General features: G+C 46.1%; 2 protein-coding genes across 2 annotated transcripts; one reads left to right on the top strand and one right to left on the bottom strand.

Annotated features, from left to right (window-relative positions):
- The first annotated feature begins 43896 nt into the window (after positions 1–43896).
- Positions 43897–47719, top strand: LOC103697921 (probable calcium-binding protein CML22). The gene is given in 10 exon segments (XM_039133998.1): positions 43897–43971; positions 46690–46749; positions 46751–46832; positions 46835–46864; positions 47018–47035; positions 47038–47136; positions 47139–47218; positions 47323–47371; positions 47374–47495; positions 47573–47719. Coding segments are annotated over 10 exon segments (762 nt in total).
- An 11831-nt stretch (positions 47720–59550) lies between these two features.
- On the bottom strand, positions 59551–62386 carry LOC103697920 (receptor like protein kinase S.2). Its single transcript, XM_008779861.4, has one exon. It carries the CDS (start codon positions 62152–62154, stop codon positions 59740–59742), a length of 2415 nt encoding a protein of 804 aa, XP_008778083.2. The 5' UTR covers positions 62155–62386; the 3' UTR covers positions 59551–59739.
- Between the last annotated feature and the right edge of the window lie 9703 nt (positions 62387–72089).

Raw genomic sequence — 72089 nt, 5'->3', positions numbered from 1 at the left:
AAGTGGCATATGTCAATTCTTGGGTGCTAATTTGGTTTCTTGGTTTAGCAAGAAACAGAATTCAGTTGCCTTGTCCACAGCTGAGGCTGAGTACATTGCAGCTGGAAGCTGTTGTGCCCAAGTTCTTTGGATTAAGCAACAACTTGAAGACTTCGGCATCAAAATGGACAACATACCAATTAAATGTGATAATACAAGTGCAATTAATTTAACAAAAAATCCTGTCCAACACTCTAAATCAAAGCATATAGAGATTAGACATCATTTTATTAGGGATCATGTGCTGAAAAATGATGTGATGATTGAATATGTATGTACTGAAAATCAATTGGCCGATATCTTCACAAAGCCCCTTTGTAAGGATAGGTTCAACTTCTTAAGAAATGCTTTGAGCTTGTATGACCCTAGCAAATAAATTCAACTTGTATTGCAATGCCTTGCTACTCAAAAAACTAGTAATCCACCTCAAGGTCAACATACGTGAAAGCATGAATCCATCTAAGCTAAATGACGAACTGTTTGACTTTCCGGAGGATGGTTACCCTCCCTTGGACTCTTCATAGAGATATTTTCAGAGCCTATTTCATAGGTATTCGAAATTTGGTCAAACATTCCTCATTTCAACATTAATAATTCAAAAATCATTATCAAACCTCTATAGGATGTATTATTAAGGGGGAGGATCACAAACAAACTCATTCTGTATTCACCTAAAGAAATCATAATTAGTGTGATTAAATGAAACAAATTGGGAAAAGATAAAAATCAGTCTGAAATTTTTCAGTGCCGGAGACGTCTCTGGCAAATCGCAGAGACGTCCCCCCGGCGAGACGTCTCGCCTTAGTCGCGGAGATGTCTCGGGGACCGAACGAGGGTTTTTTAAAATAGGTCGAAACAGCTCGAGCCGACCCGAGCTATCCCTTTCATCCCCGACAAAAACAAAAACCCTAGCCTCCATTTTCTCTTCAACACAAACCCTAGCCTCTTTCTCCTCATTTCCCTAGGTTTTCCATTCAATGGCACCTAAAAGAGCTAGGAGGACCGGTGGGAGGCGTCCTAGGGCAGCGGCCGACGGTGAGGAACGGAGGGAAGAACCTTCCGCGCCGTCTCCTCCGGTTGCTCCGCCAACCACGACCATTTCCTGTGCAAATCGCACAGTGACGACCGGTAGGTACATAGACTTTGCATTTCTAGATAGTGAGGGGTTCTCTATTGGAGAGAGACTCCGTGCCCAAGGGTGGGAATACCTTTGTACCCTCAATACTTCGACCTACCCCGGCCTTGTTAGAGAAATGTTTAGTAATATGGCCTTAGGGAACTTAGGGTACACTGCATATGTCCGGGGGACATTGGTAGAAATTAATGAGGATATTCTATCCACTGTTCTGCAAATTCCTAAAGATGGTGAGGCTCCGACCTCACATCCCCAAAGGGAAATAGCCCTAAACTTGCTTCTAGGAAGAGAGGACTGCGGCCCTCTTGATGTAGTCAACTCCCAAGACCTAAATGCCGAAATGAGACTACTTCTAAGTATTGTCAACCGGGTCTTGTTTCCTAAAACCGGTCGCTTCGATTTTGTTTCGGAGCGAGATTTAGTTATCATGCACCATATCCTACTAGGGATTCCTCTAAACCTCCCTAGACTTATGTTGAACTACATTGCTCTATGTCATAGGTATTCTAGGTTTAGTATACCCTATGGCATGATTTTTACCCTACTCTTCAAACACTTCAAAGTTCCCATTCCAGAAAATGAGCCTGCAAAACCCTTGAGAAACACCGACTATTATAATGAGGGCACAATGCGAAGAATGGAGTTTCAAAAGGTAGATGGGTCTTGGGTCAAGGTACCAAAAAGAAAAGTTCAAACCCTAGAGCCTGAGATCCCACATCAGGAGTCTGACCACCACTCTCCTCCACCTAGCCACATGGACTTTCCTGATATACCCTCCAGCTCAGCTGGACGTTCCACATCCATGCCACCACCTCCTCCAGTCAGTGGGCCCTACTCCCTATCAGAAGACCAGATGCGCACTTTAGCATCTGTAATTTGCCAGCAGATGAGGGAGGAGATGAGATCGATGATCTCTACTAAGTTGGCCCCCATCAGAGCCTCACATGAAGGGATTCTACAAGAGATGAAGGAAATTAGAGCTCAGATAGAAGCTACAGCGCAAGAACTAGTTAGTATGAATGCCACCCAAGCCTTCAGATCAATTGAGCTACAAGATAGCTTGAGGACCATCTCAAATAGCCTTCAAGAGTTGACAAGCCCTGGAGGAAATGTGGGCACCTTGGTTGCCCAACTTAGAGGAAGAATTGAAAGGGCAACCATAGAATTTGAAGCACTAGTGGCAGCCTTCCATCAGTCACAGGGAGATCAATTCAGAACACTGCTAGATTCCATCAATGCTTTCATAGATGCAGCTGCTAGGGCTTATGAGCAACGTCGCCGATGAGGGACATTTTGTAGACATCTAGGGATCTTCTTTTTGTAAACCCTAGGCTATTTTTGAAACACTTTTTGTATTAGAAATCAATACTTGTAATGATTTCTTCTTTTAACTTTGTACTGACCTCAAAGGTTTACAATGATACATGAATACAATTTCTTTTGAAACTTTGTGTACATTGCTAACTCTGTGTATGTGATTCTGTGATTGTGTATGTGATCTTGTGATGTGCCATAAAAATCTCATAGCATGCCTTAAGTGGTAAAATTTAACACAACTTATCAATGCATATGACACAGGTGGAGCACATCTTGTGATAACTATGATTAACAAAAAGAGGAGTCTGAAATGAATACCAAAACAAAGGGGGAGTGATATGAATGACTAAATTCATTAATAGAAATAACTTGGACAGGGGGAGCACAACTTGAATATCCTTGAGTGGTTCATGGAAATATGCTGAATTTTACTAGGAAGTATGCTTTAAGCACCTAAGGATAATTTGTCCCCTTCATTGTTGATGACAAAAAGGGGGAGTAGATATAATAGAACTTATAGAACTTATATATTGAGTAGACCCAATATGGATATTAGATACATTGGAATGCAAAATTTATGGGAAAATAAAGTAGATATATATATATATGTGGAGTAGAACTTAATTATGAAATGCAAAAAGGGGGAGTAGAACCAATATGGATATTGGATACATTGGAATGCAAAATACGAAATTCATACTCCAAAGTTGAATTAGAAAAGATAAAATTGAAGAATATTGGCTTTAAGATAATTGCCCTTCTGGAAAAAAAAGGGGGAGTCAAAAAGAACTTAGCTTTCAATTATCTTTAGCATCAATATTTCATTTTAACTTGATTCAAATTCAGTTGATATGCTAAAATTGCTCAAGGGCTATTAAGATTAATTTTATGCATAAGGATAGAACTGAAAATTGACTATTTTAAATTATGCACATTGTGTCTAGCTCTAATCAAAACATTAGACTTGTATATCTGAACAAATACTGTGTATATGTTTAAATTTCGAATTTTGCATATACTCAGTATTTTGTCATCATCAAAAAGGGGGAGATTGTTGACCCCCTAATAGATTTTGATGAATACAACACACTAGAGTATAATTCCATTTGTCTTAACAATTTAATTGAGGATTTCATGTGTTTTATTAAAAATATTGTTAAGAAAAGTCTAGGCATGTTTCCATAATTTTTAAGGATTTATTGAAGAATTTTTGAAATGAAGAAAACAGATCAGGGACAGCCGAGACGTCTCCGGGTTGTCTCGGAGACGTCTCTGGGACAAACAGGAAGAACTGGCACGTCGGGAGACGTCCCCGGCACCTGGCGAGGCGTCTCGCAGGGTCGGAGTCGACTCTCTCAGTAGCAGAGTCGACTCTCTCAGTGGCGGCAGAAAGGCAGATTTCAAGTGATATACGCGAGCCGTCCCCACAGTACGCGGAGTCGTCTCCGCAAGTAAAAAGCAGACTTCCCGAGACGTCCCCTGAAAGAGCGGAGTCGACTCTCTCAGAGAATTCCAGAAGACATGTTTTTCGGATATAAAGAAGCGGAGTCGTCCCCGAGGGAGCGGAGTCGTCCCCATGCAAAAAGCACAAACAAGCCGAGACGTCCCCGTAAAGTGCCGAGACGATCCTCTCAGAAAAACAGAAAAACAAGGATTCAAACCATTCATCAGCGGAGTCGTCCCCGTAAAGCGCCGAGTCGACCCCAAACAACGTCAAAAGTAAAATCTTGTAGCCGAGACGTCTCTCGTTGAAGCGGAGACGTCTCTGGAGCGCCTGGGACGCGACTGACAACTTTTGCAGGTTTGGTTTGAATTTCAAATCTCTTTTACTTTATCTCTAACGGCTATATTTGGCTTTTGGGCTATAAAAGGGACCTCTTAAGTGCTTCTCAACAACTCCTAACCAACCCAAAAGCTAGATCATTCAAGAGAGAAGCAAGAGAGAGAGATTCAAGGGAGTTAGTGCATTCAAGTGAAGAAATCAAGTGTTTTCAAGCTTCCCAAGTGATTTCAAGCTCAACTACTTTCTTCCGCTAGGGATTCAAAGCTCACACTCAAGCCTACGTGATCCACATCGGAAGAATCATCATTTTCCACGCTTCCAACGGCAAAAGGATTCTTCCGGGTTTTAAAGTTTATCATTGTTATATTTGCTTATTTAGAGCTTTCCAATCTTTTGTAAAACTCTTTCAATATCGTGCTTGTTCCAGTCAAGGGACTTGGAACAAGGAAAAGGCGTCCCAAGCCTAGGTGAAATTGGGGGTTATAGGGTTTGTTGTTAGCCCGGTGTAAAACAATGAGTTGGGTAGTGCACTCGCAAAACTACCGGACTGTAATCTTGGATTATAGTGGAAATTCCCAAAGGTGCTTTGGGGAGTGGATGTAGGAGCAGTGGAAGCTCCGAACCACTATAAAACCGTGTGTTTGCGATTGGTTGTTTTCATACCTCTATCTTTGCTTTAGTTCATTCATTTGTGCGTTTTACCTTTTAAATAATCAAAAAGTTTTAAAACACCTAATTCACCCCCCTCTTGGGTGACCATCTCTGGGCAACAGGGTCGACCCCAGTAAAAGTTGAGTCGACCCAAGTGAAAGTTGGGTCGACCCCAGTAAAAGTTGAGTCGACCCAAGCACGGGCAGAAGCATAACGGCTAGTTCTGCAGAAGTACTTTTTGACCTCCCAACAGTGAGTAACGGCTAGTTTTTGAATTCTAACCTTTGGGGCTTGTCCAATGGATGAAGAAAACTATTTAAAATGACACTATTCATCAGAGGAAACATCCTTTTGGAAAATATCAAAGCTTACACAAGAAAGATAAGTGCCCTAATCTTCTTCATCCAAGTGCTTCATTCAAGAGTCAAAAGGAAGTGGTTGAGCAGATTCCAAGAGATATTAAGAGCTCCATCCATCCTTGAAGAGTGAAGCATTCTTGACAAAGAAGAGAGAAGTCTCATCAAGCGATAACTATTCTCTAAACTCTTCTTTGTAGCTTATATATGTTATATTTGCTCATCTAGGAGCTTCAACTTTCTTCTTTCTTTTTATTAATCACCTTGTAAAGGTTTGTTGGTGAGCCTGCAAAACCAACGGTGTAGGTTTATTGGTGAACCCGTAAAACCAATTGTGAAGGTTCGTTGGTGAGCCCGTAAAACCAACATAGGTTCTTGGTGATCCCGGAAAACCAAAGTGTAAAGGTTTTTGGATTGTGAGCCCGGAAAACAATCCAACTGTAATCCGCGGAATTATAGTGAATTCCCAAGGGGTCGCTTGGGGAGTGGACGTAGGTGCTTAGGAGAGCACCGAACCACCATACTTCTTGTGTGTTTGTATTGTACATTGTTCTAATTTCACTCACTCATCAATTGACAGAAGTAAGATAGTAAAAAATTTAAGAGAAACCAATTCACCCCCCCTCTTGGCTTGTCACCTTGGGCAACAGACGTCGCGAAGATGGTGACAAAAGACACTACCCTTTACGTGCGCTTCCGAAAGAGGGCGGCAGAAATCAGCGGGACCTCGCCCGAGCCGAAGAAGAAGGCCAGACTCTCCGGCCCCGAGACGAGTGCGGCCCAGGTTGGGCCTTCCAGGCCTGCGGCCCAGGTCGGGCCTTCCAGGCCTGCTCAAGAGGTCCCGGGCACCGATCATAGGGGCTCGGGATCTACGGGGGCATCGACTATGTTGGCCTGCCCGGTCCCCATTTCTTAGCGCCCTGGTCGACATCCCGTTGAGCAGAGGCGCTTGGCTTCCGAGCAGCGACGCTCGGATCCTGAGCCAGGGAGCAGCCAGGGTGCTCCGAGGCCGCCCCCGCCCCCATCGAGTCCAGCGAGGCCGAGTCTTCCATGCCCCCCAGAGGCCGATCCTCAGCCGGAGAGGAGGCCTTACCTTCCCTCGTGGGAGGTTTTTGAGGGCGACTCGGCCCTTGACGATCCTGCCGTGGCGCGGCAAGTTTTTCACGTCGCGCTACTCCCGGCCGACCAGGCCAAGATCCGGTCGCAGAGCTACAACAGCTTCATAGATGGGGTCTTCTGCTCCGCAGTCCGGGTAAGTTCGTCTTTGAATTTTTGTTTCCATCTTTTAATTTTTAGTCGTGACTCATTTCTTCTCTTTGTTAACAGGGTCTCCACGAGATCGAGACTCTGATGCACATTGCATCAGACTATCGGGATCGGGGCCGGCGATACCAACGCGGGCAGGAGGAGGCCGAAAAGAAACTTCGCCAGGCTGAGGTGAGGCTTGGCGAGGTTGAGCTCTTGTGGGAGGAACTGCTCGCAAGAATTGAGGCCGTCGAGGGCGAGCTCCGGTCGCGGGCCGAGAAGCTCGAGGAGGAAAAGGGCGCGCACACCTTGGCCAGGTCGGAGCTGCGCGCCGCCGAGTCGCGTCTGAGCAAGGCCCAGTCGGCGCTTGCTGCATGCGAGCAGGAGGCGGAGGGCGCGAAGCTCAGGGCTGCGGAGCTCGAGGGCTGCGTGGAGAGAGCCCAGGAAGAGGCTCGATGCGCGGCTCAGCGCGGGGTCGAACTCTTCCGAGAATCGGAAGAGTTTCGTGATCTACTGGAGGAGGAAGCTGTGAACGGGCTCGTCCGTGGCTTCGAGGACTTCGGTAATCAACTAAAGCGGCTCTGCCCTGAGTTCGACCTTAGTCTGCTCCAGCCTAGGGCAGGAGTCGAAGAGCTCGAGGCGCCTGAAGACCCGGCTGGGGTCGAAGCTCAGGCGGCCGAGGAGGGTGAGCTACCCGCCGAGGGTGATCCAGAAGGAGCTTCCAATGCCACCCTCCGAGGTGCCGATGTCACTCCGGCCAAGACTTCCACTGCGCCCGCCTCCTAGGTTTTTGTTTACCCCCTTTTTGTTTTTGTTTTTCTGTGTAAGCAAGGTCGGCTCTTTAAAGTGTATGGCCGAACCTCGATCTTGTACTTAACCTTTGGGCTTTTATTAATGGAAAATTTTTTTTTCTAAACTTGTGTTTGTTCTGAATTTGTTCTGAATCTGCGTTGGTTCTGTCTTTTCCTTCTATGTAAATTTTCGATCAGTTAGACTAGTCCCCTTCGATAAGTTTTTCGGGCTCGGCCGAGCTCCGTTCGCGCTTGTTAAGCATAGGCCAACTAGGGAGTGTTTCGATGTTTTTGAGCTCGGCTTTGAGTCTTGTCGAGCCCCTGAGCTCGGAGTCGAATCCCGCCGAGCCGTAGGACTTGGGATCCGATTTTTCGAAAGTTTTGGCCGTCTTTGAGCTCGGCTTTTCGGATATAGATTCGCAAGAATTTCGGAGTCAGACCCCGACGGGATCGTGAGTCAGAATTCTGCTATCGTTAAGGCTTTCGTGGTGATTAACCCCGAATTCGGCTGGTATACCAATTAGTAGAACCGAAACATAATGACTCGGCGCTACTAGGCTCGGCTAGAATGTCTGGGCTTGAGGTCGTTGCCACAAGTATGCATCGGCCTAGACCGACATTTAAAGTCGGCCGAGTCTTTATTCAGGGATCTGCATAGATCAACCTGTAGGCTGGCGGCAAAGGCATGCCTGAGGTCGGAGGACCTCGGCTTATGGCTGGCTTAAATGAGTATTTCGATCTTGGTCGGAGGCTCTTCCGAGCTCAGTCGGGACTTTGTCGAACATTATGGTGTAAGCAAGTAAATGCAATAACATAGGTGCTGGGCGAGGAGTACCTTTCACACCATTGGGTGTCTGCTCTGCGGTTAGCCGACCCCGCTCTGTAGTCAGCTCTTAGAGGTGCTTTGGCCTAGAGACGATGCTTCCGCGAGTAATGTCATTAGTGGGAGGACGAGGCGGGGCTTTAGTCGGAGCCTTGCGTCATGGCGTAGCCCGCTCCATCCTCGTTCCTTGACTTGTGTTCGGCTCGGTAGGGTACCCGACCTTGGTCGGGTAGATCCTGAGCTCGGCCGAGATTTTGTCGACCGTCCTGGTGCATAAGGTAAATGCAATAATGTAGGTGCTCGGTGAGGAGTACCTTTCGCACCGTCGGAGCCGAGAACTTCAGGTTGAGATAGCCAATTCCGTGCTGCGATCGGCTTCAAGAGGCATTCTTTGGCCTGTAACCTACTTCTGCAGGTGATGTCCTCTGCAGATCGGAGGGCCCGCGAAGGTCCCAGCTCTTGTCTTTCCGTAGTTGGAGAAAATTGCTATCAACATTTGTAGTTCCGGCTTTTGCCGAAGGATGAATGAGGTTGAAGGTGCTCGGGCTTGTTGTTGACCCGGTGACGCTTCCCGAGGTCGAGAGAGTTTGAGACTCTACTGTCGACTCGAGGCATCCCGAACTTCGTCGAGGAATCGTGCGCAAGATCGAGGGGTCTGGGAACGCATTGTCGACCTGCGACGCTTTCCGAGATCGAGAAAGTTTGGGACTCTACTATCGACTCGAGGCATCCTGAACTTTGTCGAGGAATCGTGCGCAAGGTCGAGGGGTCTGGGAACGCACTGTCGACCTGCGACGCTTCCCGAGGTCGAGGGAGTTTGGGACTCTACTATCGACTCGAGGCATCCCGAACTTTGTCGAGAAATCGTGCGCAAGGTCGAGGGGTCTGGGAACGCACTGTCAACCTGCGACGCTTCCCGAGGTCGAGGGATTTGGGACTCTACTATCGACTCGAGGCATCCCAAACTTTGTCGAGGAATCGTGCGCAAGATCGAGGGGTCTGGGAACTCACTGTCGACCTGCGACGCTTCCCGAGGTCGAGGAAGTTTGGGACTCTACTATCGACTCGAGGCATCCCGAACTTTGTCGAGGAATCGTGCGCAAGGTCGAGAGGTCTGGGAACGCATTGTCGACCTACGACGCTTCTCGAGGTCGAGGGAGTTTGGGACTCTACTATCGACTCACGGGGCATCCTGAGCTTTGTCGAGGGATCATGCGCAAGGTCGAGGGGTCTGAAAATGCACTGTCGACCTGCGACGCTTTTTGAGATCGAGGAAGTTTCGAACTCTACTATCGACTCACGGGGCATCCCGAACTTTGTCGAGGTATTTGAGGGAGATCGAGACCGAGCTCGATAGTAGCTGATGAGAGCACAAAAGTGCGACCCACATGTCACCTAAATTAGTATTATTGCTAACCGATAATGTTAAATTCACTGGATTAATATTATATTTGGGTTTGGCACATATTTTCATAAATTAAAAATAAAATGCACATTGAGTTCAAATTTGACTAAAGAAGGATCCCTTCCCAGATCCGACCCGGTTGAAGATCGAGTCGGGTCCGAGTCAGGTTCGGGTCCGAATCGGGTCCATTTTATTTGTGCTTTTGGAAAAGAATTTTTGAGCAAATCTAATTTGGTCATATCATAACTATGAGGTCGGGTGACCCATGACTTGAAACTTGCAATTGACCTCCAGTCAGAACAAGTGACACGTGATCCAAATCCCAGCAGCCCAAGAGTCCACTGGCGTCCATTTTTAGCAGCCCATCTCCCGTCCGTATCCATCTTCCACGGCGCATCCAAGCCATGAATGCCCCTCATCCACGCCCGTCGATCGCAGCCAGCAAATCCCGAATCCAAATTCTCCCAGAAGCTTCACAACACCCACAGCAAGCCGTTCTTACCTTCCGCTCCCAGCATCTTTCCTCTTCCGCTTCCTCCCGAGATCCAAGCGCACCTCTCATCCGTGATCCCGGCGAAATCCTCAACATCCACATGCGCCTCTTTCCTTCCGTGACAGCATCCGCGTCCGTCCTCCCCCTCGATCCCGCTTCCGTGATCCAAGCACAGCGTCCGGCACATCCAAAGAAGGAATCCCGAGCCGGAATCCCAGCACCCGTGCCAGCTCCAAGCCATGATCCCGTGATCCCAGCGCCTCACAATCGCTGCCAGCCGTCCGCCCGATTTCAGCGCCCGTCCGAGTCCCCAACGCATCTCCTCCCTTCCGTTTCTTCCTTCCGCAGTGCTCCCAGCGTCCGGATCCGCATCCGAGCTCCATGATCAACGTTCCTAGCTGTCTCCCGGAATCCCAGCGACCGCATTCTTCACACGGCGAAAATCGCAGCGCTCCGCAATCACCGTCGCTGCCAGCTCGTCCCCAACGCGTCTCCAAGAGCTATAAGAAGGAGGGAAGAAGAAGAAGGAGGTGTGCTGGGTTGGGGGTTGAGGCCAAGAACCAGAGAAGGAGGGAGGTGTGTTCGTTGGGGGCCATCGGCTGGGAGGAGAGCTCGGTTTGGGTGTTGTCCGGCTGGTTCAAGAAGGAACATGGGAGAGTTCGGTTTGGGGAAGAAGAGAGAAAGAAAAAAAAAAGAAGAAGAAGAGAAATGCTCTGTTTTCTCTTTTGAAAACAGAGCATGTTCTGTTTGTTTTTTTTTTTTAGTTTTTTTTTGTTTTATTAAGAGTTTTATTTTGAGAGCAAGTATTTTGGGGTTTTTAGTTTTATTCATGCTAAAGTTGTAATTTCTGTTGCTTTTAATTTACGTTCTTCGAATTATGCAATCTTTTAATTTTTCTTTGATGCAATATATTTGATTTTCTTTTATAAAATTTATGTTTCAGGCTTCAATCTCCCTAAGCACTGTTGTCATCCATTTTAATTTATGCAAAAACTCTTCTTTTCCATTAAATATATAAATGCTCTTTAAATCTAAGTATATGTCTTCTAGTTAATTTTAATTAAAAATTATTCTCCGGTAGACTAGATAATCCATCAACATCATCAAAATAATGTTTTTCTTCTATCATTCAAAAATCGATTTTAAATCCGAGTGAACGTTTTAATTTTTATGCAACTCCAATCGCCTTCCTGTGGATCGACCTCTTACAACCGCTATTCTTCGAGTAGAACAGGTAAGAGTAAAATTAAATTTAAACTTTGTTTGTCGGTTCTAACAACGATCTGTCTAGCGTATTTTTAGTTAGACAGGAAAGGACGAACAGAATTTTGGCGCCGTTGCCGGAGAGGCAAATCGAGAAGCAAGAACGATCACGAAGATCAAATCGGATTTTGGATGCCCGGAGTGAACGCACTCCGGTAGTAAGTTTTTATTTTGATTTTCCTTATTTTGATTATTTTTAGTTAGTAATTTCGTGGTTATTAAATTCTGAAATTTGAAATTCGAAATTAAAGTTTTCTTTAAAAAAAGTAAAAAAAAAATTTTGAAAAAAATTTTAAAAAATTCAAAAATTCAAAAATTTAAATTCAAAATTTGAATTCTGAGATTCGAAATTTGAAGTTTAAAAAAAAAAAATTTAATCAAAAAAAAAATTATTTTTTTTGCTAGTAATTGATAGGGTGCAATCCTCCGAGGTGATCATACCTCTATTGGGGCTCCTCACGGAGTAATCTCCAGAGCTTATTCAACGGGCATTCGGAGATTGACTGACGCATAAGGATTAGTTTTAGTTTACATTCAAGTTATTTCTATATAAAATTAAAAAAAAACAACAACATAAAATTTTAAAAAAAAATTAAAAAAAAGTAAATTAAAAAAAATTGCTTGCTCATTTAATCAATACAACCTAATGACATTGCATAAACTCTAAAAAAAACATTGATTATTTGCTGCATTTAGTATTAAGCATTTGCATAAAATAATTTAAGGGCAAAACCCATTAAAAAGATAAGGTCGGGAAGTCATTACCTGTCCTTAGCCCAAAAATCACCACCTTGCATACTTATTCTAAGCCAAATTAAATTAAAATCAAATTAGACATTGGCCTTAGGGTTTTCGAGCTCAATTAGGCTCTTGGAAAGAAGCGGCTGAAAGCCACTCCAGTGAGGATTTAGTAATTGGTAATGTCTAGGAAAGTTTTACAACAGTGAGAACTGTTACGGGTATTGTGGTATCGGTGTATCCCTTCTGGCACCACTGCACACCCCGGGACTTTCCTGGTCACTGGTTACTGGATCACTTAACTGGTAAGCTCAAGTTTAATCTGAAAGGGAGATTAGGAGCTGTCTAATCTAGAGAGAATTTCAGGAACCTTTTTAACCTGATAAGTCTCTATGCAACTAGATTTAAGAAGCTACTAAACCTCACTTAGCTCTAAAATTTATAGGGTCAAATTATTGTGTGGTGTTGATTGTGGTCATCTTGGTCTAGCCCTTCTTCTTATCTTTTAGGATTTCGTTTAAAAAAAAAAAAAAAAATTGAGTCTAATTAAGTTGTGGAAAATGTATGCATGGTAGAAGGTCATTAAGGGATAAGTTAACCCCATTTGATCCTGAGATTGACAGAACTTTTCATCATAACCTGCGAACTGTAAACCAACCGTCGATCTCTACAATGGGTGAACATATTAGAACCCTGAATGAATTATTCGCTCCTGCATCCGCTAGTCCACCTACATGTATAGTATTGCTAATAAATAATGCAGCCCAATTTGAAATTCGGGCTGCAATAATAAACATGTTACCCAAGTTTCATGGGTTCGAGAGTGAACAATCCTATATTCATCTAAACAAGTTTTTGACAATCTGTCAAACATTTAGAAATCAAAACTTAGATGAAGAGGGTATTAAATTAAGATTGTTTCCCATGACTTTAGAAGATCGTGCTGCTGCATGGCTGTATTCCCTTGCTTCAAATTCCATCACATCATGGGAACAGTTGTCTAGGAAGTTCATGGCTAAGTTCTATCCCATGGTTAAAACTGAAAAAATTAAGGATGCCATCAGAACTTTTAGAGGAAAATCTGAGGAGGAATTTTCCCAACTTTGGGAAAGATTCCATGATCTGTTAGTCAAGTGCCCGCACCATGGGCTTGACAAGGCTAATCTAGTACATTTCTTTTACAAAGGACTAACTCCGGCACATAGAAACATGATTGAGTCCATGCACAAGGGTAGGTTCATGAACCAAACCCCGGATCAAGCCTATGTATTTCTTGTTGACTTAGCTGAAAATGCCCAAAATTGGAGTAGCTATGGTGAGGAAGTAATTAGAGATGAGTTTGGGTCTAGAAAACAAGGTAATTATGAAATGAAAGCAGACCCAGAACTCAAAAATGTCATGTCTAATCTGGTGACTGGAATGAACAACTTAAGTAAAAAGTTTGATGCTTTCACTGTTTCCACTAGTTCGAGTTCATACAAAGAGTCAAATCCCGTCATGAAAGTGGATCACGAGTCATATAATTTGTGTGTCTTGTGTAACAGTCCGGAGCATCTAGTGGAGTGCTGCCCTAATCTGCCCACCATAAAGGTCGAGCAAGCAAATGCTCTAAATTCATATAGTGCCTTTAAGAAGCCCACTCCCAACTCGTTCAGCCCAGTTTATCACCCTGATAATAGGTTCCACCCAAATTTCTCATACAAGCAAAATGAACCTATTCAGCATCAAGGTGGTCCACCAGGTTTTCGAAACAACTTCCCCAGGATAGGTCCATCACAAATGAACCAACCATTGGTTCCATCTGTACCTCCTTATAATGCCCCTATCCCACAGTAACCTTCACAATTAGAAACCATGATGGCTAATATGATGAAACAACAACAAGATTTTATTAAGCAACAACAACAGACCCATACAGCCCAAGCCCAGACTAACCAATTCCATGCTCAAGCAATTGCAAAACTTGAGGTTAGTCTAAACCAAATAGCAAACTCTCTAGGGGATAGGAAGAAAGGAGAACTACCTAGTCAACCAGTGCCTAACCCTAGTAAACAACAAAATCAAGGTCAGATAGGTCAGTATCAAATCAATTCTAATGGAAATCCGACCTATGAAGTCCAGGCAATTACCACTTTAAGGTCTGGCAAGCAAGTGGACAATAAAGTCCAACTTCCTGAACATGAAAAAGAAAATAAAACTGAATCCGATAAGAATCCTATTCAGAAGAAGGGTCAAGAACAGGATAAATCAGACAAAAAGGAAGAACCCATAGAAACATACAAACCTAAGGTTCCCTTTCCCAGTAGACTTCAGGACTCTAAGAAACAATCTAACTTTGATGAAATCATGGAAGTCTTTAAAACTGTTCAAATAAATATACCTTTTCTCGATGCCATAAGACAAATTCCCTCCTATACAAAATTCTTGAAAGACCTCACCACGATCAAAAGAAAAATCAGTATTCCTAGGCAAGCTGTTATGGCTGCACAAGCCTCATCTCTCATTCAACAACAGATTGCCCCGAAATTCAAAGACCCTGGTTGCCCAACTATTGAAATAAAAATAGGAGAGACGATCATCCAGAGAGCTCTATTAGATTTAGGAGCCAGTGTAAACCTACTTTCCTACTATGTGTACCAAAAATTAGGTTTGGGAGAATTAAAGCCTACAAATATTACCCTTTCCTTAGCAGATAGGACAGTGAAGTACCCCAAGGGGATTGTGGAGGATGTAATAGTGAAAGTAAATGAGTTTTACTATCCTGTGGACTTCGTTATCCTTGAGACTGAACCTGCAATACATCCAAACAGTCACACACCTATAATTTTAGGTAGACCCTTCTTAGCCACAGCAAATGCTGTGATCAACTGTCGAAATGGGATGCTGAAGTTATCTTTTGGAAACATGAAAGTCGAGCTTAATGTCTTCAACATAAGTAAACAACCACCAGACGACAAAGAAATCAATGAAGTTGACATGATTGAAAGTCTGGTTCAGGAGATTTTCTTACAAACTTATAATAAGGACCCTTTAGAAGCTTACCTTGCCCATTCCGAGGAAGGGGTCAAGCATGCGCCCCTTAGTTCTGTTCCCCTTATGAGCATAGATCATCATCAGCCGACTGTTCTTCATCGGACTCTTCTAAAACCATTCTTAGATAATGGTTGAAAAAAGAAAAGGAGGATTTAAATTTTGTCCGGCTGAAGATATAAAACTTAGCGCTCTTTGGGAGGCAACCCAACATGTAAATATTTTCTAAAAAAAAAAATCAATAAATTACTAACATGCAGGTTTGGGGGATTTTGCCCCAACTTTCAATTAAACCATCCATATCAGGTACTTCTCCTCTGTCCTCTTACTGCTTTAAATTTTCTTTAACATTGAGGACAATGTTAGATTTAGGTTTGGGGGTATTTTTACGCATTTAAAAAAAAAAGTTTTTAGTTAAAATTTTTGAAAAAAAAATACACAAGGTATATAAAATCTAAGAGCCCAATGACTAGTTGGAAGTAGTGCAAAGTGAGTTCTTTTTATTAAGTTCCTTTTAGTGAGTTGTAAGCTAATTAGTGCTTTGAATTTCACAACACATCTGGCCTGCATTTTCTAAGGTATAGGTTCGACATTGTGTTGAGAATATGGTAGCAACCTCGAATCCTGATGAACCATCTTTTTCTGATCCAAAAAAAAAAAAAATGGTGGATTTAGTCAGGTACATCGAAAAGGGCTACCTATTGTCAAAGGTCAGCGGGCTTGTGATGAGGAACCCGAGCATAGGTCCGTAGGGGAGTCTTGATGTCCGACACCTCATGCCAACTGGTGTGAGAATTGTCGACTAATTACTCGCTACATGGAGGAATCATCACAGGAGTAAAAGTGCACAATATATACATTATCATTTCTCTTTAATGCAAAAAAAAAACACAAAAAAAAATGAAAAAAAAATGTATACTGACCTTAAGAAAGACAATAGTGTGAAAGCCGTCGTTGTAAAAATTTGAGTAAACTGGAATATTACAGATAAAGCCCATGAGGTATTAAAGTAAACATCCACAACTCTCGAAATCCTGCAGAAAAGATGATTTTGAATCAGCAAATAGGTCTGGTCTGACCAATTCTTGGAAACTACTAATATTAGCGATATTTTGGAGATCCAAAATCTTAGCTTGTGCATGGTCCAAACTTCACTGAGCACTCAAGTATAAATAAGTCTTACAACTTTCTAACGGAAAATTTAATAACTTCAACTTAAATTGCATACTAACCTAGAAATTGGGCTACTTAGTAATTAAAACCTTGTGTGCTTTTGAAATTCTTATCAGTTATGAAATAAGACTTTCATTTCATAAAACAAATTTTATTTTGAGATTGAAGTTTGTGGGTAACTTCACTGCAAACGCTCACGAGACAACACTCGTCCACTAGGGTAACCTAGGGGTTTAACGGCTTGTTGCACGTGCTAAGTGCAATCGTAATGCTCTAACGAAAATGAGTATTTATCTTAGTATATTTATATAATAAATTACACTTTTGCACTCTTATTTTATCATTTTTCGCACTAAATTGCTAGAGACTAGCAATAAGCTAGTTGGGGGGTGTGATGAGAGCACAAAAGTGCGACCCACATGTCACCTAAATTAGTATTATTGCTAACCGATAATGATAAATTCACTGGATTAATATTATATTTGGGTTTGGCACATATTTTCATAAATTAGAAATAAAATGCACATTGAGTTCAAATTTGACTAAAGAAGGATCCCTTCCCAGATCCGACCTGGTTGAAGATCGAGTCGGGTCCGAGTCAGGTTCGGGTCCGAATCGGGTCCATTTTATTTGTGCTTTTGGAAAAGAATTTTTGAGCAAATCTAATTTGGTCATATCGTAACTATGAGGTCGGGTGACCCATGACTTGAAACTTGCAATTGACCTCCAGTCAGAACAGGTGACCCGTGATCCAAATCCCAGCAGCCCAAGAGTCCACTGGCGTCCATTTTTAGCATCCCATCTCCCGTCCGTATCCATCTTCCACGGCGCATCCAAGCCATGAATGCCCCTCATCCGCGCCCGTCGATCGCAGCCAGCAAATCCCGAATCCAAATTCTCCCAGAAGCTTCACAACACCCACAGCAAGCCGTTCTTACCTTCCGCTCCCAGCATCTTTCCTCTTCCGCTTCCTCTCGAGATCCAAGCGCACCTCTCATCCGTGATCCCGGCGAAATCCTCAACATCCACATGCGCCTCTTTCCTTCCGTGACAGCATCCGCGTCCGTCCTCCCCCTCGATCCCGCTTCCGTGATCCAAGCACAGCGTCCGGCACATCCAAAGAAGGAATCCCGAGCCGGAATCCCAGCACCCGTGCCAGCTCCAAGCCATGATCCCGTGATCCCAGCGCCTCACAATCGCTGCCAGCCGTCCGCCCGATTTCAGCGCCCGTCCGAGTCCCCAACGCATCTCCTCCCTTCCGTTTCTTCCTTCCGCAGTGCTCCCAGCGTCCGGATCCGCATCCGAGCTCCGTGATCAACGTTCCTAGCTGTCTCCCGAAATCCCAGCGACCGCATTCTTCACACGGCGAAAATCTCAGCGCTCCGCAATCACCGTCGCTGCCAGCTCGTCCCCAACGCGTCTCCAAGAGCTATAAGAAGGAGGGAAGAAGAAGAAGGAGGTGTGCTGGGTTGGGGGTTGAGGCCAAGAACCAGAGAAGGAGGGAGGTGTGTTCGTTGGGGGCCATCGGCTGGGAGGAGAGCTCGGTTTGGGTGGTGTCCGGCTGGTTCAAGAAGGAACAGGGGAGAGTTCGGTTTGGGGAAGAAGAGAGAAAGAAAAAAAAAAAAGAAGAAGAGAAATGCTCTGTTTTCTCTTTTGAAAACAGAGCATGTTCTGTTTGTTTTTTTTTAGTTTTTTTTTGTTTTATTAAGAGTTTTATTTTGAGAGCAAGTATTTTGGGGTTTTTAGTTTTATTCATGCTAAAGTTGTAATTTCTGTTGCTTTTAATTTACGTTCTTCGAATTATGCAATCTTTTAATTTTTCTTTGATGCAATATATTTAATTTTCTTTTATAAAATTTATGTTTCAGGCTTCAATCTCCCTAAGCACTGTTGTCATCCATTTTAATTTATGCAAAAACTCTTCTTTTCCATTAAATATATAAATGCTCTTTAAATCTAAGTATATGTCTTCTAGTTAATTTTAATTAAAAATTATTCTCCGGTAGACTAGATAATCCATCAACATCCTCAAAATAATGTTTTTCTTCTATCATTCAAAAATCGATTTTAAATCCGAGTGAATGTTTTAATTTTTATGCAACTCCAATCGCCTCCCTGTGGATCGACCTCTTACAACCGCTATTCTTCGAGTAGAACAGGTAAGAGTAAAATTAAATTTAAACTTTGTTTGTCGGTTTTAACAACGATCTGTCTAGCGTATTTTTAGTTAGACAGGAAAGGACGAACAGTAGCGTAGCGAGGTGCTTCAAGTTTGACTGAAGCATTTGAGCTTTGCTGAGCAGTTGAGTGTCCGAGCTTCGTCGAGCATCCGAACTTTGTCGGGCATCCGAGCTCGGTCTGGCATCCGGGCATCCGAGCTTGGTCGGGATTTTCTGTTTGTCGACGACCCTCAGAGGGTTTATTGGTAGTACATCCGAAGGTTCTCGGAGTTCTAGCTTCGAGGGATAGAAATCCCCTCAAGAGTCTCCAGCTTGTAAGCTCCGGGCCGCTGGACTCGCGCGACTCGGTAGGGTCCTTCCCAGTTTGGGGCTAGTTTTTCCTGTTCGGTGGGCTGAGAAGCCTCGGCCTTCCTGAGGATGAGATCTCCCACCTTGAAGAGCTTGGCTTTTACTCTGGAATTATAGTACTGCGCTGTTTTCCATTGGTACCTTCCATATGAACCCGAGCTGCCTCCCTGGTTTCCTCAATAAGGTCCAGATTTTCTCTGAGTTGGGACGAGTTGGAGGCTGCATTGTAGTGTTTAACCCTTGGCGAGGGGAGCCCAATTTCCAGAGGAATGATAGCTTCCGTTCCATATGCCAGGTTAAAGGGGGTCTCGCCGGTGGGGAGCCGAAACGTTGTTCTGTAGGCTCAAAGGATATTGTAGAGGTCTTCAACCCATTGCCCCTTGGACCGATTTGGCCTGGCCTTGAGCCCTTGAAGGATGGTACGGTTCGTCACCTCGGTTTCTCCATTTGTCTGAGGATGAGCAACAGAGGTGAAGCGGTGGTCGATGCCGAGCTCAGAACAGAACTCTCTGAAACGGATATTGTCAAACTGACGGTCGTTATCAGATATAAGGATGCGGGAGAGTCCAAATCTACAGATGATCGACTTCCAGACAAAGTTCCGCATTTTCTGCTCGGTGATCCGGGCCACCGGTTCAACTTCGATCCACTTAGTGAAGTAGTCGATGGAGACGACCAGAAATTTTCTCTGCCCGGTCGCCAGGGGGAATGGCCCCAGGATGTCGATGCCCCACTGGGCGAACGGCCAAGGTGAACTGATCGAAGTCAGTGGGGCCGAAGGTCGGCGCTGAATGTTGGCGTTTTGCTGGCATCGGTCGCACCTTCGGACAAAGTCCGTTGCGTCCTTCTGGAGGGTGGGCCAAAAGTATCCTTGGCGCAAGATTTTATGGGCCAGTGCTCGGCCTTCCAGATGGTTCCCGCATATCCCTTCATGAACCTCTCGCATAGCATAGTCAGCTTCTGACGGGCGGAGGCACCTGAGGAGAGAAGAGGTGAAAGACTTTCGGTAGAGCTTGCCTTCATATAATATGAACCGGAAAGCTTGGCGCCTGATCCGGCGAGCTTCGAGCTCATCGTTGGGAAGGACTTCATTTTGTAGATAGTTGACGAGCTCATCTATCCAGCTTGGCTCGGTGTCTATGCACATGGCTGGCTCAGGTTCTTCTGTGCTGGGTGTTCGGAGTTATTCGAGCACCGTCGCTTTGGGGAGCTCGCTCATGCGGGAGGTCGCCAATTTCGACAGGTGGTCGGCCCTGAGATTCTTCGTTCTGGGGATGTGGTGAATGTTGAAGGTGCTCATGGTAGAGGTGAGGTCTCGCACCTTTTGGAAATAATTCTACATCGATGGCTCTTTTGCTTCAAAATCCCCCAGAACCTAGCTCACGACTAGTTGTGAATCACTGAAGACCTTCAGGTCTTCTGCCCCCAACTCCTTCGCCAACTTGAGCCCGGCAATAAGCGCCTCGTATTCTACCTCATTGTTTGAGGCTGGAAATTCGAGGCGTAGGGACTGCTCGGCGACAACTCCATCTGGGCTGGTGAGGATAAGACCTGCTCCGCTACCCCCCGAGGTCGAGGAGCCATCCATATATAGGACCCATGGCTGCCTCGGGGTCTCTTTTGTTGGCATGAGTGGGTGCTCGGGGTCGTCCGGCAAAGTGCACTCCACGATAAAATCAGCAAGCGCCTGAGCCTTGATTGCCGGCCTCGGACGGTAGTCGAGGTCGAACTCCCCAAGCTCGACTGCCCACTTGGCGATTCTCCCGGCACGGTCCGATCATTGTAGAATCTGCTTCATTGGTTGGTCGGTCAAGATAGCCACTATGTGGGCTTGGAAGTAGGGTCGGAGCCTCCGAGCTGAGATGATCCGGGCGAAAATTGTCTTCTCCAGTTTAGAATATCGGGTCTCAGCATCTCTGAGGATCCGGCTGGTATAGTAAACAGGCTTTTGAAGCTTGTCCTCCTCTCGGGCTAAGACTGAGCTTACTGCGACCGGGGAAACAGCTAAGTACAGGTAGAAGAGCTCGCCCTGCTGGGGTTTGGTGAGCAGCGGCGGAGAGGCGAGAAGGCGCCTAAACTCTTCAAAAGCTTGTTGGCACTCCTCCGACCAAAAGAAGTCTTTCGGTCTCTTGAGGATCTTGAAGAATAGGAGGCACTGCTCGGCCAACCTGGAGATGAATCTCCCAGGCCAGAGCCGCTATCCGCCCGGTGAGCCGCTGCACCTTCTTGATTGTCTTTGGTGGCACCATCTCCTGTAGTGCCCGGATCTTCTCGGGATTTGCTTCAACTCTATGCTGGGTCACTATGAAGCCCAGAAATTTGCCCGAGGTGACTCCGAACGCACACTTTGCCGGATTGAGCTTCATTTGGTACTTTCTGAGCTTAGAGAATGTTTCATTGAGGTCAGCCACATGGTGCTCAGCTGTCCTGCTTTTTACCAGCATGTCGTCCACATAGACCTCCATGTTTCGGCCTATTTGGTCCTTGAAGATCTGGCTGACCAGTCTTTGATATATGGCTCCTGCATTCTTCAACCCGAACGGCATCATCTTGTAACAATAAGTGCCCTTGTCGGTGATGAAGGCTGTCTTCTCCTCGTCTTCTGGCGCCATTCTGATTTGATTGTATCCCGAGAAGGCGTCCATGAAGGTTAGCAGTTGATGTCCCGAGGTGGAATCCACGAGCTGGTCGATGCTGGGGAGGGGGAAGCTATCCTTCGGGCAGGCTTTGTTCAGGTCGGTGTAGTCCACGCACATACGCCACTTCCCATTGGCTTTCTTCATGAGGACCACATTGGCGAGCCAGTCCGGGTAGGAGACCTCCCGGATGAAGCCGGCCTCGAGGAGTCTGTCTACTTCCTCGGCTACTGCTTGTTGTCGTTCCGGGGCGGAGCCCCGTTTCTTTTGCCTCACGGGTCTGCTGGTTGGTTTCACCTGGAGCCGGTGGATCATGACCTCAGGGTCGATTCCAGGCATGTCGGCAGGCGACCTGTTGCCCAGAGATGGTCACCCAAGAGGGGGGTGAATTGGGTGTTTTAAGATTTTTTTGTCTAATTAAAAATGAAACACACAAGTGTATGTGCTAAAGTAAAGATAGAGGTATAAGAATAGTCAATCGCAAACACAAGGTTTTATAGTGGTTCGGAGCTTCCGCTGCTCCTACATCCACTCCCCAAAACACCTTTGAGAATTTCCACTATAATCAACGATTACAGTACGGTAGTTTTGTGAGTGCACTACCCAACTCGTTGTTTTACACCGGGCTAACAACGAACCCTACAATCCCTCAATTTAACCTAGGCTTGGGACGCCTATTCCTTGTTCCAAGTCCCTTGACTGGAACAAGCACAATAATCAATGTTTTACAAAAGAATTGAAAGCTCTTAAGAAGCAAATATAACAATGAGAAATAATGAAACCCGGAAGAACCCTTTTAGCCGTTGGAAGCATGGGAAATGGTGGTTCTTCCGATGTGGATCGTGTTGGCTTGAATGTGAGCTTTGAATGCCGAGTGGGAGAGAGTAGTTGAGCACGAAATCAGATGGAAAAGCTTGGATGCACTTGATTTCTTCTCTTGAAAGCTCTAACTCCCTTGAACCTCTTTCTCTTTCTTCTCTCTTGAATGATCTTGTGTTGGGTTTGTGAGAAGATCTTGGAAGGCACTTAAGAGCTCCCATTTATAGCCCAAAAAGCAAATAGATCCGTTAGTCACAAAGATATGGAAGTTTGAAATTCAAACAAACCTGCAAAAGTGTGTCAGTCGCGTCCCAGGCGCTCCGGAGACGTCTCCGCTTCAACGCGAGACGTCTCGGCTGTATGAATTTACTTTTGACGATGTTGGGAGTCGACTCGGTGCTTTACGGGGGCGACTCTGAGGATGAACAGTTTGAATGCTTGTTTTTCTGTTTTTCTGAGAGAGTCGCCTCGGCCCTTTACGGGGACGTCTCGGGATGTTTGTGCTTTTTGCATGGGGACGACTCCGCTGCCTCGGGGACGACTCCGTTGCTTTATCTCCGAAAAAACAAGTCCTCTGGAATCTCCTGAGAGAGTCGACTCCGCTACCTAGGGGACGACTCCGCTGTTTTATCACCGAAAAACACATCCTCTGGAATTCCCTGAGAGAGTCGACTCCGCGCTCTCTGGGGACGACTTGGAAAGTCTGCTTTTTACTCGCGGGGACGACTCCGCGTCCTTTGGAGACGACTCGCGCGCATCCCTTGAAATCGGCCTTTCTGCCGCCTCTGAGAGAGTCGACTCCGCAGAGTCGGGAGTCGACTCCGACCCTGCGAGATGCCTCCCTAGGTGCCGGGGACGTCTCCAAACGTGCCAATTCTTCCTGTTCGTGCCGGAGACGTCTCTGGGACAAACCGGAGACGTCTCGGCTGTCCCTGATCTGTTTTCTTCATCTCAAAAATTCTTCAATAAATCCTTGAAAAATATGAGAACATGCCTAGACATTTCTTAACAATATTCTTAATTAAACACATGAAATCCTCAATTAAATTGTTAAGATAAAGGAAATTATACTCTAGTGTTTTGTATTCATCAAAAACCATTAGGGGGTCAACAATCTCCCCCTTTTTGATGATGACAAAACACTGAGTATATGCAAAATTCGAAATTTAAACATATACACAGTATTTGATCAGATGTAGCTAGATAAATGCAAAAGTATTGATTTTAATAGCTCTTGAGCAATTTTAGCATATCAACTGAATTTGAATCAAGTTAAAATGTGAATTAATGAAATATTGATGCTAAAGACAATTGAAGGCTAAATACTTTTTGGACTCCCCCTTTCTTTTCCAGAAGGGCAATTATCTTAATGCTTAAGCCAATATTCTTCAATTTTATCTTTTCTAATTCAATTTTCTATTCCATATATAGGTTCTACTCCATATACTCCATATATTGGTTCTACTCCATACACTCCATATATAGGTTCTACTCCCCCTTTTTGTCATCAACAATGAAGGGGACAAATTATCCTTGGGTACTTAAGACACAATTCCTAGTGGAATTCAGCATATTACTATGAATCACTCAAGGATATTCAAGTTATGCTCCCTCTGTCCAAGTTTTTGTTTATTAATGAATTCAGCATTCATTTCACTCCCCCTTTGTTTTGGAATTCATTTCAGACCTTTTAAAAGTAGTTGTGCTCCCCCTGTTTCATATGCATTGATAAGTTGTGTCAAATTTGAACACTTAAGGTATGTTATGAGATTTTTATGGCACATCACAGATTTACATACACAAGATTTGATTCCACAGGATTAGAAAACATACACAAAATTTCAAAGAAATTGTATGACATTCATATATCATTGCAATCATTTGAAGTCATTACAAGGTTAAAAGAAAAGGAAATCATTACAAGTATTGATTCCTAATACAAAAGAAGTTTCAAAATTAGCCTAGGGCTTTACAAAAAGATGAACCCTAGATGTTTACAAACTGTCCTTCAACGGCGATGTTGCTCAATAGCCCTAGCAGCTGCCTCTATAAATGTATTAATTGAATCCATTAGGGTTCTAAACTGATCTCCCTGAGATTGATTGAAAGCAGCCACTAATGCTTCGAACTCCCGGGATGCCCTGTCAATCTTCCCTCTAAGTTGGGCAGCCACACTGCCCACATTGCCTCCAGGGCTCGTCAATTCTTGAAGACTATCTGATATGTTCTTCAAGTCAGCCTGTAACTCAATTGATCTTAAAGTTTGAGTTGTACCCACATGAAACAATTCTGATGTTGCAGCTTCTATCTGAACTTTGACTTCCTTCAATTCTTGGAGGAGAGCTTCATGTGAGGTACGGATGGGGGCCAACTCAGCAGTGATCATCGATCTCATCTCCTCCCTCATCTGCTGGCATATCATAGATGCTAGAGTGTGCATCTGTTCATCTGATAGGGAGAAGGATCCACTGACTGAAGGAGGAGGAGGCATAGATGTGGATGGTCCAGCCGAGCTGGAAGGTACATCAGGGAAGGCCATATGGCTATGTGGAGGAGAGTGGTGGTCAGGCTCCTGATGTGGGATCTCAGGCTCTAGGGTTTGAGATTTTCTTTTAGGTACCTTAACCCATGATCCATCTACCTTGTGAAACTCCATTCTACGCATTGTGCTTTCATTGTAGTAGTCGGTGTTTCTTAAAGGTTTTGCCGGCTCATTTTCTGGAATTGGAACCTTGAAATGTTTGAACAGTAGGGTAAAGATCATCCCATATGGTATGCTAAACCTAGAATACCTATGACATATGAAAATGTAGTTCAACATAAGTCTAGGGAGGTTTAGGGGAATCCTAGTAAGATGTGGTGCATGATGACTAAATCTCGCTCAGAAACGAAATTGAAGCGACCGGTTTTTTGGAAACAAGACCCGGTTAACAATGCTCAAAAGTAGTCTCATCTCGGCATTGAGGTCTTGGGAGTTAACTACGTCAAGAGGGCCGCAGTCCTCTCGTCCTAAAACTAGGTTTAGGGCAATCTCCCTTTGGGGATGTGAGGTCGGAGCCTCACCGTATTTAGGAATTTGTAATACACTTGATAGAATATCTTCATTGATTTCTATCAATGTCCCTCGGACATATCCAGTGTACCCCGAGTCCCTAAGGCCATATTGCTAAACATTTCTCTAACTAGGCCGGGATAGGTTGAATGTATTTAGGGTACACAGGTATTCCCAACCTTGGGCATGGAGTCTCTCTCCAATAGAGAACCCCTCACTATCTAGAAATTGGAAGTCAATGTACCTACCAGTGGTTACTGTGCGATTTGCACAGGAAAGGGTCGTGGTTGGCGGAGCAACCGGAGGAGACGGCGCGGAAAGCTCTTCCCTCCGTTCCTCGTCGTCGGTCGCTACCCTAGGACGCCTCCCACCCGTTCGTCTAGCTCTCTTAGGTGCATGGTTTGGAATGGAGGCTAGGGTTTGTGGTGGAGAGCAAATGGAGGCTAGGGTTTGTGGTGGAGAGCAAATGGAGGCTAGGGTTTTTTGTTTTTGTCGGGGACGAAAGAAGATAGCTCGGGTCGGCTCGAGCTGTTTCACCTAATTTAAAAACCTTCGTTCGGTCCCCGAGACGTCTCCAACGACTAACGCAAGACGTCTCGCCGGGGGGACGTCTCTGCGATTTGCCAGAGACGTCTCCGCACTGAAAAATTTCAGAATGATTTCTATCTTTTCCCAATTTATTTTATTCAACCATAATAATCAACGTGATTTCTTTTGGTAATATAGAGTGAGTTTGCTTGTGATCCTTTCCTTCAATAATACATCCTACAAAGTTTTTATAATGATTTTTTTTTAAAAAAAATTTATCAATGTTGAAATGAGGAATGTTTGACCAAGTTTCGAATACCTATGAAATAGGCTCTGAAATATCTCCATGAAGAGTCCAAGGGAGGGTAACCATCTCCGGAAAGTCAAACAATTCGTCATTTAACTTAGATAGATTCATGCTTTCACTTAATAGATACTAGGTTTGCTATTTGTGACCTTGAGGTGGATTACTAGTTTGAGTAGCAAAGCATTGCAATACAAGTTCAATTTATTTGCTAGGATCATACAAGCTCAAGCATTCCTTAAGAAGTTGAACCTATCTTTACAAAGGGGCTTTGTAAAGATATCGGCCAATTGATTTTTCAGTACATACATATTCAATCATCACATCATTTTTCAGCACATGATCTCTTATAAAGTGATGCCTAATCTCTATGTGTTTTGATTTAGAGTGTTGGACAGGATTTTTTGTTAAATTAATTGCACTTGTATTATCACATCTAATTGGTATGTTGTCCATTTTGATACCGAAGTCTTCAAGTTGTTGCTTAATCCAAAGAACTTGGGCACAGCAGCTTCCAGCTGCAATGTACTCAGCCTCAGCTGTGGATAAGGCAACTGAATTCTGTTTCTTGCTAAACCAAGAACCAAATTAGCACCCAAGAATTGACATGTGCCACTAGTGCTTTTTCTGTCGAGTTTGCACCCGGCAAAATCAACATCGAAATAAGCAATTAAATTTATGTCAGATTGTTTAGAATACCATAATCCTACATAGATGTCCCTACTAGATATCTGAATATTCTTTTAACAGCTTGCAAGTGTGATTCCTTAGGACATGCTTGGTATCTAGCACACATGCAAACACTGAATAATATGTCTGGCCTACTAGCAGTAAGGTAAAGTAAAGAACCTATTCATACCTCTGTATAATTTGCAGTCTATACTTTTACCTTTTCATCTTTGTCAAGCTTGCAAACTTGAGCCCATGGGTGTGCTGATTTCCTTTGCATCCTTCATCTTGAATTTTTCCAACATTTCCTTGATGTATTTGGACTGATTGATGAAGATGCCTTCCTCTGATTGTTTTAATTTGTAGCCCCAAGGAAGAAGTTGAGCTCACCCATTCATGCTCATTTCAAATTCTCCCTGCATAAGCTTAGCACAACTCTTGACAAAGACTATCATTAGTAGCACCAAAAATTATATCATCCACATAAATTTGCACCAAGCAATAAGTCATTCCCTTTTCTTTTAATGAAGAGGGTTTTGTCTACATTTTCTCTCTTAAACTTATTTTCAATTAGGAAATTACTTAATCTTTCATACCATGCCTAGGGCTTGCTTAAGTCCATATAATGCTTTATGCAATTTAAAAACATAATCTGGATGTAAGTGGTTCTCAAAAACCTGGAGGTTGTCCTACATAAACTTCCTCATTATATAACCATTTAAAAAGGCACTTTTTACATCCATTTGATAGAGTTTGAAATCCATAAAGCATGCATATGCCAAAAGAAGTCTAATAGCCTCTAACCTAGCAACAGGAGCAAAAGTTTCATCAAAATCTATCCCTTCTCCTGATTATATCTTTGGCTACTAGCCTAGCTTTGTTTCTTATTACTATTCCATTCTTCATCTAGTTTATTTCTATATACCCATTTGGTGCCTATAATTGAAAACATTAGGGGGTCTTTTCATTAGAGTCCAACTCGATTTCTTTCAAATTGGTTTAATTCTTCTTGCATGGCATTTATCCAATTTTATCTTTTCGGCTTCTTCTAGTGATTTAGGTTCTATCTGTGAAACAAATGCAAGATAATTACTAGTGTTTCTTAAGAGGATCTTGTCCTTATCCCTTGTGAAGGATCACCAAGGATTAGATCCCTTGGATGACCATGTGCATCCCTCCATTCCTTAGGAAGATCTTGATTTCTTGTTGGAGGTTGATCTTCTTCACCTTGCTGAATTGTATCTTCTTTGATCTCATCCTCATGTTGTTTGTCTTGTATGGAGAATTCCTTCATTCTGTCTTCAAGTATACCTGCATCACCATCTTCTTCTTTTCTAGAAGAATCTCCATTAGCTTCATCAAAAACAACATGAATGGATTCTTCAACAACGAGAGTTCTCTTGTTGAAGACCCTGTATGCTCTACTAGATGAGGAATAACCTAAGAAGATCCCCTCATCTGATTTAGCACTAAATTTACTTAGATTGTCCTTTCCATTGTTTAAAATAAAGCACGACAACCGAAAACATGAAAATAGCTTATATTTGGTTTCTTACTTTTCATCAACTCATAAGGTGTTTTCTTTAAGATGGATCTAACTAAAGCACGGTTTAAAATATGACATGAAGTATTTATTGCTTCAGCCCAAAAGTACTTTGGTAGATCCGATTCGCACAACATGGTACGAGCCATATCTGCTAGTGTGCGATTCTTCCTTTCTACCACCCCATTTTGTTGGGGTGTCCTAGGTGCCGAGAAATTGTGATTGATACCATTTTCTTCACAAAATTTTTCAAAATGCTGATTTTCAAACTCGGTACCATGATCACTCCTAATTGCTTTTAGTTTAAGATTGAGTTCATTCGAAACCCTATTATGAAACTTGATAAAAGCGGGAAAGGACTCATCTTTGTGTGCAAGAAATGAAACCCATGTAAAACGTGAAAAATCATCAACAATTACAAGACCAAATTTCTTACCCCCTAGACTAGCAGTTCTAGTGGGTCCAAACAAATCCATGTGAATTAGTTCTAGGGTTTTGATGTTGAGACTATGTTCTTAGACTTGAAAGAGCTTCTTGTTTGTTTCCCTAATTGACATGCAGCACAAATTTTGTTCTTTTCAAAGTCTATTTTTGGTAGTCCTTTGACTAGATCTTTTGTAATCAATTTAGAGATTAAATCCATGCTAGCATGCCCTAACCTACGATGCCATAACCAACTAGTCTCATTGACTTTGGGATCCATGGCTACAAGACATTGGCCATCCTTCATGGTGAGATCATCAAGATCTACCATGTAAACATTTCCATGCCTATGTCCTGTAAGTATGATCTCATTGTCAACTGGACTACTAATTATGCATAGTGAAGATTCAAATGACACTTTAAAGCCCTTGTCACAAAATTGACTTATACTTAATAAATTATGTTTTAGTCCATTAACTAACAATACATTGTCAATAAATGAGGAGGGTGATATGGAGATTTTACCAACACCAATGATTTGACCTTTAGCATTGTCTCCAAATGTGACTACTCCTCCTTCTTTTGATTTCAAGGTGACGAAGAGACTCTTGTCACCGGTCATATGCCTTGAGCAACCACTATCAAGATACCACATTCTCTTTTATTCCCGGCTGCAAGGCATACCTGCAAAATAATCATGTGAAGCTCTTAGGTACCCAAGTTTTCTTGGGTCCTTCTTGGTTAGTGTAGTTGGTTCCCTTAGGCACCCATACTTTAGTTGTGTTTTTACCTTTACAAATGTATCTTGTTAGTTTGAATCTTTCTTTGAATGCAAGAATAGGCTTTATGTCCACTTTTTCCACAATGAAAGCATGTAGGTTTTTCAGTTTTGACATCTTTTGCTTTCACAAAGAAATTCTTTAGATACTTTTGTTGTTTGCTAGTTTTATATCCTAATCCGGCTTTATTAAAAACAGCTCTTTGATTGATAGAATAAGATTTAATTTTTCAGAGCTTTGTGTAAATTTTCACAATTGGTTTGTACTTATGTACCTCATTTTAAGAACCAAATTTTCTTTAGCCAATTCTTCCTTATCATTTTTAAGGGATTCAACATTTTGTGCAAGTGAGGTATTACTATTGAGTAGGATTTAACTTTTAGATTTAATTCCTTAATTAGTGTTTTTGCCGTTTCATTTTCAATGCTAAGTTTTGAATTTTTATTTTCTAGGTCAATGGTGTTAACATTTTTCGCTCTCCTTCTCAATCAATAGGTTTTTAATATCATCCTTTAGTTTTTGATTGGAGGCTTTAATTCTTTATTCTTTGCTCCTAACATACTACAATCACTCATGAGTTCTTGAAAAGCTTCATATAATTCTTCTAAAGTAAAATTTGTAGTTGAGCTTTGACATACCTCATCGTCTTCGAATGCCATGAAGCACAAGTTGGCGGTCTCTTCCTTCTCTTCCTCGGAGGAGGATGTGTCACTATCATCCCACGTTGCTTTCAACGCCTTCTTCTTCTTCTTTCCAAAGTGCTTCTTCTGTTGAGGGCATTCGGAACGGATGTGTCCCGGTCTCTTGCAATCATAACATATGATTGGGTCTCTTTCTTTTCTTTTTCTTTTTCCCAATCATTTCTCCCTCCAAACTTCTTTCTTGGGAAGGGTTTCTTTCTTCTCATGAATTTCTTAAACTTCCTTACTATTAAACCCAAGTCCTCATCTTCGCTTTCTTCTTCACTCTCACTACTTTCTTCTTCACACACACTCGAAGTAGCCTTGAGTGCGATTGTCTTCTTCTTTGGCAAATCTTCTTCATGTTGCTTCATTGTGAGCTCATGCGTCATCAATGAGCCCAATAGTTGTTCAAGTCCCAATGTGTTGAGGTCTTTGGCTTCTACGATCGCCGTGACCTTCGCTTCCCATGCTTTCGGCAAAGACCTGAGAATTTTACTCACAAGTTCTGGATTAGTGTAAGATTTACCCAAACTTTTAGACCATTTTTATATCGGTGAAGCGTGTGAACATGCATGAGATGGTTTCATTGGGTTCCATCTTAAATAACTCATATTTGTGAACTAGAATGTTCACTTTAGACTCTTTGACTTGATTTGTACCCTCGTGGGTAACTTCAAGCCTATCCCATATTTTCTTGGCGGAACTACAGGTGGAACTCTATTGAACTCATTCACATCTAGAGCACAGAATAATGAGTTCATGGCTCTAGCATTGAGTTGAACCATCCTATTATCATTCTCATCCCAATCCTCCTCAGGTTTGGGAACTTGAATGCCATTAACCATGTGAGATGGTTCGTGTGGTCCCTTGATTATAACCCTCCACAAGGCATAATCTTGTGCTTGAATAAAATCCTCATTCTAGTCTTCCAATAGGTATAATTTGTCCCATTGAAGAGTGGAGGTCTATTGGTTGCCTGCCCCTCAGCAGGAACATTGTTGAAGGGTGTTGCCATCTAGATCTTTGGCTAAGACGGTTAGGTCTTCAAGAAATACACAGAGCACCCGCTCTGATACCACTTGTTGCCCAGAGATGGTCACCCAAGAGGGGGGTGAATTGGGTGTTTTAAAACTTTTTGTCTAATTAAAAATAAACACACAAATGTATGTGCTAAAGTAAAGATAGAGGTATGAAGAAGTCAATCGCAAACACAAGGTTTTATAGTGGTTCGGAGCTTCCACTGCTCCTACATCCACTCCCCAAAGCACCTTTGGAATTTCCATATAATCCAAGATTACAGTACGGTAGTTTTGCGAGTGCACTACCCAACTCGTTGTTTTACACCGGGCTAACAACGAACCCTACAATCCCCCAATTTACCTAGGCTTGGGACGCCTTTCCCTTGTTCCAAGTCCCTTGACTGGAACAAGCACAATAATCAAGTTTTACAAAAGATTGAAAGCTCTAAGAAGCAAATATAACAATGAAAAATAATGAACCCGGAAGAACCCTTTTAGCCGTTGGAAGCGTGGGAAATGGTGGTTCTTCCGATGTGGATCGCGTTGGCTTGAATGTGAGCTTTGAATGCCGAGTGGGAGAGTAGTTGAGCACGAAATCAGTTGGGAAAGCTTGAAGCACTTGATTTCTTCACTTTGAAAGCTCTAACTCCCTTGAACCTCTTTCTCTTTCTTCTCTCTTGAATGATCTTGTGTTGGGTTGGTGAGAAGTTTGGAAGGCACTTAAGAGCTCCCTTTTATAGCCCAAAAAGCAAATAGCCGTTAGCACAAAAGATATGGAAGTTTGAAATTCAAACAAACCTGCAAAAGTGTGTCAGTCGCGTCCCAGGCGCTCCGGAGACGTCTCCGCTTCAACGCGAGACGTCTCGGCTGTATGAATTTACTTTTGACGATGTTGGGTCGACTCGGTGCTTTACGGGGACGACTCTGAGATGAACGTTTGAATCTTGTTTTTCTATTTTTCTGAGAGAGTCGCCTCGGCCTTTACGGGGACGTCTCGGGATGTTTGTGCTTTTTGCATGGGGACGACTCCGCTGCCTCGGGGACGACTCCGCCGTTTATCTCCGAAAAACAAGTCCTCTGGAATTCTCTGAGAGAGTCGACTCCGCTCCAGGGGACGTCTCCGCTGTTTTATCACCGAAAAACACATCCTCTGGAATCCCTGAGAGAGTCGACTCCGTCTCTGGGGACGACTCGGGAAGTCTGCTTTTTACTCGGGGACGACTCCGCGTCCTTGGAGACGACTCGCGTGCATCCCTTGAAATCGGCCTTTCTGCCGCCTCTGAGAGAGTCGACTCCGCAGTCGGGAGTCGACTCCGACCCTGCGAGACGCCTCGCCAGGTGCCGGGGACGTCTCCAAACGTGCCAATTCTTCCTGTTTGTGCCGAGACGTCTCTAGACAAACCGGAGACGTCTCGGCTGTCCCTGATCTGTTTTCTTTCTCAAAAATTCTTCAATAAATTCTTGAAAAATATGGAAACTGCCTAGACATTTCTTAACAATATTCTTAATTAAACAATGAAATCCTCAATTAAATTGTTAAGATAAAGGAATTATACTCTAGTGTTTTGTATTCATCAAAAACCATTAGGGGGTCAACACGACCAGGCGAAGATGCCCTTGTTGGCCCGGAGGAATCCGATCAGCTGCTCCTTTTCGAGCGAACTCAGGCTGGAGCCGACCTACACAGTTAGCTCTGGGCAATTTTCCTATATAGGAACCTAAGTAAGAAGCTCACCAGGTTCCATCCGCTTCTTCCAAGGGTGATCCCGCACCTCCAAGGTTTCGGTGGGCAGCGTGCGGTCCATTGCTTGAGTTGGCACCTCGGCCGGTAGCTCCTGTCGGCCTGATGCTCCGGTCGGCCGCTTCGCTTTGTAGGCTGCTATGTAGCATTGCTTGGCTATCAGCTGGTTCCACGAACTTCACCTACTCCTTGGTCGGTGGGGAATCGCACGAGCAAGTGGTAGGTCGAGACAACGGCTCGAAGGGCATTCAACCCTGGTCGTCCAAGAATGGCGTTGTAGGCTGAGGGCAGGCGGACCATAAGGAAGTCCATCTTTATGGTGCTTTCCCGGGGGGCGAGCCCGACCGTGACCAGGAGGCTAATTTCGCCCTCTACTGGGACCGAATCTCCGGTAAATCCGACCAGCGGGACATTCATTCTCCGAAGCTGGTTTTCTGCCATCCCCATCTTTTGATAGGCATCATAATACAAAATATTTGTGGAGCTTCCATTATCAACCAAGACACGTTTTACATCAAACTTATTTACAATCATAGAAATTACCACCGTGTCGTCATGGGGGGTTTCGACCCCTCTCAAGTCCTCGTCCGAGAACGAGATGGGTCCAGAAGTGCGCAGGCGCTTTGGGGGGTCCCTCTACTCGGCTGATCCTCCGACCGAGGTTCCTCCGTTGGTGTTGATGGTGCCTGCGATGGGTCTATTGGCATTTGAAGCTCCGAGCTGCTCGGCATTTTCTGCTGGCCTCCATTCCTCACGCCGATTTTGTACAAACCATTTCAGTACTCCGCGACGGATGAGTGCCTCAATCTCATCCCGGAGCTGGAAGCAATCCTCTGTGTTGTGGCCGTGGTCTTGGTGGAAGCGGCAATACTTCCTAGGATTGCGGTAGGATCCGGTATCTCTTATCGGTGGTGGAGGCCGGAAATAATCCCGGCCCTCGATCTCCATAAGGATCTCCGTCCGGGGAGCGTTGAGGGGAATGTAGTTTTCATACCTCCCCGGCGGAACTCGTGGCCGTGTTGGAGACCTCGGTCGGAGTGGGGACCTTGGTCTGCGCTGTCCCTGCTGCCGAGGTGGGCTTTTTAACCGTGGCAAAATTTTGTTTCGGCGGGGAGATGGGCTTCGCTGACGGCTGCGCTCCTCGCGGCGCTTCTTCTGCTTTTTTGAAGCCGACTCGGTCGCACCCCGCCTGGAGGCGATGGCCTCCTCGGCCTTTGCGTACTTTCGAGCTCGGGCCAGCATTTCGATGAAGTCAGCAGGAAAACTCTTCTCGATGGAGAAGAGAAATCTATAGGAGCGAGCTCCAGTCTTCAGCGCCGACATGGCTATCGACTGGTCGAGCTTGCGAACTTCCCAGGTTGCAGCGGTGAAGCGGTCGAGGTACTCCCTAAGAGATTCACCCTCCCGCTGCTTGACGTCCAGGAGGGAGTCCGACGTTCGCCGCTGGCGCCAGCTGGCAGCGAAGTTGGTGGTGAACTGCCTGCTGAGCTGTTCAAAGGAGGAGATTGTGCCCAACTTTAGCCCCGAAAACCAGAGCCAAGCAGTTCCTCTAAGAGTTGCTAGGAAGGCCTTGCAGAGCATGACCTCCGAAGACCCTTGCAACGCCATAAGGGCTCGATAGCTCTCCAAATGATCGAGGGGTCGGTGGTCCCATTGTAAGGCTCTACTTGGGGCATCTTGAATCTGGGCGGAACTGGCTCTAACTCGATCTGGCGGGAGAATTGGGACTTCGTAGTGAAATCGAAGTCACCCCCACGCATTGCCCTTCTGCCATGGAGCGCCTCAATTTGGCGCTCAAGATTCTCGACCTTTCTGTCGAGTTCCCCAATCTGGGGAATTGCCACAGTAGTCTGCTCCGGTTCACGGCGGTCCGGGGCCGACTCAGCTTCCGAAAACTGTGGCCTCCTGTCTGTGCTCCTCCCCGGCAATTCTCTCTGGGGAGATGCTCGTTCTTCATTGTTAGCCCTGGAGGAGCCGTGAAGATTCTGGCCCTGGGGGTTTGAGCCATTTGGAGGAAGCATTGGCTGGACCTGGGCCTGCGGAGGCAGCGTTGGTGGAGCTTCCTCACGCTGCAGGCCTTGGACGGCGGCGGCTAGTGCCTGGACTTGCTGCACCAGGACGTTGAACTGTTCCGGCTGGACTTGAGGAGTTGGATCAGCCGGGGGTAGCGAATTCCGGACAGAGTGTCCGGGACTTTGTGGGAGACGCCGGGAAGCATTGGAGGCTCCTTTACTTTTCAACTTCATGGCTACGACTCGGGCCCTTCCTCTAGCGCCAACTGTTGCTGAAAATTGGACCCGGGGGCGGCCGTTGGCTGAGGAGGAGGAGCTCCGGCGCTTCGGATGGGGAAGGCGGTCGGTTGGCGGGCGGCGTCCTCCGGGAGACCTGCAAGAAGCCGGTGGCCGGAGTTTCCGGTGCCGGCCCTCCGATGCTTAAGTCAGGGGGGGCTAATATGTAGAAGGAGGGAGGAGATGTGTTTCCTGGGTTTCAGAGTCCCCCCTCCAAGGTGGAGGGGTTCCCCTTTTATAGAGGGGTATTGTATTACTTGTGAAGTGATGGGGCAGATTGTCCTTTTTGTCATAATTGAACACGATCATACGCATTAATGGTGTCGTGGGAGATCAAACCGGAGTCAGACCGGAGCCAGTGAGTCGTCATGGCTGATCAGACGTGGTGGAGTGCTTCAACTGCCTGCTATGGAGGCGCTGAGGTCCGTAGATGACACGAGCGTTGATTGTTGAGTGAACCGGAGATCAGCAGAGGCCATACGCTTTAATGGTTGAGTGTTCGTCCGATTCCTGGTTACCTAAAAATATGCTAAACAGATCGTTGTTAGAACCGACAAACAAAGTTTAAATTTAATTTACTCTTACCTGTTCTACTCGAAGAATAGTGGTCGTAAGAGGTCGATCCATAGGGAGGCGATTGGAGTTGTATAAAAATTAAAATGTTCACTCGGATTTTAAATCGATTTTTGAATGATAAAAGAAAAACATTATTTTGAGGATGTTGATGGATTTTCTAGTCTACCGGAGAATTATTTTTAATTGAAATTAACTAGAAGACATGTACTTAGATTTAAAGAGCATTTATATATTTAACTAATTAAAGAAAAGCTTTGGCATAAATAAAACTCTCTATTAAACTAAAATTAAAAACCCCAAAACAACATGTCTCAAAATAAAACTCTTACTAAAAAATACATTGCTCTCAATTAAACTAAAAAAAAAAGGAATAATATGATACTCAAAATAGAATCACTAATACACAAATTAAAAACATAACTTCTAAAAAAAAACAACTAAAACAATAAAAAAAAAGAAACGTAATGCTCTATTTTCAAATCTGAAAATAGAGCACTACTCTTCCGCCTCTTTCTTGGACCAAACCCGCCGACCACCTTCCACTCCCCCCTCCCTTCTCCTTCCCTCTACCTCTCCTTAAATAGGTCGCCCACCCCCTGATGGACAGCGACGAATCCCTTGATGGAGGGTTAACGGATGCGTGATCGATAGGGATCCGATTGCTTGGGGCTGGGATTTGGAAACGGAAGGAGGAGCCGATCTCGGATGAGCTGCCGGGTGCTTGGATCACACTGCTTGCAGATGCGGAGGCTTGAAGCGTGGGATGCGTCATCGTTTTCAAAGGAGGCGGACTCGGACAATGCTGGGCGGATCGTGGAGATGGTGCTGGCTGAGGCGCTGGGCATTCGGAAGACAGGGACGTGCGAACGGCTGCGATGATGGCGTGATCCGTGGGAGGCTTGATCATGGGAACGTTGGAGGCCGCCGCGGGACCACTGGAGGTGCGGACGGTGTGCAATGGGGCACGATGCTGGAACTGCTGGGAACGTGATCGACGGGGTGCTGAAGAGGAAGGATGTTGATCATGGCTGGGTGCTGGAATGCTGGGAGGAATCTCGGAGGAGGCGGACTCGGACGAGCGCGTGAGCTTCGTGGGATGCTAGGAGGGCGCCGATGATGAAGCGGAAGAGGAAGATAGATGCGTGATGCTGGGGATCCGACGGGAGCTGGCACGGGTGCTTGGATGCTAGGCCACGGGATGCTGTGGGATCGACGAAGATGGAAGATGTTCTAAGATGGGAGCTGGGAGACACCAAGTTCCATCCAATCAGTCATCTAAAAAAAAAAATGGTGTGATATGTAATTTGGCTTGTAGACGGACGGACTGAGTTTGTCACGGATCATCTGTTCTGACTGGAGGTCAAGTGCAAGTCTTTCAAGTCATGTCACCCAGCACCTCATAGTTATGATATGGCCAAATTAGATTTGCCCAAAATTCTTTCCCAAAAGCATAGAAAAATTGGACCGAACCCCGACTCGGACACGACTCGGACCCGACCCGGACCCAACTCGGACCCGACCTGATCTTCAACCAGGTCGGATCTGGGAAGGAATCCTTCTGAAGTCAAATTTGTACTCAATGGGCATTTTATCATTAATTTATAATAATCTGTGTCAAATCCAAATATAATATTAATCTAGTAAATTTATTATTATCGTTAGCAATAACACTAATTTTGGTGATATGTAGTTCACACTTTTGTGCTCTCATCACACCCCCAGCCAGCTTATTGCTAGTCTCTAGCAATTAACAAGCAAATGATAAAATGAGGGCACAAAAAGATGTAGTCTAACTTATGACTTTTTTCTTTTTTTTTTTTCTTTTTTTATAAATTGAAGCTAAATACACAAACTAATATTTGTACCCATTTTCGTAGGGAGTCACGATTGCACTTAGCACGTGCAACAAGCCTTTAAACCCCTAGGTTACCCTAGTGGATGAGTGTTGTCTCGTGAGGGTTTGCTGTGAAGTTACCCACAAACTTCATCAGTCAGGGATTTCCAATTTTAACTCAAAATTTGAACAAGTATTATTGTATGAACTTAGAATTGCAAGGACAATAGACTTATTGCTATCATATTTAAGCAACTCTAACTCAAGTTTCATTACACCCTATCTATCTGCTAACAAGTCAAGAATGTAGTGAGGTGCAAGATAATATCATATAAATGAGTGGCTTTCACTTACTTCCAACATGATCACTCCAATTTTCAAGACTTTCTAGAGTTAAATGGTAATGAACACCAATTTTTATTTATTATTATTATTATTATTATTATTATCAGACTGAATGCTAAGAAGAATGACTTGTGCAATATTAGCCTTATTAAGCTTTCTAGCTGACCCATGTAGCGAGTGTTAGGCCAATGACTCTCGATCCAGATGGCTCAGGGCACTAGGTGTAGAGACACCCTAACAGGCTTAAAACTCAAGTTAACTAGGCTTCAAGGCCAAATTAGTCACTCAGAGTTTAATCTCAATCATCCTCACCTTTTTACGAACACTCGCTGCTTGCCAGGCAAGAGGCCCAGTTACTCAGTGAGAAGACTTAAAATAAACTCATTATTTTTATTTTATTTTATCTTTCTTTTTTTTTCTTTTTTTTGATTAGGTATTCATCACACATATAACTTTAAATTATTCCGAAGATTAAAAGTATTCATATTAGTTTCAAGTATGCATACCCCACTATTCATGTGCTTACGTGTTGGTGCTAAATCATCTTGTAACATGTTAGCAGAAGATAGGTGGGACGAAAACTCAAGCTAGAACTGCTATCATATTCCTTAACTCAAAGCTATTGTCAAAGCAATTCCTAGTTTGTACAGCCAAAAAGATTAGAGTTTGAGTTAAAAATTTGAACCCTTTTTTTAAAAAAATTTAATTTTAATTTTTTTTTGGCATAAAAAATCAAAAATATTCTCACCCCCATACCTAAATCTAACATTGTCCTCAATGTTAAAGAAGATTTAAAGCAGTAATAGGACAGAGGAGAAGTTACCTGATATGGGTGGGTAAAGTGACAATTGGGGCCAAAAACTCCAAACCTGCATGTTAGTAAATTTTTTTAAAAAAATTTTTTATTTTTATTTTATTTATTTTTATATAATATTTATATGTTGGGTTGCCTCCTAAGAGCGCTAAGTTTTATGTCTTCAGCCAGACAAATGTGGATTCATTTTTTTTTTTCAACCATTATCTAAGAAAGGTTTTGGAAGAGTCCGAGGAAGAATAGTCGCTGAATAGAATTAGGGAGCGCATGCTCGACCCCTTCCTCGGAATGGGCAAGGTAAGCTCTAAAGGGTCCTTATTATAAGTTTGTAAGAAAGTCTCCTGAACCAGACTTTCAATCATATCAACTTCATTGATTTCTTTATCGTCTGGTGGTTGTTTACTTATGTTGAAGACATTAAGCTCGACTTTCATGTTGCCAAAAGATAACTTCAGCATCCCATTTCGACAGTTGATCACAGCATTTGCTGTGGCTAAGAAAGGTCTACCTAAAATTATAGGTGTGTGACTGTCTGGATGTATTGCAGGTTCAGTCTCAAGGATAACGAAGTCCACAGGATAGTAAAACTCGTTTACTTTCACTATTACATCCTCTACAATCTCCTTGGGGTACTTCACCGTCCTATCTGCTAAGGAAAGGATAATATTTGTGGGCTTTAATTTTTCAAACCTAACTTTTGGTACACATAGTAGGAAGTAGGTTCACACTGGCTCCTAAATCTAATAGGGCTCTCTGATGATCGTCTCTCCTATTTTTATTTCAATGGTGGGCAACCAGGTCTTTGAATTTCGGGGCAATCTGTTGTTGAATGAGAATGAGGCTTGTGCAGCCATAACAGCTTGCCTAGGAATACTGTTTTTTTTTGACCGTGGTGAGGTCTTTCAAGAATTTTGTATAGGAGGAAATTTGTCTTATGGCATCGAGAAAAGGTATATTTATTTGAACAGTTTTAAAGACTTCCATTATTTCATCAAAGTTAGATTGTTTCTTGGAGTCCTGAAGTCTACTGGGAAAGGAACCTTAGGTTTGTATGTTTCTATGGGTTCTTCCTTTTTGTCTGATTTATCCTGTTCTTGACCCTCTTCTGAATAGGGTTCTTATCGGATTCATTTTTATTTTCTTTTTCATGTTCAGGAAGTTGGACTTTATTGTCCACTTGCTTGCCAGACCTTAAAGTGGTAATTGCTGACTTCATAGGTCGGATTTTCATTAGAATCGATTTGATACTGACCTCTCTGACCTTGATTTTGTTGTCTACTAGGGTTAGGCACTGGTTGACTAGGTAGTTCACCTTTCTTTCTATCCCCTAGAGAGTTTGCTATTTGCTTAGACTAACCTCAAGTTTTGCAATCGCTTGCGCATGGAATTGGTTAGTCTGGGCTTGGGCTGTATTGGTCTATTGTTGTTGCTTGATAAAATCTTGTTGTTGTTTCATCATATTAGCCATCATGGTTTCTAATTGTGAAGGTTGATGTGGGATAGGGGCATTATAAGGAGGTACAGATGGAACCAATGGTTGGTTCATTTGTATGGACCTATCCTGGAAAAGTTGTTCTGAAAACCTGGTGACCACCTTGATGCTGAATAGGTTCGTTCTGCTTATATGAGAAATTTGGGTGGAACCTATTATCAGGGTGGTAAACTGGGCTAAATGAATTGGGAGTGGGCTAAATGAATTGGGAGTGGGCTTCTTAAGGCACTATATAAATTTAGAGCATTTGCTTGCTCGGCCTTTATGGTGGGCAGGATTAGGGCAGCACTCACTAGATGCTCCAGACTGTTACACAAGACACACAAACTATATGACTCGTGATCCACTTTCATGACGGGATTTGACTCTTTGTATGAACTCCAACTAGTAGAAATAGTGAAAGCATCAAACTTTTTACCTAAGTTGTTCATTCCAGTCACCAGATTGGACATGACATTTTTAGATCTGGGTCTGCTTTCATTTCATAATTACCTAGTTTTCTAGACCCGAACTCATCTCTATTTATCCTCACTATAGCTACTCCAATTTTGGGCGTTCTCAGCTAAGTCAACAAGAAATTCATAGGCTTGATCTGGGTTTGGTTCATGAACCTACCCTTGTGCATAGACTCAATCATGTTTCTATGTCCGGAGTTAGTCCTTTATAAAAGAAGTGGACCAGATCAGCCTTATCAAGCCCATGTGGGCATTTGATCAACAGATCATGGAATCTTTTCCAAAGTTGGGAAAATTCTTCCTCAGATTTTCCTCTGAAGGTTCTTATGGCATCCTTAATTTTTCTGTTTTAATCATGGGGTAAAATTTTGCCATGAACTTCTTAGATAGTTTTCCCATGTTGTGATGGAATTTGGGGCTAGAGAATATAGCCATGCCGCGGCTTGATCCTCTAAGGTCATTGGGAACAATCTCAATTTTACACTTTCTTCATCTAAATTTTGATTTTAAAAGCTTGACAAATTGTCATGAATTTATTTAGATGAATGTAGGGTTGTTCACTTTCAAACCCATGGAATTTGGGCAGTTGTTGCAGCACGAATTTCAAATTGGGTTGCATTATTTATTGGCAACACTATACATGTAGGTGGATTAGCAGATGCAGGAGCGAATAATTCATTCAGGGTTCTGATATGATCACCCATTGTAGAGATTGGTGGTTGATCACTAATTCGTCGGATGTGACGATAATTTTTTCCAACCTCTAGGTTAAATGGTGTTAACTTACCCCTTAATGATCTTTTACCATTCATACATTATCCACAACTTAATTAGACTCGACTCCTAAACGAAATCCTAAAAGATAAGAAGGGCTAGACCAAGATGACCACAATCAACACCACACAACAATTTGACCCTATTAGTCTTAGAATTAAGTGAGGTTTAGTAGCTCTTAAATCTAGTTGCACAGAGATTTTATCCGATTAAAAAAAAATTCCTAAAATTCTCTCTAGATTAGACAGCTCCTAATCTCCCTTTCAGATTAAGCTTGAGCTTACCAGTTAAGCAATTCAGTAATCAGTGAGCAGGAAAGTCCCGGGATGTGTGGTGGTGCCAGAAGGGATACACCGATACTACAATACCCGTAACAGTTCTCACTGTTGTAAAACTTTCCTAGACATCACCAATTACTAAATCCTCACTGGAGTGGCTTTCAGCCGCTTCTTTCCAAGACCTAATTGAGCTCGAAAACCTAAGGCCAACGTCTAATTGATTTTAATTTAATTTGGCTTAGGATATGTATGCAAGGTGGTGATTTTTGGGCTAAGGACAGGTAATGACTTTCCGACCTTATCTTTTTAATGGGTTTTGCCCTTAAATTATTTTATGCAAATGCTTGATGCAGCAAATAATTAATGATTTTTTAAAGTTTATGCAATGTCATTAGGTTGTACAGATTAAATGAGCAAGCAAATTTTTTTTAAATTTACTATTTTCTTATTTTTTTTATTTTTATTATTTTTTTTAATTTTTATATAGCAATAACTTGAATGTAAACTAGACACAATCCTTATGTGTCAGTCAATCTCCGAATGCCCGTTGAATAAGCTCTGGAGATTACTCCGTGAGGAGTCCCAATAGAGGTATGATAACCTCGGGGGATTGCACCCTACAATTACTAGCAAAAATAATAAATTTTTTTTAAAATTTTTTTATTTATTTAATTTATTATTTTTTTAACTTTTTTTTTAAATTTAAATTTCAAATTTTGAATCTCAGAATTCAACTTTTGAATTTAAATTTTTGAATTTTTTTTTGAATTTTGGAAAAAAAATTTTATTTTTTTAATTTTTTTTGAATTTTAATTTTTTTTTACTTTTTATTTTTTAAAAAAATTTAAATTTCGAATTTCAAATTTTAGAATTTAATAACTACGAAATTATTAACTAAAAATAATCAAAATAAGGAAAAAAAAACTTACTACCGGAGTGCGTTCACTCCGGGCATCCAAAATTCGATTTGATCTTCGTGATCGTTCTTGCTTCTCGATTTGCCTTTCCGGCAACGGCGCTAAAATTTTGTTCGTCCGATTTCTGTTTACCTAAAAATATGCTAAACAAATTGTTATTAGAACCGACAAACAAAGTTTAAATTTAATTTACTCTTACCTGTTCTACTCGAAGAATAGTGGTCGTAAGAGGTCGATCCACAGGGAGGCGATTGGAGTTGCATAAAATTAAAACGTTCGCTCGGATTTTAAATCGATTTTTGAATGATAAAAGGAAAACATTATTTTGAGGATGTTGATGGATTCTCTAGTCTACCGGAGAATTATTTTTAATTGAAATTAACTAGAAGACATGTACTTAGATTTAAAGAGCATTTTATATATTTAACTAATCAAAGAAAAGCTTCGGCATAAATAAAACTCTCTATTAAACTAAAACTAAAAACCCCAAAACAACATGTCTCAAAATAAAACTCTTACTAAAAAAATACATTGCTCTCAATTAAACTAAAAAAAAATAGGAACAATATGATACTCAAAACAGAATCACTAATACACAAATTAAAAACATAACTTCTAAAAAAAAAAAGCAACTAAAACAAAAAAAAAAAATAAAGAAACGTAATGCTCTATTTTCAAATCTGAAAACAGAGCACTACTCTTCTGCCTCTTTCTTAGACCAAACCCGCCGACCACCTTCCACTCCCCCCTTCCTTCTCCTTCCCTCTTCCTCTCCTTAAATAAGTCGCCCACCCCTTGATGGACAGCGATGAATCCCTTGATGGAGGGTAACGGATGCGTGATCGATGGGGATCCGATTGCTTGGGGGGTTGGGATTTGGAAACGGAAGGAGGAGCCGATCTCGGATGAGCTGCTGGGTGCTTGGATCACGCTGCTTGCAGACGCGGAGGCTTGAAGCGTGGGATGCATCACCGTTTTCAAAGGAGGCAGACTCGGACAATGCTGGGCGGATCGTGGAGATGGTGCTGGCTGAGGCGCTGGGCATTCGGAAAACGGGAACGTGCGAACGGCTGCGATGATGGCGTGATCCGTGGGAGGCTTGATCATGGGAACGTTGGAGGCCGCCGCGGGACCACTGGAGATGCGGACGGTGTGCAATGGGGCGCGATGCTGGGACTGCTGGGAACGTGATCGACGGGGTGCTGAAGAGGAAGGATGTTGATCGTGGCTGGGTGCTGGAACGCTGGGAGGAATCTCGGAGGAGGCGGACTCGGACGAGCGCGTGAGCTTCGTGGGATGCTAGGAGGGCGCCGATGATGAAGCGGAAGAGGAAGATGGATGCGTGATGCTGGGATCCGACGAGAGCTGGCACAAGTGCTTGGATGCTAGGCCACGGGATGCTGTGGGATCGACGAAGATGGAAGATGTTCTGAGATGGGAGCTGGGAGACACCAAGTTCCGTCCAATCAGTCATCTAAAAAAAAAATAGTGTGATATGTAATTTGGCTTGTAGACGGACGGACTGAGTTTGTCACGGATCATCTGTTCTGACTGGAGGTCAAGTGCAAGTCTTTCAAGTCATGTCACCCAGCACCTCATAGTTATGATATGGCCAAATTAGATTTGCCCAAAATTCTTTTCCAAAAGCATAGAAAAATTCGACCCGAACCCCGACTCGGACACGACTCGGACCCGATCCGGACCCAACTCGGACCCGACCCGATCTTCAACCGGGTCGGATCTGGAAAGAAATCCTTCTGAGTCAAATTTGTACTCAATGCGCATTTTATCACTAATTTATGATAATCTGTGTCAAATCCAAATATAATATTAATCTAGTGAATTTATTATTATCGGTTAGCAATAACACTAATTTGGTGACATGTAGGTCGCACTTTTATGCTCTCATCATTGAGTGAGCCGGAGATTAGCAGAGGCCATATGCTTTAATGGTTGAGTGGGCTGGAGATCAACAGAGATCATACGCATTAATTGTAGGCGGCGAAGTAGGGTATGGCCCTGACCGAGTTACAAAGGGATGTGACGATAGTAGGCGAGTGGAGAGATCGGGTTTTAAGAGTTGGACTCCCGAAAGAGATTTGGTTGTGATCGCTGCTCTGATGGGGCGTCTCGAAACTGGCGTCTGGTCGGACGCCGAGCCGGCTAGTTGCCTTTAGGCCGGGCGCCTTTGGGCTAAGCGTTCGCTGATCGAGCGCCTTCTGGTCGGACGCCCGGTGGTCGGGCGCCTGCTAGTTGGGTGCCTTCTGGTCGGACGCGAGCCGGGCTAGTTGCCTTTAACCGGGCGCCTTCGGTTAAGCGTTCGCTGATCGAGCGCCTTCTGGTCGGGCGCCCGCTGGTCGAGCGCCGTCTGGTCAGGCGTCCGCTGGTCGGGCGCCTTCGGGTTGTTCTAGGTGACTTGGTTTTCCCCTAATAGAAGCATACTATATTTTTCACACGTTCGTTAGATGCAATAAGAGATTTGCTAAGTTAGTCATAGATAGGGTAATAGCATGAATGTGGTCTCTGAGGCTGCTATAGCTACATTGAACTTTAAGGTAGAGCCACACATCAAGCCTTTTAAAGTAGATTGGGTTAATAAGAAAACCTTGCATGTGATTGAGAGATGTTTAGCGCTCGTCAAAATGGGAGATTATGAGTATAAGGTGTATCATGATGCATTACCGATGGATGTGGCACATATTTTGTTATGACGCCCATAGCTTTACGACTTAGATATGACCCACCATGCATGTAGGGAAGAACACTTATATGTGTAAGGCTCCATCTGATAGAGCTGTTAGTAGTAGAGCTTTTGAAATAGAGTTTTATAAAAAACTATTTGTGTTTGGTAACTACATTTCAAAGTGCTATAAACTTTAATATGTGTTTGGTAAACAAACTGAGAAAGTACTTTTGGTATGACAAAATGACCAAAAAGGACATTGCATAGTTTTATACCATAGAGCACAATAAAATATAATATGTATTAATACATAAATATATGATATAGTATAATATTGCTGTAATTTAATATAATATTTTTATAATATAGTAATATAATATTGTATACTATAGCATAATAATATAACATAATTTAATATTATATAACATAAAATATCAATGTATTATGATATAATAAATATTATATTATATTTATAGTATAATACAATAATAAAGGTATAAATAATGTATAATTATTAGCCATAATTAATTCTCCATCTTTACGATGACTATGTATAATAGAAAGTCCTTATTGATCAGAACTACCATTTTGGTCCAGAAATTCTGCTAATTGTAATTCTCGGTCCCTAATAGCGATTTTCATTTTTTAAATTTCGAAGATACCCCCGCGATCACACCAAAATGTGGTGGAGAGTTAAACTCCTTGCATAAGGAAGTTGCAGAAGATGGAAGAGGGTGAAGATGATGATGGCAGCCAACAAGCTCAGGGACTTGATGGATGACAGCAGCTTCTCCCGTATTGAGGAGGTATAGAGGTGCGTAGTGAGAGCATTGTCATTGAACCATATCCCATCAGATAAAAATCACACAGGATAAGAATCTGTTAGCATGTATTATGTACAAATAGTTTAAATAATGCTTGGAACACACTTATATAGCCTAGCACACAATTAAGTCTTCTTGACACAAAGTTAAGTAAGCTTGGAACACAGTTAAGTACCTCTACCAGTTTTTTAAGCAAAACAAATCTGCCTCCCATCTAGAGTACAATGCTCTTTCGCATTACAATTCCTCTAAGCTTTGTGAAGGAAGCCGATTTTCTATTTGTGACCGACATATGCGTATCAAACATCTTTGTTCACTAAAATTCACATTAGATTCCGCAAGTTACACGCTGAAGTACCTTCCTTCAGATCTTTTGTCACCCATGTCCTGCATTGAGATCTTTCTTCTCTGATAAAGTGTGTGGTGCACTTGTCAACTGTAAGTCCCCAAACAAGTACAGAAGACAGAATCAAAAGCTTGAGAAGAAATTAATTGAAGCCATTAAGCAGAGATCTGCATCAAGAAAGCAAACCTTTCAGGTCTATGAACAGCATAATCATGAGGTTCCCTCACTTCAAAGATGGGTTGGAAATATGAAGGATGTATTTGAACAATACGGTGAGTCAGTAATCGTCTTTTCCTTGTTGACCTCTGCATGTTAAGACATTGTGTAGTCAACATGAATTGGTTTGATTCTAGATAGACCATTTCATATTAAATTACTTACTACTATATCAAAATTTTAATAATGCCTGGTTGCATGTTTTACAGATGAGGACTCAAATGGAACAATGATCGTGAAGAACTAAAGAAGTGCTTGAGTACACTTCAAGTGCAATCTTACTGAGGAGGAGATAAATGGCTTTACCACTACTGCGATGAGGATGGAAATGAGGAATGCAATTCAATGAGTTCATTATTCTCCTTTGTCTTATCTATCTTCTGATGGAGCCTGCTTCTGCGACTGACAATGTATATAGAACACATTTGACTGCTTGATCCATTTTTCCTTACCGTACAAGCGGACAATGTTTGTGCCACGTGTGAGTTCATTTCATGTCTTGAAATGTCATCAGATGCCAAGAATTGGATCACCACAGCTTGAAGCTGCTTTTGATGCAATTGTGATGCATTCCTATTTCTGGACAAAAATGGTGATGGCAAGCTAAAAAGGAAGGACATGATGCTGGCATTTAATGAAACGACTACAAAGGAGAAATCACCAAATCACATCACTTTGAGACGATTTAATGTCTCCTCTTTCATTTTTGTTGTTGTTCATGGAGACGGAGTTGTGCATTAACCCTTTATTTCTCTATCAATGCAGAAGAAATGGACTGGAACAAGGATGGGAAGGTTAATTTCAAAGAATTCCTGTTTTCATTCTCAAAGTGGATTGGAATGGATAATGATGATCAGGGAGTCCCTGGTGTGACGACGTGCCCTGCAAATTGTATCAGAATTGAGTTCTGAAAAAAATAAGTAAAGTGATGGTTGGACTGGCTGTCTGACATGTCAATGTCTGCTCTAGAATTTAACCATGCTTGTATACTTAACCGTGTCATATAAAAACGTAAACTAATTATGAGCATTCCATATGAGTTTGTGTCATGAAAGTTCATTGAATGATATTTGCACTGTCACATGCACTTTTATTTTGTACTTCCGATAAGGAGGATATGGTAGATACCCACATACAGGTTTTAATTTGATTTGGCTTGGTTATTGAACTAGTCCAGCTGAACTATGTCTGAACTTTGATTAGGCTAGCCATTGAAATGTCAAAATTTTTGAGTTCAGTCAAATAGAGCTGTTGTATTTTTCCATGAGTCTTGATGGGGAAAACATTGGACACCTCGACCTCGGGCTAGATCTACTGCATTGATCTTAGATATAAACCGAGGAGAACAACTTCGGCCCCAGCCGAGCAGCCAGCCAACTGAGCTGAGCGACTTCGATCCCGACTGAAGAGGAGCCAATTGGTCGAGAAAAACAATCAACACGTGCTAACAAAGACTGACAGTCCTAGCAACCGATAGCTCTAGCAGCCTGTAGTCGTGGCAGCATCATGGTCAGCACCCACCGACGCTACTCGCCGCCCACGCAAACTAGATCGCACACCATGGTTGTACTACCGGCCTTTATTTGGCAATCATTGCATGCCACATCAGGTTAGGTAACGACAAAGTAAACTCTCCTATATAAAGGGGTAGCCCAAGGGAGCTAAGATATGCAACATATAATATATACGATATTACTCACAGAATCACCTTCTATTGAAATCCTCTCCCTTCCATATTGTTACCTCATTATTCTAGCTTAAGAATCGGAGGCTCCCCATCAAGCAGGCTAACTCCAAAAGAGCCCAGCAGCCGATGCGTCAACTGGCCTGCTCAGCTCACCTCCAGCCATGGTATACTGAACCGGCCTATACCGGACATATCCGGTCCCTAATCAGTCTGATACAGTAGTAGAAAACAGTTCCGAAAGGGGCCGAAACCAAGCAGTACAAAGGCATACCAGAGCGAACTAGATCGGTTCGCATTGGTACAAGTACAGTACCGCATTTATACCGGTCGAACCAAACCGGTTTGCACCGGTATGCAGGTGCACGGGGAAGAGCATCAGTGCGTGGAGCAGTGCGCCCGCATGCGAGGAAAGGCTGATGGAGGGTAGCTTTCGGCCCCGAGCCACCGCACCAAATTCTCACCTCGTGCTTCTTGTGCGCACCTTATTAAGTTGCTGATTTGGGCCGATGCGGGTAACGCCGGTTGATATTTGCCTCTTCAGAATGCCGTGGAGAACAAGTCAAAGGGTGGGTCTACTGGGTGCAGCTTGGCCCGACCCTTGGCTTGTTGGAAACACTTGACACTGTTAGATATATGCCCTAGAAACCAATATGGCTGACACCTTATTAATTCTGGAATATAGTTTTGTACTTGACTTTATTATTATTGAATAATAAAAGGCATCTTTTTATTCATATTGTTTATGTGTCTATGAATCGTCCAAGAAATTAATAAGATGATGATGTATATTCTCAAGAGTTGAGAATTTGAGCCATGTATCATTAGTGATTAATTTCTAAATGCTCCTGATCGATGGATCATCACCGAGGACGGTGATTGATCCGATGAGATCAGTGCATACATCGCTTTCCTTATGGATGGACGAGACTCGAGTCCACGGTGTAGGGACACTGAAGTGATAGTGCAGGTGCTTGTTAGAGAATAAGGGTACTGAGCCGTGAACAAGATAAAAAGTTACTTGGACGTCTATCCACTCGTCAGTGACTTGCTTGATGTTCCAGTAGTGTGACCAATCCTTTGACTTGCCGTACTTCGGCTACTTACAGTGAGGTTATTGTAGTTTGACTGCACGTATACATGGTCTCTAGAGATACGGATCCTTGTAGTGTAGATTGGCTGCAGTAGGTTCATTGTAGGAGTAGGGTATGCATCTATATGGAATCTATCAACCTTGATAGATGAGGAGAGATCCTATGTGATTTATAAGACTGAGTTTGTAAGACCTCGGCTAGGGCAGTATGCATAGTGGAGAAAGAGTTTTCCACTCTCGAACTTAAAGTCGAATAAATCTTGACACATGATAGACGATGGGGTTGACGAGTTGTCCAAGACCTCCATCCTGTAGGGATCCATGATAGAAACACTGTATCATACAATAACTGCACCTAAAGGTTCATCATTCCATTTTGCTGGGTAGCTACTACATGCTGCTAGGTGTCACTGATGGATGGTGGGACTCACAGGGATTATCTCGATGGCCGATAATTCCTGGTGAGTTGAGTAGGAATTGTTCCAACCCATTGAAAAGAGTTTTTCAATGATATTGTGATAGAGATCGCAATATATCTAACTACCAAATATAATAGAACCTATGGGGTCACATACATTAGAGGTATTGACCGATCCGATGCTTGTTAGAGAATAAGGGTACTGAGCGTGAACAAGATAAAAAGTTACTTGGACGTCTATCCACTCGTCAGTGACTTGCTTGATGTTCCAGTAGTGTGACCAGTCCTTTGACTTGCCGTACTTCGGCTACTTACAGTGAGGTTATTGTAGTTTGACTGCACGTATACATGGTCTCTAGACATACGGATCCTTGTAGTGTAGATTGGCTGCAGTAGGTTCACTGTAGGAGTAGGGTATGCATCTATATGGAATCTATCAACCTTGATAGAAGAGGAGAGATCCTATGTGATTTATAAGATTGAGTTTGTAAGACCTCGGCTAGGGCAGTATGCATAGTGGAGAAAGAGTTTTCCACTCTCGAACTTAAAGTCGAATAAATCTTGACATATGATAGACGATGGGGTTTGATAAGTTGTCCAAGACCTCCGTCCTGTAGGGATCCACGATAGAAACACTGTATCATACAATAACTGCACCTAAAGGTTCATCATTCCATTTTGCTGGGTAGCTACTACATGCTGCTAGGTGTCACTGATGGATGGTGGGACTCATAGGGACTATCTCGATGGCCGATAATTTCTGGTGAGTTGAGGAGGAATTGTTCCAACCCATTGAAAGGAGTTTTTCAATGATATTGTGATAGAGATCGCAATATATCTCACTACCAAATATAATAGAACCTATGGGGTCACATACATTAGAGGTATTGACCGATCCGATGGTTGAATTGTGATTATGAATCACGAATAATCAATTTGATTGATAAAGGGTTGAAGAAGGAATAATGGGATTTGATTAATTGGACTTAAACACGAATCCTACTTGGAATAGGATTTCTAGAGTCTTAATTGGATTAGGACTGGGAGTCCTACTTAGAGTAGGATTCCTAGAGTCCTAATTGAATTAGACTTTCGAATTCGAATCAGAGTCTTACTTAGAATAGGATTTCTAGAGTCCTAATTTGATTAGGATTTTGGATTCAAATTAAAGTCCTAATTGGATTAGGACTAAAATTGAGCAAGTCCTAATTGGATTAGGATTTCTTAGGTCCTAATTATATGTTAATCTAATGAATTAATATGACTCCTAATTGGATTAGGATTGAAGAGTTCAATTGAGTCATAATTCATTTGAGTTCTAATTGGATTAGGACTAGCATTGATTAAACCCAAAATTGGTTCACCCTTGTTCTAAGCCTAATTAGATTAGGACTTAACCACATTAGGGCCTCCTAATCCTCCTTAGAGGAGGACTAGGTTAACCAAGAGGGAGGGGCGCACGCCCCTCCTCTCTTACTTCCTTGGTGCGGCAAACAAAGAGGGGCCGACGCCCCTCTTAGGAAAATTGTTAGGAGCTCCTAAAAGTTAGGAGCTCCACATCCCTTTTTAAGGATAAGAGGGGCGGCACCTAGGGCATTCAAGCCATTCTCCTTCTAGCCGTGATCCCCTCTTCCTCCTCTTGGTTTCAGCTGCAAGCAAGGGAAGAAAGAGAGAAGGCTTGGCGGCCCTCCCCTCCTCCCTTCATTCTTCCAACGCAAGGGAAAGAAAAGGGCTGCAAGCAGACTTTGGTTCTTCTTCCAGATCCCTCCTTCTTCTTCCTTCTCCCTCTGGTATTCAAAATTTGATTCAAAAGGAGGTGATCAGCCATCAAAATAAATCTCTGCAAGGGAGCTAGCACCCCAGGGAGATTCGAGCATTTGGATCGGTTCTCTGCTTCGTGTGGATATCCGTAGAGGCCGGACGCGCGTGCGGCTTCAAGTGAACCTTCATCTATAACCACGAACATCAGTTTACGGTGATCATCTACCCGCACAAGGTGAAGATCTGATCTTCTAATATTTTAAAAGCTTTTAATCCTAATCTATCTACGAACGATTTTTGAAATACGTTCATGAGATGAACGTCGATCCCGCGCATGCCCCTTCCGCTGCAATCTGAAATTTCTGCGGCATGGGCGGGTTCCCAACAGTGGTATCAGAGCCTAGGCTTCGTAGATTATGATTAGGATTAATTAATAAAGGCATATTAGATCTGAAATTTAAAGGATTAAGTTTGCCGAAATTTCTGCATGCAGAATTTCAAGTTGCTGATTTTTGCATGCTGATTTTTATATGCTTTGATTAATGATTCTATTGCTTTGATAATATGATTACAAATATTTAGAATCATATCTTGCATGATCAGCAACTCATGGAATGATGTAATCAGTTAAGTTTCAGAACTATAAATTATATTTTTGCATGTGATGCGAGTGGTGATGATCATGGATGACCCTTTGTGAATGTGCTAAAATGTTCTGTGATGTTCTGTGATTTTATGTGATGACATGTAATTCAGTTTTTCAAATGCCTGCGTGCATCTTAAATTCATGTATTAGAGACCTACGTGTCTCATGACAAAGGATTGTAATTATTCTTTTATTTTTGAATTTTATTTGGGATGTAATCTGTGATGTGTGATGCACGTCGATGGTTAATCGATGCATTACTCTACAAGCAAGCCTTGCGCGAATCGAGATCAAAGGTTGATTGAAGATGGATCAAAGAGTTGATCATAATTGGACCTAAGGGATCAAGATCGAGTCAAGAGTTGAAGACGATCTAACCAATTGACGTGCATGTGCTTGTACAATGACCCCATTCTGGATCCATGATCATCACCAGTTACTTTTAATTTGTTATATATGCCTGGATGTTTATATTTATGCCTATGCATAACGGGTAGATGGATATGTGCATGAGATGTAAATAATCAATTGAAAAGGACCCAAACTAAAAACTCCTCAATCAGTCGAGAGTGAACCAACATGAGCGAGTCATATTAAATTACTTGATCTAATTGGTGTCTAGGAAAGCATGAAAGATGGTTACTTAAGTAGGACCTTACTCTCTGAGTAAGGGGAGCCTCCCACCTGCTTACCTGGCCAATTGTTCGATTACCTCTTATGAAGAGCTCAAGGTTGCAAACACTAAGACATGATTACACAATATTAAGTCCATAGGTCTTCCACCGTAGTAGAGCTGCTAAGGTCTTTCCGGTGTTGATTTGTCTCGGCTGGACACAGTGGACAAGTTACATCGGGGGACTAGACCTCTGTATAGACATGAGATGTTGTAGGATAAAGCTGGGGTTGGGTACCAATAACTGTTAGGTGAGGACCCAATGGCGACTTTATTTCTACGGTTATACGGTGGGCCTGACTTAACTAAAGAATGGGACCAATAACTGTTAGGTGAGGTCTTCATAACTTAGAGACCAAGTAGCACTGCAATATGCTTAAGAAGCATTGTACAAGAGTTGTACACTCATCCTTTTATATGTCACCAATAACTGTTAGGTGAGGTGGCATGTAAATCGGTGGGACCGCCAGTACATACTAGAAACCCTAGTCGCGTAGGGTTTTCGTTTCTCCACCAGGGAAGTGTGAGGGATTCAAGAAAATAGTGGGAGGTACATTTGTTCTAAAAGATCCTAGAACAAACTAAGATTAAGTATAAAGTCTAACTAGAATCTTTACTCTCTACAGATCATAATGTCAGCTTCTAACCCTTTGACCCGTATCCTGGAGACCAACCGACTGACCGGACCAAATTACAAAGACTGGCTTAGGAACCTCAAAATCGTTCTGAATTGTGAGAAACTAGGCTATATACTCGAAAGAGATATCCCCAGACTACCAGCACGTCCTACTGATGATCAGCGTGAGATGCATCAAAAGTGAACGGATGATGACATTAAGGTCAAGTACTACATCATGGCATCCATGTCCAATGAACTCCAATGCCAGCATGAGAATATGAAGATTGCTAGGGAGATATTGGCACACCTGCAAGAGTTGTATGGTGAGCAGAGTCGCACAGCTCGTTTCGAAGTGTTCAAAAGGCTCTTCAAAGTGGAGATGCGCGAGGGGCAGTCTGTCCATGATCACGGTCTGACTATGATCAAGGACCTAGAGGAGCTTGAGAAGCTCGGTATGAACATGCACAAGAAATTGCAAATAGATCTGATCCTACAATCCCTTCCTGATTCATTTGGGCAGTTTATAGTAAACTACCACATTAATAAGATTGAATGCACTAAGACTGAATTGTTAAATATGTTGATAACAACTGAGGAAGCCTTGAAAGGTTCAAGAGGCACTGTCTTTGCTGCTGAGTTGACTTCTGGTTCCCAGAGAAAGTCTACTTGGAAGAAAAAGAAGCCAGCAAAGAAGCAGAAGAAAGACAAGAAGCCAAAGAAGGAAGTTCAAAAGAAAAAGACTAATGATAAAGGAAAATATTTCCACTGCAATGTCGACAGCCATTGGAAGAGGAACTGCCCTTCGTATCTCGAGAGCCTGAAGAACAAAAAGGTAGACACACCTTCAGAAGGTATGTTAGACTTGCTCGTAATTGAAACTAATCTTACGATTTCTTCTACTTCTAGTTGGGTTATAGATTCTGGTTCTAGTGCTCATTTGTGCACTACTATGCAAGGTCTAAAGGAAAGTAGAAGGCTGACGGAAGGTGCGGTAACCCTTCGGGTTGGCAACGGGGCAAAAGTTGCTGCTGTGGCTGTGGGCATCAATTCTCTGCAATTACCGTCTGGTATTAGTTTATTACTTAGAGACTGTTATTATGTACCTGCTGCTAGCAGAAATTTGAATTTTGTTTCGTGTCTAGCACAGGATGGTCATGTTTTTACATTTGACAAAGACTGCTGGCCTTTTCTTCTAGGAAACCCCAACCTTAGCAGCAGCGGCCGACCTCTTTTTTATTTTTCTGCTCTAACGAATCAGCATGAGGTCGGTCTTCATGGCGGCTGATGAGAGCACAAAAGTGCGACCTACATGTCACTAAAATTAGTGTTATTGCTAACCGATAATGATAAATTCACTGGATTAATATTACATTTTTTGTTTGGCACAGGTTATCATTTAAATACGTATTTGGCACAGATTGGGATGATTCATGACCCCAAGCCTGATCACGCTGGAGCATAATTGAACCTAGTCAAAGCACATTTGCACCCGAGCAGCACATGTCTGCACGTCATAGTCTAGAGTGCATTAGAATTCAAAATAAAGGAAGATAATGAGTGGCTAGGAAAGTATTCTGAGTATTAGCTACATACTTCATCTTCAACCGTTCAAGCTCCCAGATCAACGACCAGGCATCCCGTGCTCCTAGAATTTTTCCAACCTTAGCATCAGCCGTCCACGAATCACGCCATCATCGCCTCCTCACAGCATCCCGAAATCCCAACCATCCGTGCCTTCCTTCCTTGCACCCACGATCAGCCCCTCCTCCGCATTCATCTCCCTCCCAGCAAGGCAGATCCCAGCCATCCGTGCCAGCCACCGTGCCAGCAGCGCCCGCATCCCCAGCTCCTTCCAATCCCGCGATCCGTCCGCACCTCCAGCCGTGGCATCCGTCCTAGATCCCAGGCGCCCATCAAGCCGTGATCGGCTCCTCGGGCTTCAGCCCCTCCTCCGCGCTCATCATCCACAGATCCACCTCTCAGAATCCCAGCGACCACATTCTTCACGCGGCGGAAATTCCAGCCATCCGCGCCTTCCGCATCAGGCGTCCGGCGATCTCGCGTCCGTGGCCAAAGAGGGAAGTCGTCCGAAGCAATCCTCCCACCATTTCATCCTCCTTCCCAGCATCCCGGATGACCCTTGATTCCTCCCCAAATTTCAAGTGACCCTGCGGCTATAAGAGGAGAAAGAGGAAGAGCAGGGGGGTGTGCTCGGTGGAGGCCAAGAAACAAAGGAGGGAGGAGAGGTTCCCGGTTTGGTTTGGAAGAGAGGGCTTGGTTCGGTGGGGAGAGAAGAAGAAACAGAGCATTGCTCTATTCTTGGAAAGAAGAGAGAAAAAAAAATTCTATGTTGAAGTTCCACCGTGGGAGAGAGAGGGAGAAGAAAAGTGATTTGTTTTTCTTTCTTTTTTTCAAGAACAGAGCAATGCTCTGTTTCTTCTTCTCTCCCCACCGAACTGAGCCCTCTCTTCCAAACCAAACCAGGAACCTCTCCTCCCTCCTCTGTTTCTTGGCCTCCACCGAGCACACCCCCCCTACTCTTCCTCCTTCTCCTCTTATAGCCGTGGGGTCACTTGAAATTTGGGAAGGAATCACGGGTCATCCGGGATGCTGGAAAGGAGGAGAAAATGGTGGGAGGATTTCTCCGGACGACTTCCCTCTTTGGCCACGGACGCGAGATCGCCGGACGCCTGATGCGGAAGGCGCGGATGGCTGGGATTTCCTTCGTATGAAGAATGTGGTCGCTGGGATTCCGGAAGGTGGATCCGTGGATGATGAGCGCGGAGGAGGGGCTGAAGCCGGAGGAGCCGATCATGGCTTGATGGGCGCCTAGGATCTGGGATGGATGCCACAGCTGGAGGTGCGGACGGATTGCGGGATTGGAAGGAGCTGGGGATGCGGGCGCTGCTGGCATGGTGGCTGGCACGGATGGCTGGGATCCGCCTTGCTGGGAGGGAGATGAATGCGGAGGAGGGGCTGATCGTGGGTGCAAGGAAGGAAGGCACGGATGGTTGGGATTTTGGGATGCTGTGAGGAGGCGATGATGGCGTGATCCGTGGACGGCTGATGCTAAGGTTGGAAAAATTCTGGAAGCACGGGATGCCTGGTCGTTGATCTGGGAGCTTGAACGGTTAAAGATGAAGTATGTAGCTAATACTTAGAATACTTCCCTAGCCACACATTATCTTCCTTTATTTTGAATTCTAATGCACTCTAGACTGTGACGTGCAGATATGTGCTGCTCGGGTGCAAATGTGCTTTGACTAGGTTCAATTATGCTCCAGCATGATCAGGCTTGGGGTCATGAATCATCCCAATATGTGCCAAATACGTATTTAAATGATAACCTGTGCCAAACAAAAAATGTAATATTAATCTAGTGAATTTATCATTATCGGTTAGCAATAACACTAATTTTAGTGATATGTAGATCGCACTTTTGTGGCGAACACTGCAAAACTAAGGACATGATCAAAAAGGAATGCAAAATGGCGGGAAGATAAAGGAAGAGTTCAAGAGGAGCTTACCTAGGGGGTTGGCCGGGCTCAGACCGATATTAATCAGTCTCCTTGGATAACAACTCCTATAGGGCGAAAATCTCGGATCGAGATTTTAGAAGCCAATCCAAGGCCCTTTGATCATCACTAGGCAACCTCGGGGACCGACTCAAGTTGGTTCAAGGCACCCTTTACATGGTCTCGAACCCCTGCAGCTGCTCGGAGGGAACAAACAATTGGGTCGGGATGAGGCTATAGGCCCTCATCAGCTTTACAAAAATAGGGTGGAGAGGTAGTCTCAGCTCAGCCTGCAGAGTCTCCTCATACAGGCCGAGCCGAGAAGGAGCAGATTGGATAACCTAGTCACTGGGACTAGCGAGCTCGAAGATGAACTCGGGAGGAATAAAATGCTGGGCTTGGACAACGTCCATCTTCTCTTGAGTGAAGACGAACGCCTCGCAGCTCGGACCCGATTTGACCTCAAACTCAGCCGACGATGACAGCTACCGAGTCTGGAGAGAATGGTTCGGTGACCGACCTCCCTTCGAGCTGTTAACCACATTATCACTCGAGGTAGGAGAAATAAATAAGAAGCTAAAGAAAAAGATGCAAAAGAAGATAGGGCAACGATGGAGAAGACAAGGAGAAGGGATGAGCAACCAAAGGCAGAAACCCATCGAAAAATGGAGGAGCACAGTGGAAGTTGGTGCCAGAGAAATGAAGATTCACAGGAGCACAACCAGGAGGCCTCGACACTTATGCACACGGGCAAAATAGTGGATGAAGCAAGCAATGTAAGTTGAAAGGCAGAGCCACCCTTATATAGAGGTATAGACGGCCTTGATCAAAGCGCCGATTTGGCTACTCAAGTAGATCAAGCCACATGCCGGCTTGGGACACAGTGTGGTGAATCTCCAGGATTGTTGCAGTAATGTCAGCTCGATAAAAACCGTCCAATGATGATGCCTTGGGACAACCTGGGTACGGCGATGCTTCGAGAAGACAGATCGACACATTTATTGCTCGTGATGAAAGTCTCACCCTTGATCGAAGATCAACTTGATTTTCGTCGCCCAAACTGAAATACAGTTTGGCCTTAGAAGTAGGGGGTAAGTAACGGAAAAAATATTGAACACCTCGATCTTAGGCCAAATCAACATAAGCCGAGAAGAACAACTTTGGCCCCAACCGAGCTGCCAACCAACCAAGATGAGTGACTTCGGTTCCAACCGAGGAGGAGCCATCAACCGAGGAGAACAATCAACATGTGTCGGCATGGTCTGATAGACCTAACAGTCGACAGCTCTGGCAACCCTAATTTGTGTCAGCACCATGGTCTGTGGCTACCAGCGCTACCTGCCACCCACACAGACTGGCTTCCATGCCGTGGCCGTACTACCGGCCGTTACCTGGCCATTGTTACATACCACATCAGGTCAGATAACGATAAAATGAGCTCCCCTATGTAAAGATGTAGGCCAAGGACCTTAGGTAAGCAACATATAATATATACAATATCATTCACACAATCACTCTGTGCTGAAACCCTCTTTCTTCTATGATGTTGCCTCGTTGTTCCAACTTAAGCATCGGAAAGTCTTTAGCAAGTGGGCTTTTTGCAAGCCATCTTCCTAGAAGCCCAACACCCGATGCATCAATCGGCCTGCTCCGCTCGCCTCCAACCGACCTCAAGAATGACCGAGCTACTCTCCCACCTCGGTCCGATTCGACGGTAATTAGTCTCAAAGATGTTTTGAGCCGGAAAACATCACCATAGCAGCGAAAGCCTCCAGAAACTTCAACTCAGATTTCTTTGGTAGCATCTCACATTAATCATTATGACCAAAATCTCAGGAGAATCCTATTTTTCTAACATTAATCTAGTGGGTTTGGTTGCCTGCTGAAAGGAACATGCAACGATCAGCACCTTTTCTTTTGTGATCTAATCTGTCCTCTCGCTAATGATATTGCAACTCCTGACTTTTAATATTCTGATTTTTCAAGAATGTCAAAGTTCAATGCCATCATCTTTTTTTTTTTTCCCCGGGGGTGGTGAGGGGGGTGGGGGGGGGGGGGACCAAATTGTCAAAAAAGAACTTACATTTATAGCCAGTCAGAACGCAATTGTAGGTAAAAGTCATAATCCCGAATCTGTCTTTTTTGACATATCGACTTTTCGTTTTCTTACATTTATGGATAAAGATCATGGAAGCATTCTAAAACTTATATTTGACGGTATGTATTTCTTTCCAAGGATCCTACCTTGAGTGTTTCATCTAGAAACAAATTTAAAAGCACAAAAGAAAAACTGAGGGTGAAGAGGTTCGAAACGCTTGGACCAGATCAAAGAATTATGACAACCTAGAGTCGAGATTATCGTACTGTCAAGCAAATACATTTCACGCACCAAAGCTCTGTTTACACCAAAAGAAAAAAAAAAGGAGAGAAAAAGGCAGAAAAATCCACAACAAACTGAAAAATTCAAGACCCCTGCTTCACAAGAGAATCACGAACACATCAAAATTTAGTTCTTCAAGACCTCAATGTATGCCAAGAGCTTGGATTCTCTTAATCAAGGACAGAGAAGCAGCATTCCTCCCTTCCCAATCTTCCCTCCCTTCTTTCTTGTGGCCCAACATCTTTAGTAGCTCATCTTTGCCGTCTAATATGCTGACAATCTGCTTCATGCTTGGCCTCGATTCAGGATTTGAGCGGGTGCAAGCCATTCCCAGCTTCACCAGCCTCATCATCTCCCTAGGGTCGAGCGTCCCGTCCAATCTCCGGTCCGCCAGCGCTTCTAGAGGCCTCTTTCGTGCTTCGAAACTCCTCACCTTATTCACCAGCAGAACCTCGGGCAGCCGGAAGTCGACTGCCATCATCCCACTCACAACTTCCAAAACCACCACGCCGAAGCTGTACACGTCCGCCATCGTCGTCGGCTCCCCTGACTCCATGTACTCGGGGGACATGTACCCGAAGATCCCGCGAGCGGAAGAAGACGAGCTCGAAACATGGTGGCCGTACGTATTCCGAGTAAGGAACTCCGCGAGGGCGAAGCACCCGAGCCGGGGATTCATGTCCTGGTCCAGAAAGATGGCGGACGACGTTATGTTGCGGTGGATCACCTGCTCGTCCCATTCCTCATGCAAGTAAAGGATGGCCGAGGCGAGGGACTTGACGATGTTGTAGCGGTGGTGCCACGCCAGGACCGAGTTGTGGTGGAAGAGGTAGTGACTGAGGAGGCTGCTGGAGGAGTAGTCGTAGACGACGAGCATCTCCCCTTGCTCGGTGCACCAGCCGCGGAGCTGGACGAGGTGGCGGTGGCGGAGCCTCGCGAGGTTGTGGAGCTCGTTCGAGAACCGGGCGCGCAGGGCGGGGCATGTCTTCATTCCGAGCCTCTTCACCAGGACATGGAAGCGGTTCTCCAGGTAGCCCTGGTAACCGGTGCCGAAGTCGAGCTCGGCGACCATCTGGGACTCGGAGAAATTGCTGGTGATGGCGACGATTTCCTTGTAGGAGATCTCCCGGGGCGTGTCGACGTCGAGGAACGAATTCGAGCAACGTCGGCCCTCGCTGCTTCCTGCGGAGCCACCGCCATTGTCGGCGGTGTAGAACATGGTAGTGCCGGCGGCGGTGAGGTAGTTGGAGTTGGTGTTTGTTGTAGCGGTGGTGGTGGAGGAGGAGGAAAGGGAGATGTACTGGGGATGGGATTGGAAAGATGGGAGGGCCGGCAATTCGCCGGAGGAGCCGGTAGAGAGGGTCTCCATCACCCATTTCATCGTCGGCCGGCCTTGGGGGTCGTGGAGAGAGCAGAGGAGGCCGAGGTGGATTAGCCGCTTCATTTCTGCGAGCGAGTAGGAACCGTCCGGCAACCTACCATCCCCGGCGTTCAAGAAATCCCCCTCGTCCGACAGGCGTCGCACCCAATCCAGCATGAAAATCTGTTCATCAGGGTAGGTTAGGTCGACGGCGCGCCGCCCGGTCGCCACCTCCAGCACGACAATCCCGAAGCTGAACACGTCGGACTTGGCCGTCGCCATGACGCGTTTCTGGAAGCTCTCCGGGGGTAGGTAGCCAATCGTGCCTCCAATCCGGCTCGTATCGGTCAACCGGAATTGGTACTTGTTCACCGACACCGACCGCATCGAGACCTCCAGCTGCTCGTTGGTGTGCTCGAGCCACCGGGCCAGGCCGAAGTCCCCGAGCCGGGCGTTGTACTCGGAATCAAGCATCACGTTGCTGGTCTTGACATCGCGGTGGATGATCTGGGTGTCGAGCTGCTCGTGGAGGTAGAAGAGAGCGGCCGCGAGGCCCGACACGATCCGCCGCCGGCGGTCCCACCCGAGCTGCGGCCCTGCGGAGGCGGGAGCGAAGAGGAGGCGGTCGAGGCTAAGGTTGGGCATGTAGTCGTAGACGAGGAGGAGCTGCTCGTCGTGGACGCACCAGCCGCGGAGGCGGACGAGGTTGCGGTGGCGGAGATGCGCGACCGCCACCAGCTCGGCAGCGAACGCCTTCTCGAATCGGTCGCCGCGGCTGGCGACGCACTTGACCGCGACCACAGTGCCGTCGCTCGGGAGGACAGCGCGGTACACGCGGCCGAAACCGCCGCTGCCGAGGACCTCCTTGTCGCTGAATCCGTTCGAGCCGATATAGAGCTCGGCGTAGCTGAAAATTCGGGGACCGCCGCTGCCGACCTTCTTGTAGGGGAATTCGGGTATGCCGGGGGTGTCCTGGAAGCTGGAGGAATCGCCATAGAGGTCGTGGTCGTCGTCGGGGAAGCATCGGCAGAAGCCGAGCCACCGCCGCTGGCAGAACCACTGGAGGGAGCGGCGAGCGAGGGCGGAAATTCTCTGGCCTATGCTTCGGACCGAGTAGTGCTTGGAGAATTGGGGCGGAGAAGGTTCGATCTCATCGGCGTCGGCCGGTAACATGAAGCAGAGGCGGTTCAGCGCCATCACGCGTGCATGCCTCTTCCCCAAGCTCTTTATCTTGACTTATGGAGAGAGAAAAAGGTAGGTGTAAATTTATATATAAAAGCACTGGGGGGAGATAAAGGGGTGGGAACTTGGGGAGGAGGAGCTCGGGGTCGTTTGGTATTCCATCCAATTTCCGAAACCTCGTGGTTGACTTGTGTGGCAGCGGCGGGCCAAAGAAAGAATAAAGGATTAACAAAGTTCCTCTGGAGGGTCCGGCGTTGGTCATTTTGGTTCCCCGTTGGATCGCCAGTGCGACTGTGGGAAAAGAGAGGGAGATGGTTGCGTTGACGTCAGAGATGAGGATGGGCGGTGGGCCGGGTGGCTAAGAGCACCGTGGCGGGCTCCTGTGCTGGGCCTGGAGTTGGGTCTGAATCCATGTCACCGGTAGAGGCTGAACATGTGAATTAGATAGAAGAATGCGAAGGCAAATGTGAAAGGAAATGTGAAAAGAGAAGGAGGTCATCAGCAGAGCGGGCTCAAGCCTTAGGCGACTGAGACAGTCGCCTAAGGCCCCCGGCCCAAGGAAGGCCCCGCTCTGCTAGACTGCCACCGCTGAACAGCTCTTTTCTTCTTCTTTTTTTTTTTCCCGAAAGCTACGAGTGCAGGACAGTGAGCTATGCCGCTACAGTGTATCCTGACGGCTTTGGGTGGGTGACCGAGGTGACTGAGGTAACAGGGTTACAGGCGGCAACAGACATTTTCTCTCCCCCTTCTCTCGCCCCTTCTCTTCGACTCTGGCAGTGTTTTTTTTTGCTGAACCTTCTCGGCTTCTTCCGTGACAGTTTTCCTCTCCAGTCTCCCCAGCTTCTTTAGTTCTTCGGCCCTTCCCACTTCCCAGTTTTCCTTCTTGGCTCGACCGTCGATGGCTTGAGGTGAGGGCCGCCCCTGCTTTGGAGTCCGAATCTCCTCTCCAGCTCTCCTCAACTCCTCCAACCGCCGGGCTCCGGCCTCTCGCGGCTTTGACCACCAGGCTCCAACCTCTGCGGCTCTGACTGCCGGGCTTCGTCAATGGTCTACCGTCCACGGTCCACCATCCTCCAACTCCAAAAAGGCAAGAACCCGGTAGGCGACCTATCGGCCGCCACCGTCCTTTTGGTTCTGCCGAGAGCCAACTGCCGATTATCGTTCTGGACCTTGACAGCGGCGGGCGGCCACCTGGCCCACCTCCTGCTCGACCGGATGGTCCGGACCATAGTCCACAAGTAATTACCTCCAACTGTCCAACATTAATCCTTGGAGTGGAGGCTTGGTCCGCTTGGAGCTTGGTCCGCTTATTGTCTCTTTTTTGATCTCTAATCTTGTTCTAGTTTTTTTTTTTTGTTGTTGTGTGTGTGTGATTGATTAACTTTTTTCTCTTTTTTTCTATATTATATTGTGTACTGGTACCTAACAATTTCCTTTGAGAGCTGAGCTGGGTAATATACAAGTAAGCAAGGGTCATCAGAACATATAAAGTCTAGTAAGATCAGTGGGAGAAAAGATTTTTTTTTTAAAAAAAAGACCTAATTAACTCAACTATCAAAAAGGATGCAACAAAAGGAAACCAATAGAAATATAGTGTAACCATCTTTTTCTTCATAAATCATCATTTACTTCTTGTTGCTAAAATATCAAGGTGAGTTTACTATCATCTAAGGCAAGAACCCGATAGGCGACCTACCGGCCGCCGCCGTCCTTCTGGTTCTGCCGAGTGCCAACTGCTGATTGTCGTCTTGGACCTTGACAGCGGCGGGCGGCCTCCTGGCCCACCTCCTGCTCGACCAGACGGTCCGGACCATAGTCCACAGGTAATTACCTCCAACTGTCCAACATTAATCCTTGGAGTGGAGGCTTGGTCCGCTTATTATCTCTTTTTTGATCTCTAATCTTGTTCTAGTTTTTTTTTTTTTGTGTGTGTGTGATTGATTAACTTTTTCTCTTTTTTTCTGTATTATATTGTGTACTGGTACCTAACTGTTACGGGGGAACTTAGCCACCATGCCCCACGTGACCAGCACGCGCGCCCAGGAAGACTACGGCTGCCCCTTGATCCAGCAATCCGACCCCGAGTCGGTTGCCCCTTGATCCAGCAATCCGACCCCGAGTCGGCTGCCCCTTGATCCAGCAATCCGACCTCGGGTCGGATATCTTCGGCTCCGCAGTCCGACCCCGAGTCGGTTGCCCCTTGGTCCAGCAATCCGACCCCGAGTCGGTTGCCCCTTGATCCAGCAATCCGACCTCGGGTCGGCAATCTCTTGACAACAACAGACTGTTCTCCTGAGGCACGCCGCGGCCCCCTGCTCCACTACTCCCTGCAACGGCCGAATCCGACGCTGCCCCACGATCCCCTGTAACAACCGTACGAAGCGGAGCTCCACTACGCCCTGCCATGACCGTACCCGGCGCTGCCCCACGACGCCCGGTAACGGCCATGTCAGTGGCAACCCCATCGTGCCACACGATGACCAATCCCCAAAAAAACCCCCCAGCCTGATATATATGGGGCTGGGGAGGAAGGGGGAGGGTGAGCAAGATTCTCCATAGCATCATCTTACCTGCTACCTCTCCTTCTCCTTCGATTCCCTCTAACTTGATCGTCGGAGGGCCCCCACTACCCCAGTGGTGGTGCGAGGCTTGCTTGCAGGTTTCCCGGCGGAAGGTGGAGCGCAACCAAAGCAATTCAAAGGGAACCCCGTTCACACCGCTGTGCCAATCGTTCTCGGTTTGGACCCCCAGCAACAGTTGGCGCTAGAGGAAGGGACCGGATCTCAGAGCGATCGTAATGGCACGGCGAGGTGGTCGTGGAGCTTCCAATGCTTCCGGTCGCGGGGCCTCTCGCGCCACTGGCCGGGAGGCCGCTGCATCTCCAACACGCTCTCAGCAACACTCCACCGCCCCACCGCCCATTCAGATGGTCGAAGCCGCCCAGTTCGACCAGCTAACCCAGCAGGTTCGCACCCTCGCGGAGGCGGTGCAGAATCTGCAGGGTGCGATGTCCCGGGCGCCGCAGCGGGCTCAGGAGCCGCTGCTGCCTGAGCGTTCGCCTGTCCTCCTCAACCCGCGCTCCTTCCTCTCCCATGGGGAGGAGCGCCGGCGCGAGGAGGATTCTCGAGCACGCTCCATTCTGCCGGGACCTTCCCACCGGAGCTGCGCGGGGTACGAGAGGCGGGCCCGGGCGCGTTCCCAGACCCCCCAGTCCTCGAGGAACCCGCGCTCCAGTCGGTCCCCCTCTCGCCGCTCCTTGTCTCCCACCCACCGGTCGCGCTCCCTGGACCGGCGGGTGGACGATCTCCACCGACAACTCCAGGTCCTGAAGGGCCATTCCAAAGATCCCTTCGCCGACTTAGAGATCTCCTCCCAGCCGGCGCTCGCCTCGAGGATCCTGCGGACCCCGAATCCGCCGGGGTTCAAAATGCCGGCGATCGAGCCCTATGACGGGGCGGCCGATCCGCGGGATCACGTCGAGAGTTTCAGGACCCTTATGCTCCTCCACGGAGCATCAGATCCCCTTCTCTGCAAGGCTTTCCCGGCAACCCTCCGTGGCCCGGCGAGGGCATGGTTCGCCGGGCTGGAGGCTGACTCAATCCGGTCCTTCGACCAGTTCACTCACCTCTTCATCACTCATTTCGCCGTCAGTAGCCGGCGGCGACTGGTCTCCGACTCCCTCTTTGATGTCCGGCAAAACGAGGGAGAAAGCCTGCGGGATTATCTTACCCGCTTCAACAGGGCTACGCTGGAGGTCCGGAACCTGAGTCAGGAGGTAGCACTTTCAGCCCTGAAGCGTGGCTTCCGGAAGGGCAGACTCACCTTCTCCCTGGACAAACGCCTGCCGCGGAGCTTCCCAGAGCTGTTGTCCCGGGCGAACCAGTATGCGGACGCCGAGGAGGCGGCCGCCCACCGGAGCAAGGAGGCCGCCGAGATCCCTCAAAAGCTTGGGAAGAAAAGGCGGAAAGAGGCACGCCAGAGGAGGAGCCCGACGCCTCAGCGTCGGCGCAGAAGCCCGTCGCCGGCGAAGAACCACGGCGCCCCACGCCCTCGTTCTCCGCCCCGACGTTTTCACCGGTACACCCCTCTCCTAACCCCCCGGGCCCAGATCCTTATGGAGATCAAGGGGCGGGAGGACCTCCCGGCCCCGAGACAGATGCGGAGGATCCCTGGGAAGAGGCCCTCCCGGGCGTACTGTGAGTACCACCGAGACCACGGCCACGACACGGAGGACTGCTTCCAGCTTCGGGACGAGATCGAGGCTCTCATCCGCCGGGGGCGTCTCGGTCGATATGTGAGCGACCGACGTCCCCCCGCAGACCCGCGTCCGGCCAACCCGGCCCCTCCGGAGCCTCGAGAGCAGAATCGACCCGTTGCGGGCGTGATCCACACTATCACTGGGGGCTGCCCCCGGCCCGTGAGGAACTCAGGGGGCTCGACGGAAGCGTCAGGGGCGGCCGTCGCAAAGAGGTAGAGGGTCGGCAATGTAATCACCTTTTGTGATGAGGATGTAAAGGGGGTTCAGACCCCCCACGATGACGCCATGGTGATCTCCCTCACTATGGCAAACTATGATGTAAGGCGTGTTCTTGTGGATAGTGGAAGCTCAGCTGATATCTTGTTTTACGAGGCCTTCCAAAAGATGGGCTTGTCCAGACAATTGTTGCACAAAATATCCACCCCCCTCATAGGATTCACCGGTGACGCTGTCCCGGCGGAAGGTGTCGTTGAGCTGCCTGTGACTGCGGGCGTCGCACCCGCAGAAGCCACGGTGCGACTCGGGTTCTTGGTCGTCCGTGTTCCCTCGGCCTACAACGCTATCCTCGGACGACCCGGACTGAACGCCCTTCGCGCGGTGGTCTCTACGTACCACTTGCTCATGCGGTTCCCCACGGCGGTCGGGATCGGGGAGGTCCGAGGCGACCAACCGACCGCACGGCAATGTTTCCTAGCGACCCTCAAAGGGAAGAAGCCCGCAGAAGCCCTAAGCGTCGAGTCCCTTGATGCCAGAGACGAGGTGGCCTTGCGGCAAGGGGAGCCGGCCGAGGGTGTGGTCGAAGTTCCCCTCGAGGAAGGCCGCCGGGACCGGGTGGTCCGGGTCGGCGCCAATCTCGACCCGGGAGCTCGGGCCTGGTTGGTGGAATTCCTCCGAGCCAATGCCGATGTATTTGCCTGGTCGGCGGCCGATGTACCTGGGATCGACCCGGAGGTCATTTCTCACGCCCTCAATGTCGACCCGACCCACCGGCCAGTGAAGCAGAAGAAGAGACACTGTGCCCCGGATCGGATCCGGGTGGTCGACCAGGAGGTAGACAAACTCTTGGAGGCAGGATTCATAAGGGAGGTGAGTTATCCCGAGTGGCTGGCAAATGTTGTACTTGTCCGGAAGGCGAGCGGGAAGTGGAGGATGTGCGTCGACTATACCGACCTGAACAAGGCGTGCCCTAAGGATAGCTTCCCGCTTCCGCGGATAGACCAACTGGTCGACGCGACTTCCGGATATCAGCTGCTGTCTTTCATGGACGCCTTCTCCGGTTACAACCAGATAATGATGGCCCCACAGGACGAGGAGAAAACTGCCTTTATAACGGACCGGGGGCTGTACTGCTACAAGGTAATGCCCTTCGGTCTGAAGAACGCTGGCGCCACTTACCAGCGCCTCGTCAACAAAATCTTCAAAGAGCAAATCGGCCGGAACATGGAGGTATACGTGGACGATATGCTGGTGAAGAGCCACCAGGCAGACCAGCACATCGTGGATCTGGAGGAGACTTTCACCACCTTACGGAAGTTTCGCATGAAGCTGAACCCAGCGAAGTGCGCCTTTGGCGCTTCGGCCGGGAGGTTCCTTGGTTTCATTGTCAACCAACGGGGTATCGAAGCCAACCCGGACAAAATCAAGGCCATCCAAGGTATGTCCCCTCCGACCAAAGTAAAGAAAGTTCAGGAGCTCGCTGGAAGGGTCGCCGCGCTCGGACGATTTGTGGCAAAATCGGCCGAACGCTGCCAACCATTCTTCAAGGTGTTAAAACGCCCAAAAGACTTCCTCTGGATGGCCGAATGTCAAGCAGCATTCGACCAGCTCAAGGAATACCTGGCGTCTCCTCCCCTACTGTCCAAGCCGCAAGAAGGGGATATGCTCTACCTCTATCTGGCGGTCTCTCCAACCGCGGTCAGTGCGGTGCTGGTTCGGGAAGAGGCAAAGCTCCAGAAGCCTGTGTACTACATCAGCCGGGTCCTACGGGACGCCGAGATGCGGTATACGAAGGCCGAAAAGATCGCCTTCGCGCTGCTAACCGCGACCAGGAGGCTCCGCCCCTATTTCCAGGCCCATTCTGTCACCCTCTTAACTGATCAACCGTTACGACAGATCCTCAGCAACCCTGAGAATGCGGGACGGCTGGTGAAGTGGGCAGTAGAACTCGGTGAGTTCGACATCCGCTACCAGCCTCGACCCGCCATCAAGGCCCAAGTGCTCGCGGACTTCCTCGCTGAGTGCACGGTGCAGGAGGCGGAACCTAGACCGCCGGAAACGCCCAGCCTCGACCTCCCGACCTGGACGCTTCACATCGATGGGTCGTCGAACCCCGAGGGTGGAGGGGCCGGGCTGGTCCTTACCAGTCCTGATGGAGTGATAGCCGAGTATGCCTTGAGGTTTGGATTTCCAGTTACCAACAACGAGGCGGAATACGAGGCCCTAGTCGCCGGACTCAAACTCACCGGGGAGCTCGGCATCCGGCGTTTGAAGGTCTTCACCGACTCCCAGCTGGTGGTCGGGCAGGTCCGTGGGGAGTTCGAGGCCCGGAGCCCGACCATGCAGAACTACGTCCGGAAGGTGCAAGCACTCATTCCCGACCTCGGCAGTGTCGACATCCAGCAAGTCCCTAGAAGTGAAAATGCCAGGGCCGACAGGTTGTCCCGCTTGGTGGGCGCAGAGGCGCACAACTTGTCGAGGGCAATCTACCTGGAGACCCTGGATGCCCCGAGCATCGGCGAGGCTGGAGCGGTGATGGCGATTGATCCGGAGCCGTCTTGGATGGACCCGCTCGTCGCCTACCTCGCCGAAGGGATCCTCCCTGAAGACGAAGATCAAGCTCGACGACTCGTCAAGAAGTCCGCCCACTACGTACTCTATGAAGGGAGGCTGTATCGGACCTCGTTTACCGCCCCCTATTAAGGTGCCTCCGCCCCTCGGAGGCGGCCTACGTCCTCGGCGAAGTCCATGAGGGCGTCTGCGGATCGCACTCGGGGGCTAGGTCCTTGGCGCACAAGATCATGAGCAAGGCTATTATTGGCCTACCTTGTTGGAGGACTCAAAGGATCACGTACGGAAATGCGACGCCTGCCAGCGCCACGCCAACGTCCAGAGAGTCCCTTCTGTCCCCTTGGCACCAATCACCGCACCCTGGCCCTTCGCACAGTGGGGAATGGATATCCTCGGACCATTCCCCGTCGCTTCCGCCCAGCGGAAATTCTTGATTGTTGCAATCGACTACTTCACCAAGTGGGTGGAGGTAGAGCCGCTGGCCACTATCACGGAGGCGCAATTCCGGAAGTTCGTGAAGAAAAACATCATTGTCGATTTGGGGTACCCCGGGTCCTCATCTCGGATAATGGTCGACAGTTCGACAACAAGCATTTTCGTGACTTCTGCGAGGAATTCGGGATCGAGCATCGGTTCACATCTGTGTCACATCCCCAAACCAACGGTGAGGCCGAGGTGACAAACCGGACAATCCTCCAAGGAATTAAGGCGCGAATTGGTCGGACGGGGCAAGCTTGGGTCGAAGAACTCGAGAACGTCCTTTGGGCGTATCGGACCACGCATCGGACCTCTACCGGGGAGACGCCTTTCAGCCTAACCTATGGCACGGAAGCGGTTGTCCCCGTGGAGCTCGGACTCCCCTCGCCCCGGGTGGCTACGCACCGACCCGAGGCCAATTCGGAGCAACTCCGAGGAAACTTGGACCTCTTGGAAGAAGCGAGGGAAATGGCGCAGGTTCGGATGGCGATGTATCAGCGGAGGGTGGCCCGATATTATAACTCCAAGGTCCGACCAAAATTTTTTAGAATCGGAGATCTGGTGCTAAGGCGAGCCAAAGCATCTCAACCCGCGGAAGGTGGGAAGCTGGCGCCAAATTGGGAAGGCCCGTATAGGGTTCGCTGGGTAAACCGACCTGGCTCCTACCAGTTGGAGGCCCTAGATGGTCGAGAAATTCCAAGGAGCTGGAATTCCGCTAACCTACGGGTTATTACCAGTAGAAAGACAAAGCCAGAAAGACAGTTCAAAAAATGTATAGTCCTTTTCATTTCAATAATTTCCTGGTCGCAATGGCGTGTTCGTGTGATTACAAAGAATTCCCAGAGGGGGATTGGGGGAGTAAAGAAAGTAAGGAAGAGGTGGGGGACTCCGTAGAGTTGAAGATCCGGGATCCCGAAACTCTCCACCCGAAGCAGCCTGCAATCCCACCGGGCGTGGGTGCTTCTCCCCGGAGGCGCCATCGACGCCCCACGCAAAAGACGAAGAGCCGGCGCGGACGAAGAAGAAGTGGGACGAAGGAGGAGTTCACACTGCTCCTAGAGGAACGACACCTCCAAAGGATATTCCGGCCCTCCCCAACGAGAAGGGGAGGGAAGGAATACAAGGGAGAAGAGCGCGAGGAGGCGCGATCCCGGGATGAAGCGTCTGGCGCAGAGCTCAATCGGGAGGTTGGGACGGAAAAGAGGGGGGATGTGATCCCGGATGAAACGCCTAGAGCGAAGTTCCCACCGGGGAGAATCTCCCCGTTGATCCCAGATGAAACGGCTAGTTGGCGGGAAGTCGCGAGGGGCGCACCTCCGTTCTTCGCACGGGGGCTTCCCAGCCACGCACCGGGAGAGAAGGTCCACGATCCATGGGCAACCTGAACAGCTCCGGCTTGGGCAGCTCCACCGGCCACCTGCCCTTATATTTATAGCCAAACTGTGGCCCCCGAACGTTCCGATGCGGGTGGCTCCAATAAATGCGGGCGCATCGAATCCGGAGCCGTTCCGTGCTCTTGAGGCGTATCTCCACGACCTCCTAAGCGTCGTTCTCCTTAATGCATTCTTCATGCAGGACACTCCGGGCGGCGTGTGATCCCACGGCACACGTATCTCCGCACGCGCCCAGGCCGCATCCGCCTCAAAGAACGCGCGTATCGCGGGCCGCTTAACTGGCACTCCTCGCAAGCAGCAACTTGGCCGATCCGATTTCCCAGGTAACGCCTCAATTAGCATTTAATAGCCTTCTGGGTGTTCCCCAGTTCGACGCGTCGACGAGGAGGAGAAATACGATCGCCAGCTGGCCACGGTATATAATCCCCGTCGAGCGGCTAAGTGATATGGCGCCGCGACCAACGAGCGGAATTCCCCGAGGCTCAGTCCCTCGGAGGCCAGGCTAACCCGATGGATCATCCCGGGAAGCAGGGACTAGCCTGAAGCCCGACCGGTCGCCTCGGCTTGCGCCATGCCTTGGGCCGACCAACGAGCGGAATTCCCCGAAGGCTCGGCCCTCGGGATGCCAGGCCTAACCCGATGATCATCCCGGAGAGCAGACTAGCCTGAAGGCCCCGAGCCGGTCGCCTTCGGCTTGCTCCAGCCTTGGCCGACCAACGAGCGGAATCCCAGGAGCTCGCTCCTCGGGCCAGGTAACCGATGATCATTCCCGGGAGCAGACTAGCCTTGAAGCCCCGAACCGGTCGCCCTCGGCTTGCGCCAGCCCTGGCCCGACCAACGGAGCGGAATTCACCCGAGGCTCGGCCCTCGGATGCCAGGTAACCCGATGATTATCCCGGGAGCAGACTAGCCTGAAAGCCCCGACGGTCGCCTCGGCTTGCGCCAGCCTTGGCCGACCAACGAGCGGAATTCCCCGAGGCTCGGCCCTCGATGCCAGGCTAACCCGATGATCATCCCGGGAGCAGACTAGCCTG

This window comes from Phoenix dactylifera, chromosome 14, assembly GCF_009389715.1.
Source record: "Phoenix dactylifera cultivar Barhee BC4 chromosome 14, palm_55x_up_171113_PBpolish2nd_filt_p, whole genome shotgun sequence".
Lineage (NCBI taxonomy): Eukaryota > Viridiplantae > Streptophyta > Magnoliopsida > Arecales > Arecaceae > Phoenix > Phoenix dactylifera.
Note: the sequence above shows the minus strand (reverse complement) of the source record. Positions and strands in the feature narration are given on the sequence as shown.

Bases quoted from the DNA above. Each gene is read 5' to 3' on its own strand.
- LOC103697920 (XM_008779861.4), bottom strand. From the start codon at position 62,154: ATGGCGCTGAACCGCCTCTGCTTCATGTTACCGGCCGACGCCGATGAG.